General features: G+C 42.7%; 2 protein-coding genes, 1 non-coding gene and 2 pseudogenes across 3 annotated transcripts; 2 read left to right on the top strand and 3 right to left on the bottom strand.

The window, feature by feature from the left end:
- Positions 1 to 15,585: 15,585 nt before the first annotated feature.
- On the bottom strand, positions 15,586 to 15,669 carry LOC125533443. The gene has a single exon (XR_007294314.1). It is a non-coding gene; the product is annotated as a small nucleolar RNA SNORD36 (small nucleolar RNA).
- A 99-nt stretch (positions 15,670 to 15,768) lies between these two features.
- Positions 15,769 to 15,853, bottom strand: LOC125533445 (annotated as a pseudogene).
- Positions 15,854 to 43,432: 27,579 nt separating this feature from the next.
- LOC125544178 (cysteine-rich repeat secretory protein 55-like) lies at positions 43,433 to 44,622 on the bottom strand. The gene has a single exon (XM_048707798.1). The coding sequence runs from the start codon at positions 44,501 to 44,503 to the stop codon at positions 43,685 to 43,687; it is 819 nt and encodes a 272-aa protein (XP_048563755.1). The 5' UTR covers positions 44,504 to 44,622; the 3' UTR covers positions 43,433 to 43,684.
- A 9,367-nt stretch (positions 44,623 to 53,989) lies between these two features.
- LOC125544099 (cysteine-rich repeat secretory protein 55-like) lies at positions 53,990 to 55,445 on the top strand. Its single transcript, XM_048707698.1, has one exon. It carries the CDS (start codon positions 54,391 to 54,393, stop codon positions 55,216 to 55,218), a length of 828 nt encoding a protein of 275 aa, XP_048563655.1. The 5' UTR covers positions 53,990 to 54,390; the 3' UTR covers positions 55,219 to 55,445.
- A 4,266-nt stretch (positions 55,446 to 59,711) lies between these two features.
- LOC125532607 overlaps positions 59,712 to 64,419 on the top strand; it is a 25,789-nt pseudogene continuing 21,081 nt past the window's right edge.

Raw genomic sequence — 64,419 nt, 5'->3', positions numbered from 1 at the left:
GTTGTTTGAGAGAGACCACATCTTCAACCTACGCCTCCCATGGATTGATAAACCTTAGGTCATCCACTTGAGGGAAATTTGCTACTGTCCTACAAACCTCTGCACTTGGAGGCCCAACAACTTCTACAAGAAGAATGTTGTGTAGTAGACATCAAGCTCTTTTCTGGCACCGTTGCCGGGGAGGTTAGCACTTGTAGGTATATCTTTAGATCTTGCAATCGAATGTTATTGTTTCTTGTTTTATCACTAGTATAGTCTATAAAATAAAAATAAAAAATGGAATTGAGGGTACCTCATATGCTTCATCTTTTTAATATCTTTCATGAAAATAAGGATTCCGATAATTGTGCCAAAATGCTAGAAGAAGAATGCATTAGAATGTTTGGCACTAAATCTTTGGATGATGAGCATGATTGCAATGTTGTTAGTATGAATTCTTTGAATACCCATGATGCTAATGATATGCAAAGCCACAAGCTTGGGGATGCTATGTTTGATGAAGATGATATTTTTGTCCCCCAAGTTTTGATGAGCAAATTTATTTTGATGATAGCATGCCTCCTATTTATGATGATTATATTGATGAATGTGGGTTTGGAAGAGTGTCAACTATAGGAAGTAATGATCCCACTATTTTGGAGGGTGTTGAATCTTATTGTGATAATTATGAAAGTGGGTTTGGAGAGGTCATGACTTTAGTTAATGTTAATCCCACTATTTTGGAAGAGTGTCAACTTTTCATACATGTGGATCGTGTTAAGAATATGTTTTGTGATAGCTATATTGTTGAATTTTCTTATGATCCTACGTGTAATTATTATGAGGGAGGAACATATGCTTGTAGGAATTGCAATAATATTGAGTTTCCTCTCTATGTGCTTAAAGTTATGAAGTTATGCTTGTTTTGCCTTCCTATGCTAGTTGATTATTGTTCCCATAAATTGTTTGCTCACAAAATCCCTATGCATAGCAAGTGGGTTAGTCTTAAATGTTCTAGTTATATTCTTCATGATGCTCTCTTTATGTTACAATTCTTATCTTTTATGTGAGCATCATTGAAATCATCATGCCTAGCTAGGGGCGTTAAACGATAGCGCTTGTTGGGAGGCAACCCAATTTTATTTTTGTTCCTTGATTTTTGTTCCTGTTTGGTAATAAATAATCTATCTAGCCTCTGTTTAGATGTGGTTTTATGTTTTAATTAGTGTTTGTGCCAAGTAGAACATTTGGGAAGACTTGGGGAAAGTCTTTGCGATCTTGCTGTAAAAAACAGAAACTTTAGCGCTCACGATATTAGCTTCCATTTTTTATTTGAGAGTGATATTTTGTTAATTATTTTTGCAGATGATTAATAGATGAATTCCTCACGTCAAGAAATTTATTTTAGAATTTTTGGGGTTCCAGAAGTATACGTTTGATCCAGATTACTACAGACTATTCTGTTTTTGACAAATTCTGTTTTCTATGTGTTGTTTGCTTATTTTGATGAATCTATGAGTAGTATCGGAGGGTATGAACCATAGAGAAGTTGGAATACAGTATATATTACACCAATATAAATTTATAATGAGTTCACAACAGTACCTAAGTGGTGATTTATTTTCTTATACGAACGGAGCTTACGAGTTTTTAGTTGAGTTTTGTGTTGTGAAGTTTTCAAGTTTTGGGTAAAGATTCGATGGATTATGAACAAGGATTGGCAAGAGCCTAAGCTTGGGGATGACCAAGGCACCCCACGGTAAAATCCAAGGACACCAAAAAGCCTAAGCTTGGGGATGCCCCGGAAGGCATCCCCTCTTTTGTCTTCGTTCATCGGTAACTTTACTTGGAGCTATATTTTTATTCACCACGTGATATGTGTTTTGCTTGGAGCATCTTGTATGATTTGAGTCTTTGCTTTTTAGTTTACCACAATCATCCTTGCTGTACACACCTTTTGAGAGAGACACACATAATTGGAATTTATTAGAATACTCTATGTGCTTCACTTATATCTTTTAGAGCACGGTGGTGGTTTTATTTTATAGAAATAATTGATCTCTCATGCTTCACTTATATATTTTGAGAGTCCTTTAGAACAGCATGGTAATTTTCTTTTGCTATAATAAAACAACTTTCATATAAGTTCATTGAATACTAAGAGAAGTTTGATACTCGATGATTGTTTTGAGATATGGAGATAGTGATATTAAAGTTTTGCTAGTTGAGTAGTTGTGAATTTGATAAATACTTGTGTTGAAGTTTGCAAGTCCAGTAGCATGCATGTATGGTAAACATTGTGTAACAAATTTGAAACATGAGGTGTTATTTGATTGTCTTCCTTATGAGTGGCGGTCGGGGACGGGCGATGGTCTTTTCCTACCAATCTATCCCCCTAGGAGAATGCGCGTAATACTTGGTTTTTGATGAATTGTAGATTTTTGCAATAAGTATGTGAGTTCTTTATGACTAATGTTGAGTCCATGGATTGTACGCACTCTCACCCTTCCATCATTGCTAGCCTCTTCGGTACCGTGCATTGCCCTTTCTCACCTTAAGAGTTGGTGCAAACTTCGCCGGTGCATCCGAACCCCGTGATATGATACGCTCTATCACACATAATCCTCCTTATATCTTCCTCAAAACAGCCACCATACCTACCTATTATGGCATTTCCATATCCATTCCGAGATATATTGCCACGCAACTTTCCACCATTCCGTTTATTACGATATGCATCATCATTGTCATATTGCCTTGCATGATCATGTAGTTGACATCGTATTTGTGGCAAAGCCACCGTTCATAATTCTTTCATACATGTCACTCATGAGTCATTTCCCGGTACACCGCCGGAGGCATTCATATAGAGTCATATCTTGTTCTAGTATCGAGTTGTAATCATTGAGTTGTAAATAAATAGAAGTGTGATGATCATCATTAATAGAGGATTGTCCCAAAAAGAAGAAGAAAAAAAGAAGAAAAAAATAAAGAAAAAAAGAGAAAGGCCAAAAAAAGGCCCAAAAAAGAAAATAAAAAGGGTCAATGCTACTATCCTTTTTTCCACACTTGTGCTTCAAAGTAGCACCATGATCTTTATGATAGAGAGTCTCTTGTTTTGTCACTTTCATATACTAGTGGGAATTTTTCATTATAGAACTTGGGTTGTATATTCCAACAATGGGCCTCCTCAAGTGCCCTAGGTCTTCGTGAGCAAGCAAGTTGGATGCACACCAAATTAGTTTCTTTTTTTGAGCTTTCATACATTTATAGCTCTAGTGCCACAAGTAGAAAACAGGGCTTTCGTTCGGGCCAGATAAGCCCATTAGTCCCGGTTCACTCACGAACTAGGAGTAATGTGAGAATTGGTCCCGGTTCGTGCGGCTAAAGGCATTAGTCCCGGTTCAAATGAGCCCTTTAGTCCCGATTTGAGACACGAACCGGGACTAAAGAGTGCGATGCGCTTTAGTCCCGGTTCGTATCTCAAACCGGGACTAAAGATTACACCTTCAGTCCCGGTTTGAGACATGAACCGGGACTAAAGGGTGCAATGCCCTTTAGTCCCGGTTAGTGTCTCAAACCGAGACTAAAGGTCCCAGTTTCAAAACTTCAAAAAATAAAATTCTTCGAGATGTAGTTATATTACTACATCTACTACTTAGGAAAATTTAAAAACTTAAATTTGGACATGTTTTGCAAAAAAAGTGTCATGAAAAAGTAAAACGGCCGCATCCGATTTTGACAGCCTATGGCTTGTTTCGAAAATTTTAGAATCCTCAAATTCTAAAAGGAAAAAAAGTTATGCTCAAATTTCAGTTTTTTTTGAATTTTGGTTAAATCAGGTCAAACTACTTATTCAAGAAGTATTAGTGTTACTAAATAATTATTCAAGAATATTAGTGTTACTAAATAATTATTATAGTTTTTTTTTGAATTTTGGTCTAATCTGGTCAAACTGTGGTCAAACTATGGTCGCACTACTTATTCAAGAAATATTAGTGTTACTACATAATTATTCAAGAATATTAGTGTTACTAAATAATTATTTCAATTTTTTGAATTTTGGTCAAATTTGGTCAAACTGTGGTTGAACTACTTATTTAAGAAATATTAGTGTTACTAAATAATTACTGTTTTGGAATGACATCTTACTATTGTCAAATTATGGTCAAATTACTTCATGCTCAAGCTAAGCTCCTGATGGTTAATAGGATTGACATCTTACTATTGTCAGGAAAACAACAAGTGCAGACTTGAAAACGAGGGGGAATAGAACCCGGAAGTTAAGCGTGCTTAGACTGGAGTAGTGAGAGGATGGGTGACCGGCCGGGAAATTAGATGATTTGTAATGATGTGGGGTGATTGGAGATTAGAGGTTAAATAGAGCAGTGATGAGGGGTGATTAGAGATTAAAGTAGAAAATAATTCAGAAATTTGAAAACCGAAAAAAATAAAAAAATCAAAAAAATTACGGAACAATACCTTTAGTCCCGGTTGGTAGCTCCAAACAGTGGCCACGTGGACAGCCTTTAGTCCCGGTTCGTGTAAGAACCGGGACTAAAGGGGGAGGCTTTAGTAATGAACTGGGACTAAAGGCCCTCTAGAACCGTGACAAATGGCCCTTTTTCTACTAGTGTGCATCCGTTGCATGGCAATCCCTACTCCTTGCATTGACATCAATTGATGGGCATCTCCCTAGCCCATTGATTAGCCGCGTCAATGTGAGACTTTCTCCTTTTTGTCTTCTCCACATAACCCCCTTTCATTGTATTCTATTCCACCCATAGTGCTATATCCATGGCTCACGCTCATGTATTGCGTGAAAGTTGAAAAAAGTTTGAGATCACTAAAGTATGAAACAATTGTTTGGCTTGTCATCGGGGTTGTGCATGATGAGAGCATTCTTGTGTGACGAAAATGGAGCATGACCAAACTATATGATTTTGTAGGGATGAACTTTCTTTGGCCATGTTATTTTGAGAAGACATGATTGCTTAGTTAGTATGCTTGAAGTATTATTATTTTTATGTCAATATTAAAATTTTATCTTGAATCTTTCGGATCTGAATATTCATGCCACAATAAAGAAAAATACATTGAGAAATATGTTAGGAAGCATTCCACATCAAAAATTCTGTTTTTATCATTTACCTACTCGAGGACAAGCAGGAATTAAGCTTGGGGATGCTGATACGTCTCCGACGTATCTATAATTTTTTATTGTTCCATGCTATTATATTATCTGTTTTGGATGTTTATGGGCTTTACTAAACACTTTTATATTATTTTTGGGACTTACCTATTAACCGGAGGCCCAGCCCAAATTGTTGTTTTCTCGCCTATTTCGGTGTTTCGAAGAAAAGGAATATCAAACAGAGTCCAAACGGAATGAAACCTTCGGGGGATTTATTTTTTGAACAGAAGCAATCCAGGAGACTTGGAGTAGACGTCACGAAAGCTTCGAGGAAGCCATGAGGCAGGGAGGCGCGCCCTACCCCCCTGGGCACGCCCCCCACCCTCGCGGGCCCCTCGTGGCTCCCCTGACCGACTTCTTTGGCCTATATATGTCCATATACCCTAAAAACATCAGGAGGCAGAATAGATCGGGAGTTCCGCCGCCAGAAGCCTCCGTAGCCACCGAAAACCAATCTAGACCCGTTCCGGCACCCTCTTCATCATCCCTCTCCGGTGGCCATCTTCATCATCCCGGCGCTCTCCATGACGAGGAGGGAGTAGTTCACCCTCGGGGCTGAGGGTATGTACTAGTAGCTATGTGTTTGATCTCTCTCTCTCTCTCATGTTCTTGACTCGGTACGATCTTGATGTATCGCGAGCTTTGCTATTATAGTTGGATCTTATGATGTTTCTCCCCCTCTACTCTCTTGTAATGGATTGAGTTTTCCCTTTGAAGTTATCTTATCGGATTGAGTCTTTAAGGATTTGAGAACACTTGATGTATGTCTTGCATGTGCTTATCTGTGGTGACAATGGGATATCACGTGATCCACTTGATGTATGTTTTGGTGATCAACTTTCGAGTTTCGTGACCTCGTGAACTTATGCATAGGGGTTGGCACACGTTTTCATCTTGACTCTCCGGTAGAATCTTTGGGGCACTCTTTGAGGTTCTATGTGTTGGTTGAATAGATGAATCTGGCATTGTGTGATGCATATCGTATAATCATACCCACGGGTACTTGAGGTGACATTGGAGTATCTAGGTGACATTAGGGGTTTGGTTGATTTGTGTCTTAAGGTGTTATTCTAGTACGAACTCTTGAATAGATCGATCAGAAAGAATAACTTTGAGGTGGTTTCGTACCCTACAATAATCTCTTCGTTTGTTCTCCGCTATTAGTGACTTTGGAGTGACTCTTTGTTGCATGTTGAGTGATAGTTATATGATCTTATTATGTTATTATTATTGAGAGAACTTGCACTAGTGAAAGTATGAACCCTAGGCCTTGTTTCCTAGCATTGCAATACCGTTTATGCTCATTTTTATCGCTTGCTACCTTGCTGTTTTTACATTTTCAGATTACAAAAACCTTTATCTACCATCTATATTGCACTTGCATCACCATCTCTTCGCCGAACTAGTGCACCTATACAATTTACCATTGTATTGGGTGTGTTGGTGACACAAGAGACTCTTTGTTATTTGGTTGCAGGGTTGTTTGAGAGAGACCGTCTTCAACCTACGTCTCCCATGGATTGATAAACCTTAGGTCATCCACTTGAGGGAAATTTGCTACTGTCCTACAAACCTCTGCACTTGGAGGCCCAACAACGTCTACAAGAAGAAGGTTGTGTAGTAGACATCAATCACCATCGTCACCGGCGCGACACCTTGATCTCCATCGTAGCATCGTTGTCGTCTCGCCAACTATTGCTTCTACAACTATCGCTACTGCTTAGTGATAAATTAAAGCAATTACATGGCGATTCCATTTCATACAATAAAGCGACAACCATATGGCTCCTGCCAGTTGCCGATAACTCCGTTACAAAACATGATCATCTCATACAATAAAATATAGCATCATGCCTTGATCATATCACATCACAACATGCCATGCAAAAACAAGTTAGACGTCCTCTACTTTGTTGTTGCAAGGTTTACGTGGCTGCTACGGGCTGAGTAAGAACCGTTCTTACCTACGCATTACAACCACAACGATAGTTCGTCACGTTAGTGATGTTTTAACCTTCAACAAGGACCGGGCGTAGTCACACTCGGCTCAACTAAAATTGGAGAAACTGACACCCGCCAGCCACCTGTGTGCAAAGCACGTCGGTAGAACCCGTCTCACGTAAGCGTACGCGTAATGTCAGTCCGGGGTGCTTCATCCAACAATACCGCCGAACCAAAGTATGACATGCTGGTAAGCAGTATGACTTATATCGCCCACAACTCACTTGTGTTCTACTCGTGCATATAACATCTACGCATAAACCTGGCTCTGATACCACTATTGGGGAATGTAGTAATTTCAAAAAAATTCCTACGCACACGCAAGATCATGGTGATGCATAACAACGAGAGGGGAGAGTATCGTCTACGTACCCTCGTAGACCGTAAGCAGAAGCGTTATGACAACGCGGTTGATGTAGTCGTACGTCTTCACGATCAACCGATCCTCAGTACCGAACGTACGGCACCTCCGCGTTCAGCACATGTTCAGCTCGGTGACGTCCCGCGAACTCACGATCCAGTAGAGCTTTGGGAAGAGCTTCGTCAGCACGATGGCGTGGTGACGGTGTTGATGAAGCTACCGACGCAGGGCTTCGCCTAAGGACCGCTACAATATGACCGAGGTGGACTATGATGGAGGGGGGCACCGCACACGGCTACACTAGTACAGAACCGGGCAATAGCACCAGTTCATAAGGCCCTTTAGTGCCGGTTCGGTAACCGGCACTAAATTGTAGGCACTAAAGCCCCCCCCCCTTTAGTACCGGTTCAGCATGAACCGGTGCTAAAGGAAAACCATGTGGCACGAGCCAGCTCCGTCGGCGCGTAGGACATTAGTACCAGTTGGTAACACCAACCGGTACTAAATGTTTGGGTGTGTTTTGGTTTTATTTTTTATTTTTACTTTAATTTTGTGTTTTCAATTTAACTTAGTGATTGTTTTACATTATAATGAGTTGTTAAATTATTAGGTGATTAGTTTGACTGGATGCGTGGATCCTAGCAAAGTCATCAAGTATATGGCATATCCATATTATATATACTTGATCACCTACTTAAGTGATCGAGGTAATATGGATATGGCATATCCTTGATCACTTAGCTAGAATCCATCCAGTTGAAACTAATATGCAATTTCTTTCATAAATGATATAATAACTCATCATCATCATATTAATTAATATAAAAACTCTTGCATCATATATATCATCACCAACGGTTTTCATAGCAAAGATATCATCGAGTTCAACATGGTAATGATATTATAAGCGTTCATAACACCACAAAAGCAAATCACTCTTTGAGATTAAGTTCAGGACGAAGAACATGGACATGAGAGGACAAGTACTAAGAGCATGAACTAGCTAATTAATCACTCCTGCTGCTCTCTCTCAAGTAAAATAGCATAGAACATGTATAGCTTTGCTGATTCATCATATTGGAGCATGCAGATGAACCTGTCTCCTAATCGTGGGTTGCGCTTCTGATTGCTTCCCCCTAGTACTTCCCTGTGATCGTTCACAATTTTGCTCCAGTCTTTTACTATTAAGCATTCCTCGCTATTAGAAATCCTGAATGCACTAAAGTGCATTGTAGGATATCTTGGCCGTAAGCTAACAATATTCATGGTACCTTTAGTCTCGATCCAATCAGGCACAACATTCATCGGGAGTCCCTGTTGAAGAACATCGTATAGTAACATACTTAGCAATGAAGTTTAGCTTAAAAAAATAATGTATGCAAAAGATGCACTCAGGAGAAATAGTAGAAATCTTACCATCTTTCCTAAATATATGTGACCGTAGTTCAGTACGAACACTATTGGTCGCATGTTTTGAGTACTAACATTTCTAAGTGCAGGAAAGAAATTTGTCTTGACAGCATCAAGATCCTCAAGCCATGAAACATAATGACTTGTCTCCTCGCAGTTTAGTTCAGCCCCGGGACAGTGGACGGTCCTGTCTACCAAGCGCCGGACATGTTTGCTTGATTGGAAGTAAGCTGTCAATATAAATTGAGATCTATTAATTATTCAACTGGTTCAAATAATCTCATATCGAAGACATAAATATGGTTGAGAAACTCACATAATGGTAGAACTCGAGGCGTCTGCACATCGACCCAGATGTCTCTATTACCTTCAATATCATCTTCCGGACGAATATCAAAGGTGATAACCATATCAGGCTCAAATGCATAAGCGTTGCATAGTGCTTGCCAAGTTTTGCATTCAAAATAGGTGTATGTGTCTGCATTGTATAATTTGACGTTGAAGGTATAACCATGCTCGGTCTTCAAGTAAACTCTTTTTACCTCCATAGTTTCATTAGGACTGAAACCTATCTTATCCAAGACAAAAATTCTTACATGGCAGGGGATACGCTAGTAAAATAGTGAAAATTAAAATTAAAAGTTGAAGCAAATGAAGCATAAGTCATGCTTAATTACGAAAAAAGACTTGTCGTTGTGACTTACTGTATCCACTTCGAAGTTCTCATCCAGCTTGATGCTGAAGCGTCTATCATCAACTAGAAAATTTCTGCCGCACAGGCCGCGCTGGTCTTCGCAGTATTCGCGCTGGTCTATCATCAACTCATATAACTAAATTAAATATATACCTAACATATAATTTATATCTAATTCATCTAACATTTGACATTAATATCTAACATATGTTCATATATAGGTGAAACATTAAACACTTACTAGTTCTATTAATTCAACTAAATAAACTAGTTCTATTAATTCAACTAAGCATTTACTAAAAATAAACTAGTTCTATTAATTTCTTACTAAAATAAAGTAGGTAGTTCTATATAGTAATATTTTGATTAGATCATCAAATCTCATATACCTAAATTTTCTTACTAGAAATAAACTTGTTCTATTAATTTTTCATACTAAAAATAAACTAGTTATATTAATTCAACTAGTTCAAATCTCATATATATACCTAATTAATATCTAGCTATACTAATTCAACTAGTTCAACTTGTTCTAATTCATGTAAAATATATTTGACATTAATATTTAACATCTTTTCTATATAATTCATCTAACATTAACATTCTAACATTATTATCTACGTAATTTATCTAACATTAATCTAAACAAATGAAAATAGAAAATAAGTAAAAACAATGTGTGTGTGTATGTGTGTGTGTGTGGTGTGTGTGTGTGTGTCTATGTGTGTGTATGTGTGTGTGTACGAGCGGGGGGCGGCGGCGTACGGGCGGCGTCGGGCGACGACAGGGACGGGCGCGGCGGGCGAGAGGCGGCGGCGACGAGCGCGGCGCGCGGGGGCGACGGCGACGACGGGTGGCGGGGGCGACGGCGGTGACGGCGACGACGGGTGGCGTGGGCGACGGCGGTGACGGCGACGACGGGCGGCGGGGGTGGCGAGGGCGACGCGCAATGGGCGACGGGCGCGGCGAAGAAGTTGGATTGAGAAGAAGTACTGGTGGTCGATGAAACTGATTTTTTTGTAAGTGACATTTATATAGGAGGGGTCTTTAGCACCGGTTGGAGCCACTAACCGGTACTAAAGGCCAATTTTCGCCAGGCCAAGGGGCGGGAAACGACCCCTTTAGTACCGCTTTGTGCCACGAACCGGTACTAAAGACCCCCCCCCCTTTAGTACCGGTTGGAGCCACCAACCGGTACTAATGGTTGTGCGCTGCCACCGGCGGTGCACAATGTTTAGTCCCACCTCGCCGAGTGAAGGGCAGCCGCACTGGTTTATAAACCCAGTCGTGGCTGCTCCTTCGAGCTTCTCTATATAGCAGGCCCTTCTAGGGCACGCTGCCCTGGAGTCTGTTGGCCCTTCTGGGCCTGCATTTGCACACCCTAGGTCTGGCAGGCCCACTGGGCAGCGCGCCAACAAATTTTTTATAGTTTTTTCTTTTCTGCATTATTTATTTTCTTCTATTTATTTTTGAGTAATTTTTTATATAGTTTTTTTTCTTTTCTGCATTATTTATTTTCTTCTATTTATTTTTTAGTAATTTTTTTGTATAGTTTTTTATTTTCTGTATTATTTCTTTTCTTCTATTTATTTTCTTTTATTTCCAGTTTGTACACGAAGTGCGTCCAGTTTTTGCCGTGACCCTCTCTACTCTTTCGCACATGCTATGCGGGTGAAATGATGATACCATGCCAAGTTTCAACATTTTTCAGAGTTCATTTTGTAGTGATTTTCAATTTCACGGTCATTTAGCTCTCTAAACAATTAGGTAAATGACCGAAAAACAACAAATGATGTCAGAACATGTTGGAAATTGATGACGTCGCTTTGAATGCTGCATACTAAACACAAAAGAAGTCCGGAGTTCAAATAAGTTTAAAAAACATTGAAGTGCCCGTGTAACAGATGAGTTCTCGTCCAAAACCCTGATACTCCGAAAGAGTTTGTCCAGTTTGTACACGAAGTGCGTACAGTTTTTGCCGTGACTCTCTCTACTCTTTCGCACATGCTATGCGGGTGAAATGATGATACCATGCCAAGTTTCAACATTTTCAGAATTCATTTTGTAGTGATTTTCAATTTCACGGTCATTTAGCTCTCTAAACAATTAGGTAAATGACCGAAAAACAACAAATGATGTCAGAACATGTTGGAAATTGATGACGTCGCTTTGAATGCTGCATACTGAACACAAAAGAAGTCCGGAGTTCAAATAAGTTTAAAAAACATTGAAGTGCCCGTGTAACAGATGAGTTCTCGTCCGAAACCCTGATACTCCGAAAGAGTTTGTCCAGTTTGTACACGAAGTGCGTCCAGTTTTTACCGTGACCCTCTCTACTCTTTCGCACATGCTATGCGGGTGAAATGATGATACCATGCCAAGTTTCAACATTTTCAGGATTCATTTTATAGTGATTTTCAATTTCACGGTCATTTAACTCTCTAAACAATTAGGTAAATGACCGAAAAACAACAAATGATGTCAGAACATGTTGGAAATTGATGACGTCGCTTTGAATGCTGCATACTGAACACAAAAGAAGTCCAGAGTTCAAATAAGTTTAAAAAACATTGAAGTGCCCGTGTAACAGATGAGTTCTCGTCCGAAACCCTGATACTCCGAAAGAGTTTGTCCAGTTTGTACACGAAGTGCGTCCAGTTTTTGCCGTGACCCTCTCTACTCTTTCGCACATGCTATGCGGGTGAAATGATGATACCATGCCAAGTTTCAACATTTTTAGAATTCATTTTGTAGTGATTTTCAATTTCATGGTCATTTAGCTCTCTAAACAATTAGGTAAATGACCGAAAAATAACAAATGATGTCAGAACATGTTGGAAATTGATGACGTCCCTTTGAATGCTGCATACTGAACACAAAAGAAGTCCGAAGTTCAAATAAGTTATTAAAAATAAAAAAGAGGTGCAATGCTGGTTAATTTGCTTCAAGCCTTTCGGAATAGTGTAGACTACACTGCACATAGCTCAGTGCAATCTATGCTATTTCGAAAGGCTTGAAGCTAATCAACATGCAGGTGAGCATTGCGCCTCTTCGTCATTGTCTGTGCACTCACGGCTTATAAACCGCTCATACTGCCTCTCTCTTGGCGAGGTGGGACTAAAATTCAGCTTACTAAGAAACTCTAGTACCGGTTCATGGCATGAACCGGTACTAAAGGTCTTCGTGGGGGCCCCAGCCTGACCATAGCCTGACACAGCCTCATTAGTACTGGTTCGTGGCATGAACCGGCACTAAAGGTTGCCCATGAACCGGTACTAATGATGCCCGCCCGCCTAGCCGTTGGAACCGGCACTAATGGTCACATTAGTGCCGGCTCAAATTCAAACCGGCACTAACGTGCTTCACATTTGACCCTTTTTCTACTAGTGCTAAGAGATCAATGATCAATTGTTGTGTCTCCAAGGGGTGCCCCCTCCCTGTATATAAATGATTGGAGGAGGGGGAGGGGCCAGCCTCGTATGGCGCGCCCCATGAGGAGTCCTACTCCCACCGGGAGTAGGACTCCTCCCTTCCAAGTAGGAGTAGGAGAGGAGAAGGAAGGGAGAGAAGGAGAGAAGGAAAGGGGGGCATCGCCCCCCCCTCCTTGTCCAATTCATACTAGAGGGGGAGGGGACGCGCGGCTGCCCTGGCCGCCCCTCCTCTTCTCCCACTAAGGCCCATTAGGCCCAATATATTCCCCGGGGGGTTCCGGTAACCCCCTGGTACTCCGGTATATGTCCGAAACCTTCCGAAACACTTCCGATGTCCGAACATAGTCGTCCAATATATCGATCTTTATGTATCGACCATTTCGAGACTCCTCGTCATGTCCGTGATCATATCCGGGACTCCGAACTACCTTCGGTACATCAAAACACAAAAACTCATAATACCGATCGTCACAAACTTTAAGCATGCAGACCCTACGGGTTCGAGAACTATGTAGAGATGACCGAGACACGTCTCCGGTCAATAACCAATAGAGGAACCTGGATGCTCATATTGGTTCCTACATATTCTACGAAGATCTTTATCGGTCAAACCACATAACAACATACATTGTTCCTTTGTCACACTACAAGAAATATGTCAACTTGTGACCCTCACTATTGGTCTCTAAAAGGTCATTGATTTTCATTTGCGACCTTTTTTTGACCAAAAACAGAAGGTCAAAAGCTGGCAGTTGTAAACTGAAATTAACGACCTTCTCTGTGAGAAGGTCGTGGAATTCCACGACCAAAACCAAAGGTCGTTGATTCTATGACCTTCTGTTTTGGTCGCTAGCTCTGTGCCCAGGCCACGTCGGATCTGACGTGGCAAACTGACATGGCAAAATTGCGACCAATTGAAAAGGTCGTTGATAAGATTCAGCCCGGTCCAATTCGACACTTTACATGGGCCGAGCCCAACAATTCAGCCTATTTGTGTTTTTTCTCATATTAATTTTGGTCGGGTAGATGGGCCAAGCCCAACATTTCAGCCTTGTTATTTTTGGGCCTAGGCCTTTTTGTTTTCTTGGCCTTCACCTTTTCACAATTGATTTTTAAGCGATTTTATTCACTTTCCTGAATTTTTTGATTTGTGGCCTTTTTAGGGCCCAAGTAGTATTTGTTTCATTTCTGATGTATCAGCAATTAATGAACTGATCCTCAAAAAAACAATAAATAATCAACATTTGCAATATTTCAATCACCCAAATTTTCACAAATGGCGACCAAAATGAGTATATTATATATATTACAATCATGCATAGTTCACATCATCTAGTAATTTACAACACCCAGGAAGTGCAAACACCCAGGAACATCAAGGAACATCTCTGAAGTAAACACCCAGGAATAAACACCCAGGAACATAAAACACCTAGGAAGATAAAACTAGCTACAAAGATGAAGTGTTCCCTTCTTCGAACTTCTTTAGCCTAGAGCTCCTGTAGAAGAGAGGAAATTATGTTATCATGGTTGCCAATGAAAGAAATATCTTCCAACAAAGAACAACTAGGAAAAGAATAATGAACAGAATAATAAACAGATACACAAGCAGCTAGGAGCATGGATAACAATAGTATACTGTTGCTGAGGCATTAGTATGGATAACAGAATAATGAAGTATGGATAACAGGAACAACACCTAATATATTATACTACTGCTGAGGCATTAGTATAATGAACAGAACTTCCTGAAGTATACTGCTGCTGCTGAAGTATACAGTTGCTGCTGCTGAGTTTGCATTAGTTTACAAATCTTACAGAATAATTTGTTTATGCTAGGAATGCATCAGTTTGTACAATACTATAAAGGGCAAATAAAACAACAGAATTGCATAGGGAAAATAAAACGTTTTAACCTGCTGTTGTTCTACACTTCAACATGGATAACAAATCTAACGACGATGGTGGTCGTCATCCTTGCGTTGATTAGTTAAAGATAAGAGCAGCAGAGCAAATATGTGTATTACGCAGACAAACAGGGGTGCTCCTGTTGGGTTGCAACATGAAAGAGCCAGGTTTTTATTACTGCTAAAAAATACTTAGCAACCACAACAGATTATGATCAAAGGAATGGCAACGAATCTAAGGGTTTATTTTTGGCAAAATATCCAAGGTTGAGGAATCCAAAAATGCAAAAAAAACACCGATCAACTGTAGTTGTTTAACCATCACCACACTAACGAACATGTGTTCAAGAGAGTTGTTTGATCCAAAGAATTGAAGACAAATAAACGAAAGAGAAATGTTTCAATTCTATTCAGAAGTATAGTCCAAGCAATATCTGACTTATGATGAAATGCATAGGTCCAGCCGATGACTACACAGCAGCAACTACTTCAGAATTGGCTGGAGAAATGCTTATCCTTTTTATTCTTCAACGACATAAAAAGAAATGCCAACACAGCACCATCAACAACAGACTCTCACCCAACTAATATACTAGAACTAGATCAACCAAGCATCAGTTTTAAAAAGCTCTGTTTAAGATACTTCAACGACGTAAAATCTCAGTAGCATCTCCTTGTAACATGATATGCTCAGCTGACAAACGATTCACATGCAACTCCTCTACATTATATCACACCAACACACGGAGCTGCATCTCTAGATGAGGAACAAAAAAACGTTGATGGCATGCTAAGCATCAGTTTTAAAAAGCTCAATTTTAGATCATCAAAGACCGGAAAGGCCACAGCAGTCTAAATGTTTCACATCCTGTGCCCAGAACAACATCATCATCGTCACGGAAAGGCCGCAGCGGTCTGAACAGTCAGCTATCCAAAAAACATAGTGACCCACATCACCAATGAGCTACTGTGAGCATGTAAGGACCAGATACAATGCAGAGCTACTAAGCAAATGGGATCGGGCAGAAGGGCAAAGAGAGGGAGGTGGCTACCTTCTCCACAGGGGAACTTCCTGGTGGTGATGTTGAGCAGCATCCTGACCGGGCCCTTGACCTTCAGCTGCTTCTCCTTGGCGCCCTTCACCAGATCTGAGGTCACTGTTCAACACACGCACGCACAAACGCATCAGATCGGAGGTGCACAAATCCAGCCTCATCCAACCAAGCACTAACAAACACATGAATGATACTAACATAAGCCATATAGTACTCTTGGAAGTGTGCAGTGAATTTGCACAGGAGTACGTACGTACAACACAATAGAAACCTCAAGAATCACGGTGTGGAATACAATGGGGAATGTTTGTTTGGTCGAGGATGGGTCAGGCGCCCTTGATCACGAGACGGGGCAGCCCAGGCTGTTGATGCAGTACTTGCTCACACTACCCAAGAACATCCTGTTCAACCAAAGGAACCGGATCAGCTTGTTTCTTTCATACATGAAAGGTGACGCCTATCACACAAGCAGGCAGGCAACTGTCCTAGAAACTTCATGATCTAAATAGATTACAAGATGAACTCCCGGAAAAAAATCGCTAAATGAACTGATCTAGAAGGTTACTACAGTGCTACTACATGGCTGCACTAAAGAATGTGAAGATGCAGTTCTAGATACGTAGGATTTGAATCAATTTTGGTTGTACAAGTAGAGTTCTTCACTGTGACCGTGAGAGATTTCCATGAAGCAGTGCAAGTCAGTTTTCAGTAGCTACTACTAAGACAGACTGCCTGAACAGTTCTATCCGCGGCATTCAGTTCTATGGAAATAAAAATGCTATGCCAAGGCGCAAATGCGCTATAGATCAAGAGAAATTTATATATACACATGCAGTTTCATGTATGCAGGAGCAGATGTAACACATACTTCACACTGTATCAGATTCATAATGACACATCCTAGCAAAACTGAAGCTAATTTCGATCACGCAGTTGCCGCCATGGGCAAAGCTCTGTAGCAGGCTCGCCTGGCCACTCAGACAATATCCTCGATCTGCAAGGGCAAGAACAAGAGTAAGTTTTGGTCACGGTAATAAGATGATGATATAAAAAAATGATTGGCGGATGGTGAAATGTACACAAGACAGCATGTTTTATTGCTTCCTTCTGATTGCTCACACCAATAACATCCCGGTCCTATGTTTGCAGTACAGAAAGCCACAAAGAATTTGGTGGCAGACAGAATATTTATGCTTCCCTTTTCAATGGAGCCCCAAACCAAATACACCCTCGTCAATAATGCAAGTCCGTAGATGCAATGTAACATTGGACCACTAAATGACTATGTAAAGCATGATAATGGCCTAACTAGATCTGAGATTTCACACAAGTGGCAACTATACTAGTACAATAGTGCACCCATGTCTCATGAAAAGCACGATCCTCGTACTACAATTGCTTATTAGATCTAAACTACAAATCGAAATGGCTAGACATCACAGATCACATGCTTAAATTAGGAACTACGAACAGTTCATGTTCCTGATAAATTCAGAAGGGTCGCACAGATCGAACACTAATTGCCGCATTCCCGGGGGGAAAACAATTAGACCTACATGGGAAGGTAATCCAGTAATCCGATCACGGTTCAAATTGCGCATCAATTACAGCCTAAATATTCCAGACTAGAGAAGATCTGACATCGAAAGGGGCGAGAGATGGGATGAGATGGGGTATGACGAACCAGGATACCGTGCTCGAGGCAGTAAAGTTCCCAGCACGCATGGCCGAACTGGATTACAGGAAGTCGCCAGGATGCCGACGCCGACGAGCGTGGCCGGCAGGATGCCGAAGACGAAGTCGCTGAAGGAGATGTTGTAGCTCCGAGGCGCGCGCCGTGGTGCTCCTGCCATGGGTCGGGCGCGCGAGGACGGTCGGGCTACTCCCGCTTCTCCTCCAGAGGCCTCCGCCGTGCGCTGCTCCCACGTGAGCCCTGCATGTCACCCAAGGAGAGGAGAGGACCAATATGTTAGGAACCGCGGTAGAGGGAGGGGAGGCGCGGAGTGTCGTGCGCGTACGTGCTCGTGGCGGGGCACGCCGCCATCCTGGCCGTGGACTACCTTCCTATGGTCGCCGGGCCGGCGAAACGAGGCGTTGCGCGACAAAATCCCAAGGACGGAGTGGTTGGTTGGCTCAGAGTGGATAAGGCTAGGAGTGAACGGGAGGGAGGGAGGAGCTCGATCTCGTCTACGGTGAGGGTCGTCGATGGTGGGCGGCGGTGGATCGAGATCTGAGGAAGGGAGAGGGTGACTTGGAGATGGGGATATGGGATCGAGGGGCGTGGGAGAGGGTGGAGCAGCGGCGCTTGGGGGTGGGGGTCGAGCTCCGCCGGAGGGAGGTGGCCGACGCACGCAGGAGGGAAGGAGGAGAGGGGAGGCGACGGGGTTTGCCATGGGAGGGAGCGGGGAGGGGAGGAGGAGAGGAGAGCGAGGGGAGAAAGAAAGGAGGCGGGGGGTGAATGAAAAATGTCCACGAGGACTAGGGTTTCAGCTTAGGCGGGCTTGGGGTGAGGACAGCCGTTAGATCCGCAAAAATCCAACGGTGTTCCATCCACGATCCGCGTGAAACGCCCATGGACCAGTCAAAATGCAGTACACGCATACGATGTGATGACCATCTAAATTGGTCATGGTTAACTACAAAATTGGTCGTAGTTAACTAAAAATCAATTTTGTATTTTTCGAGTGCTCGAAATAAGTTTTTTTGTGAAGGACCTATAATATATTTGTTGCAAAATTGGATCAAATCATTTTTCTAAAATACTAGGTCATATTTAATTCACAATTGACCAAATAGTTGGGTGTAAAATGTTTTGATCCACCTCTCGTGAAAAAAACAAATTTTCGCCGATTCAGTTGGAAGCGGGTCAAATTTGAACTGTAGCTGCCTTGTAGTTTGCTCTTTATTTTTTCCAAAAATCGTTTCTAGGTACATAAGTATCTATTAAATTAGAGAAAAACCAAAAAATTCTAAGATTCAACCACTAGCTAGGAACAGTTATTCCCGCCGTTTTGACCGCATTTTGAAACCGGCATAAAAATTCAAAAAAATCAAAAAATTGGGAAACCTTCGCATTGTGTCGTTATATGTGGCCAAGTTCCCAGGAAAAATAACAAACTTGTAATACGTCAATTATTTTTAAAAAGTGTTCTTAGAAACGAGCTATCAAGTGTGGAGATCAATGGCTTTCAAGCCAAATGATCAATTTAAGGCCACATTCATGGCATAGTTTGTTCAAATGATCTCATATTGTGCAAAAGGGTGCATATTGAAAAGGCAAACAATGTTGCCTAAGGAAGTTTTCATTTTCTTTGGACGAAAAAACCATTTGCCATTTTTCGAGTGCCCAAAAGGAGGTTTTTTTGTGAAGGACCTCCCAAATAATTGTTGCAAAATTAGACCAAATCATTTTTCTAAAATACTAGGCCATATTTAATGCACAATTTACCAAATGGTTGGGTGTCAAAAGTTTTGATCCACCTCTTGTGAAAAAGACAAATTTCTGCCGATTTAATAGAAAGCGGGTCAAATTTGAACTGCGGCTGCCTCATAGTTTGCTATTTATTTTTTCCAAAAATCATTACTAGGTACAAAAGTATCTATTTAATCAGAGAAACGCCAAAAAAATTCCAAGATTCAACCACTAGCTAGGAACGGTCAAGCCCGCCGTTTTGACCGCATTTTGAAACAGGCATAAAAAATTCAAAAAAAATCAAAAAATTGGGAAGCCTTCGCATTGTGTCATTATATGTGACCAAGTTACCAGGAAAAATAACAAACTTGTAATACGGCAATTATTTTTAAAAAGTGTTCTCAGAAATGAGCTATCATGCGTGGAGATTCATGGCTTTCAAGCCAAATGATCAATCTTATGGCCACATTCATGGCATAGTTTGTTCAAATGATCTCATATTTTGCACAAGGGTGCATATTGGAATTCCAAACAATGTTGCCTAAGGGACTTTTTATTTTCTTTGCACGGAAAATTCATTTTCCATTTTCCGAGTGCCCGAATTGAGTTCTTTTTGTGAAGGACCTACCATATATTTGTTGCAAAATTGGACCAAATCAATTTTGTAAAATACCAGGCCATATTTGAATCACAATTGACCAAATGTTTGGGTGTCAAAAGCCTTGATCCACCTCTGGTGAAAAAGACAAATTCCCGCCGATTCAGTAGGAAGCGGGTCAAATTTGAACTGCAGCTGCCTCATAGTTTGCTCTTTATTTTTTTCAAAAAAATCATTTCTAGATACATAAGTATGTATTTAATCAGAGAAATATTAAAAGTTTTCCAAGATTCAACCACTAGTTAGGAACGGTCAAACCGCCGTTTTCATCGCATTTCGAAACAGGCTTAAAAAATAAAAAATAAAAATTGGGAAACCTTCGCATTGTGTCATTATATGTGACCAAGTTTCCAGGAAAATAACAAACTTGTAATACGGCAATTATTTTTAAAAAGTGTTCTAAAAAATGAGCTATCATGCGTGGAGATTCATGGCTTTCAAGCCAAATGATCAATCTTATGGCCACATTCATGGCATAGTTTGTTCAAATGATCTCATATTGTGTACAAGGGTGCGTATTGGAATTCCAAACAATGTTGCCCGAGGGACTTTTTATTTTCTTTGCACGGAAAATTCATTTTCCATTTTCCGAGTGCCTGAATTGAGTTTTTTTTGTGAAGGACCTACCATATATTTGTTGCAAAATTGGACCAAATCAATTTTCCAAAATACTAGGCCATATTTGATTCACAATTGACCAAATTGTTGGGTGTCCAAAGCCTTAATCCACCTCTAGTGAAAAAGACAAATTCCCGCTGATTTAGTAGGAAGCGGGTTAAATTTGAACTGCATCTGCCTCATAGGTTACTCTTTATTTTTTCAAAAAATCATTTCTAGATACATAAGTATCTATTTAATCAGAGAAACATCAAAAGTTTTCCAAGATTCAACCACTAGCTAGGAACGGTTAAACCCGCCGTTTTCATCGCATTTCGAAACGGGCATAAATTTTTTTAGAAAAATCAAAAAAATGGAAACCTTCGCATTGTGTCATTATATGTGACCAAGTTTCCAGGTAAAATAATAAACTTGTAATAGGACAATTATTTTTAAAAAGTATTCTCAAAAATGAGTTATCATGCGTGAAGATTCGGGGCTTTCGAGCCAAATGATCAAACTTATGGCCACATTCATGGCATAGTTTGTTCAAATGATCTCATATTGTGCACAAGGGTGCATCTTGGAATTGCAAACAATGTTGCCTAAGGGAGTTTTCATTTTCTTTGCACGGAAAATTCATTTTCCATTTTTTGAATGCCCAAAATGAGTTTTTTTGTGAAGGAGCTACCATATATTTATTGCAAAATTGGACCAAATCATTTTTATAAAATATTAGGCCATATTTAATGCATAATTGACAAAATGGTTTGGTGTCAAAAGTTTTGATCCACCACTTGTGAAAAAGACAAATTTCTGCCGATTCAGTAGGAAGCGGGTCAATTTTAAACTGCATCTACCTTATTGTTTGCTCTTTATTTTTCCCAAAAATCAGTTCTAGTTACATAAGTATATATTTAATCATAAATACATGGTTTGGTGGCGATACGTCGAGGTTTGGATGTGGCCCAGGGCCCCAACTCCAAAGCGCGTAAACTCGCATGCCCGTCGCGTGGTCACCGCGTGACCTTGGCGTTGACATGCGTTCTGGGAGGCCTAGGCATGTCTAGTGGGTTGGGCACTCCCCAGGTAGGTGCTAGGAAGAAAATTACAACAGAAGAATCTCATGAGGAGACTGACCTATGCTCAAAGATGCATTAGCAGTCAAGTGTTTGATTAGCGGTATGGGAAATGCACATGGCCAATGGGCGTGAGTTCTGGCTGAGGATGATCATCTACTAAGGAGAATGTCTTAACAAATTTTTAGCTCAAAAGGAGGATCCTAGGTGGTACTTGCTTTGCCAAGTACCACGCCAGACAAAATTATGAATGTTGAAGCTGGGCTCAAAATAATGAATGGATTGAGCTGAAATTTGGTGGAGGATGGTTATTTGGGCATAGGAAAGCATTGTAGAAAATTGATACCATTTGGACATGCCAAAGTAGTACTTCCTTCACAATGCTCTTGTATGGACAGAAACTTGGGAAAACTTGTGAGAGAGATTGGATGAATGAAATGAGCTCAAAATTGGTGTAGGTAAGTTACATAGGTATGGTCATGTGCTGGTAAATTTTCAGATCATTTGGGTAAGGCTAGATAGTACTTACTTCACAAAGCTTCTCTCGAGGTAGAAACTTTGGAAATTTCCTGAGAAAGATTTCCTAGGAAAATTTAGCTGAATATTATCATGTGGCAATGATTTGGGTATGGAAGAGTGCCCAAAAAGTTTGAGGGTAATAGGAGGGGTCTAGATAACACTTGCTTTGCAACATGCCAATTTGGCCATAAAATATAAATTGAACCTGGGCTCACATAGATGATTTGACTGAGCTGCAATTTGGAGGAGGGTGATAATTTGGGCATATGAAGGAATTGCATAAATTTAATGTCATTTCGATATATAAAAAAGGTACTTCCTTCACAATACTTCTAGGTGGACAAAAACTTTGGAAATTTGCCGAGGAAGATTTGCTAGGCAAATGGAGCTGAATTTTGTCATGCGGTAATGATTTGGATAGGAAAGAGTGCCCAAAAATTCTGAGGGCAATCAAGAATATATAAATAGCACTTCCTTCATAAAGTGATGTTGTGAACAAAATAGGAAAATGAATATTGTTGAATTAGTTTTGAACTAGGCAAGGAAGGATTTTTACATATTTGATGAATATACGACTCAAAGAATTCATGAGATTTTTTTGCGAATTTTGGGAATGGCAGAAATATAGGTTGCTTCACAACCTATGGCAAAAATTGACACATGGACATGACAAATAGGCAAAACTGATGAGGTGGCGCCAAGTCATATCAATCCACCACAATTTACAAGGTTATGACGATCTATATTGGTCATGATCAGCAAGAAATAAGGCAGCGGACTAGTGTTGTCTGCTTTATGACCATTTCGTGTAAGGAAATTACGACCTTTCTGACCAAAATGGTCGCAATGGTCGGAACAGCTTTTGACCAATTCTTTCAGGGTCACTGACAGAAGGTCACTAGTTGACATATTTCTTGTAGTGTCATCGGTTTGTTACTTGCCCGAGATTCGATCGTCGGTATCTCAATACCTAGTTCAATCTTGTTACCGGCAAGTCTCTTTACTCGTTTCGCAATGCATCATCCTGCAACTAACTCATTAGTCACATTACTTGCAAGGCTTATAGTGATGTGCATTGCCGAGAGGGCTCAGAGATACCTCTCGGACAATCGGAGTGACAAATCTTATTCTCGATCTATGCCAACTCAACGAACACCATCGGAGACACCTGTAGAGCACCTTTATAATCACCTAGTTACGTTCTGACGTTTGGTAGCACACAAAATGTTCTTCCGGTAATCGAGAGTTGCATAATCTCATAGTCATAGGAACATGTATAAGTCATGAAGAAAGCAATAGCAGTAAACTAAACGATCAAGTGCTAAGATAACGGAATGGGTCATGTCAATCACATCATTCTCCTAATGATGTGATCCCGTTAATCAAATGACAACTCATGTCTTTGGCTAGGAAACTCAACCATCTTTGATCAACGAGCTAGTCAAGTAGATGCATACTAGTGACACTATGTTTGTCTATATATTCACACATGCATTATGTTTCCGGTTAATACAATTCTAGCATGAATAATAAACATTTATCATGATATGAGGAAATAAATAATAACTTTATTATTGCCTCTAGGGCATATTTCCTTCAGTTAGTTCGCGGATGAAGCCGTGGTAGACGGTGGCAAAGGTATATTTCCTAGAGTTAGGCCAACTTCTCACCGGGATTTGAAACACGGCACAAATGGTATTTCTCCCGGGTCTAAGTTTGGGACCTTCTTGGAATTGAAGATGTGGCTCGATGACTACTCGGTTACGCATTATCGTCCACACAAGGTGGTTCACTCGGACGTTAATGTGCGTTACACGGTTGCATGTGAGGAGGATCGGTGTTCATGGATTGCGCGTGCAAGACCATGGAAAGGAGGGTCCACTTGGCATACAGTGAGTTGTGTACCAAGTCACATGTGGCGAGGCAAGAAGGTGGATGGCAAGGTTGTGTCCCCAAAAACACAGAGAACTCACGTCCGAGTTCATTGCTTACAGGCTTTCAACTCAATATCCTCACTTCCAACCATGAGCATTCAACAAGTCATGGACTTTGTGAAAGCAATCTTTTATTACAAGGTAAATACGTTAAGACATGAAAGGGGAAGCAAGCCGCATTTTAGATGTTGTATGATAATTGAGGGAAAGCATACAACCGAATCCATTGTAGTGTGGCACCTTGCTATCGAGCGCCACACAAAAGGGTCAGCTGAGCGTATTTTTTCTGAAAGTAGTTCAGTTTCTGAATTCTTTTCGTCCTAAGGTCAATTTTGTCATTTTTTCCTTTTTTGTAATTGATGAAAATTTTCTTGATTCTGCGAACAATTTTTGAAATTTATGAAAAAAGAGAATATTTAATTTTCTTAAAATTCAAGTTTTTGACAATGAAAGACGCCATAGAAAGTGTTTCGGGAAACCATACGGGCGCTATAGAAAGTGAGTTTTTTTTTTTGAGACAAGCTATAGAAAGTGAGTGATCCTTCGAGAGACAATAAGGAAGCGAGCGACCCATTGATGGCTGGCCCACCCACGGGCGCTACTTGAGGGAGCAGATGTATCACTCACTATGAGCGATATAATGTTTTTCATACAAATATAACATTTTTGAAATGTATGATTAATTTTTTTTATACATGATCACTTAAAAAAATTGTTTGACGTTTAATTTTTTAATTCACGTTCCACAGTTTTCATATACACCTGGAACATTCTTTTTACATGTCTAACATATTCGAAATATATGATTAATTATTTTTCAATTTTTTGTGTTTGATGACTACATTTTTTGTATACATTTTTTATTTTTCATATATATCAAGGAATTTTAAATATTTTTGAAATATATCATTAACAATTTTTCCCGAACTAGCAAAACAATGAAAGATTTAATTACATTTGTACTTAACAAAAATGCAAAAAAGATAAGGCGCTTGCACGGGCAGGATTCGGTCTCACGCCGCCACCGTCGAGGGCGATAGCTCCGGCTATTGCGACACACGCGTGTTATTTGAAGGAAACAAGTAGTACAATTTTTGCAAACTCATTATGGCCTGCCTGGCCATGGACACGGCGCTGCACAGGAGAGATTTCTTTCCGCCTCGCTTGAAGCGATACGTAGTCGTGCCCATAACTACCCCACAATTTATTTTGGTGTTATCTTTTTTAGGCAAATTTTGGTGCTAGCTTGGTCCGGCTATCATTTAATTGAAAATATGGGCCGTCTACAGGGTTTCCACACCCGCGACAAATACTAAACTAAAATAAAAATAATAAAGTTTCTAAAGAATAATGAATTTAGGGCATTCGTATTACCCTTAAAAGAAATAAGATGAAACAAAAAGTAAAATTAAATTAAAATAATGTAACTTTGTAAGAAAGAATGAATTTTTGGCATTGGTATTACCCGTTAAAGAAAAATAAAATGAAACAAAAACTAAAATGGAACCAAAATAATGAATTTTTCTTAGGAAGAATGATTTAGTGGCATTGGTATTACCCTTTAAAGAGAAAGAAAATGAAACAAAAAATAAATAAAATCAAAATTATGAAGTTTTCTAAGAGATAATTAATTAGTAGCATTGGTATTATCCTTTAAGAAGAAAGAAAATGAAACACAAATTAAATATCAAAATGATAAAGTTTTCTAATGAAGAATGAGTTAATGACATTTCTATTACCTTTTAAGAAGGATGAAAATGAAAATAATATTAGGCAAACAATGGAAATTGGCACACAATTAACACACAAATTATGTTTTTCATCGTATGCAAGAATAATCATATAATAGTGGTACTTCGGGATAAAGAAGTTTTGTAAGAAGGAATGAATTAGTGACATTCATATTACACTTAAAGAAGAAAGAAAAGGAAACAAAACTAAGAAATGAAAGGTAGATCGAATTAGTGATATTGGTATCACCTTTAAGAAGGAAAAATATATGAGAGAAACAATTTTTAAAACTTGCACACAACTTAGCAAATTTTTAATATGTATATGAAATAAACATATAGTAGTGCAATTTTAACACTTTAGTACAATTTGTACACTTGTTCTATAGTAATTGCATCTATACATTTTACGCTCATCCAACGCCCCAAAAATACCCATGTAAAGTAGCTAAAAAGTAAAAAAGAAAAACAGAAAATGCGTAGAAACAGGAAAAGAACTAGCATCATCGGTCTTTTATGCAGGCAATACAAAATGGGCTTCAGCCCAATAAAATATCGACTGACCCAAAATAGTGGTTTGTCAGACTATTTGGCCCAAAAAATGACAACAGACACAACAGAGAAAAAAGAACAAGGAGCACGAATCTTGAAGTAGAGATCAATGGCCCGCTGGGAAACTAACGATAGACGCGTCGGTGATCGCCGAGGAAGCAGCAAAGAAGAAGATCAAGAACGCCACCCCTCTGGTACCTCATCCTCGTCTGGTGCCTCGTGCATCATCTTTGGCCACCCCTACGGCTCCTACTTCGGTGCGTCAGGGCGCTGCTGCTCGCTACAAGCGTTCGTGCCCGCCTAGTGGTCAATGAATTGCCTTCAAGGTAAAAAAACTGTCTATGCAATTTTTGTAAAATGCTGTACCAAATGTTTATGAATTTTTTAAAACATGTCCAAGTGTTTCAATAAATATGCTCAAAACATCTTTAAATAATGTTTACTCAATGTAAAACAATGTACGCATAATTTTAAAAATTGTTCATATCATTCAAAAAAGATTTTCTGACATTTAAAAAAATTCTAACACTTCACAAAAGTTTGTATGTTTAAAAAATTGTTCATGGTATTTATGAAAAAGAATTAAATATTTTTAAAATAATATTCAGCCATACATTCATAGAATATTCAATGCACATTTCGCAAAAATGATCAATGTGTATCTGAAAAAAGTTCAACCAACATAAGGAAAATGTTCAACATATATTTCGAAACATTTGGCAAAGCATCTGAAAATAAATGAAAGAACAAACAAATTTGAAACTAAACATAAATAAATGACGGATTGGAAACCTAAAAGAAAACCAACAAAATAAAACACAAAGAGAAAACAAAGAAAAAAAACCGATACAGAAAACACAGAAAAAGATAATCTCGCACAGCAGAATGTAAAGCAGGTCGCTAACTTTCTATAGAACCTTCCTAAAATCGCTCTAATCAGCCAGCCCACTAAGGCGTGCACGCACATTGGCGAGACCAGCCCAATAAGGGCAGAGCCTGGTCTACGTGTAGGTCTAGGTTGCGACCAAACACACACCCGCATGCCGGTTTCGGAAGATTATAGGATTATCTTTTTGTTTTTTATTTTCAGTCTTGCCTTTTCAGGTTAATTTTTTTAATCATTTATTCGCTTGTTGCATTATGTAATAATTGATTTTTTTTAATTTGGACATAATTTTGGAAATCCAGAATTTAAAAAATTGTGAACATTTTTTTGAATTTGGCAACATTGTTTTGAGACTACATGAAACTTTATAAACTCAATTTTTGAGACTAAAGTAAACCGATACAGAAAGCGCCACCCATCCTGCAAGTGGCGGGGGCCAATGCTTGACCGGAGTATGGCAGGTATTGTTTTTACATGTCTGGCCTTCCCATGCGTACTTAGGTCAGACACACTAGATACGACATTGTTAAAGTTTAGTCGGCTAAGATTTAGGAAAAAACTAGCCATAACAGCTCTATAAAGGAAAAAGGGACAGAGCCCTCGCTCCCATGTCGCGCCCAACGGGCGGCACCGGGGCGCCCAAATCCCTTTCTCCAGGAGCCCTTCTTCTCGCCGCTTCTTGCTGCCGTTGCCGCCGGCGTATGCGGCGGCGGTGGGAGGGCATGCTGCTCTCCAACGGATACGGCCTGGAGGGCTCTTGGTATGCTGCGGGCACGATGCAGATCTGGAGGGGCGCTGGCTGGTCCACAAGGCTGCTCCTGGTGATGGATCTTGTGGTGATGGATATGGACTGCTCTCCAGCGAGCGTCTTGTGATGCGGAGATGCGACGGATTCGGAGGCCATTGGCTGCTGGGAATCGGAGCTGCATCTCGTCTCGCGGCGGCGCGCTCAGATCGGGAGCTCCATGTACGGTTCTAGCGGCATTCCTCGTCGGCCCTGGGGCTACTCCAAGTCGTCAGCGAGGTGCCTCTTGTGGCCGCGTGATGCTGCGTCACCGAAGCAGCGCCTTGCACGTGATGCTGCTGTTGAAGAATCTCGTTGTCTATGTGGTGTCATGAGATTATTGGTGCGGATATGGTCATTATTGTAGGTTGCCGATCACAGATTTGATCACTTTAGGGATTTTTCTTTTTTCCTCGCGTACACATAGCTTTGGTCTTATATTACTTTGCTAGTTGTTGGCATGTTTTCGTGTATGTGAGTTGATATTGGTTGTGTGCATCCTAACTATACAGAGGCGGATGTGTGTTCATTGTGGTATGTATCTTCTTGATGCTTCATTTTGAGTCAATAAAATTCACCTTTTATTAAAAAAATAACAGCCTTATAAGGAGCAAGGTGGTTGCATTACTAGAAAAAGGGCTATTTGTCCCGGTTCATAAGGCTCATCTATCCCAGTTGCGGAACCGGGACTAAAGGGTCATTACTAATGCCCTTAGCCTTTAGTACTGGTTCTTATACGAAACGGACAGATGGGTCTCCACGTGGCCATAGTGGCGAGCCCAGGCAGGAGGGCCTTTAGTCCCGATTGGTGGCACCAACCGGGACCAATAGGCATCCACGCGTCAGCTGTTCAGGGGCTAGGGTTTTTGTTTTTTTTCTGAAAGGGGGGGTGGATTTGGGGGTTTTGTATGGTTAATTAAGGTGTTTCATATATTGTGTTAGGTGGCTAATTAATTAATAGAGATAAGTGTCCTCTCTTATCTCCGTGCTTGGTTGACGCTACGTACTATACTTATAGAGAGGCCCTCGACACGCTAGCTAGTAAGAAAATGAAGGAAACCATTAAGTACAGAAGTTCGTCATGCATACCGAGAGAAGTGATCGACCTCTCCTTCTCTGAGAGATTGGTCGAACAACAAGTTTTCGTATTATCTATCTGACGCTACTGGCTACATACATATACAATATGTAAGATCTGTTACAATCCCCTAGCATCTGAAATAAAGTTCCACATGGTATTCTCCGGCTTTATTGATGACGTGGTCAAGAAAGAATCCTGCTAATTCCTCTTGAATTGCTTTCATGTGATCTTCTGGTAGGAGTTCATTCCGCATCTCCCACGTCTAATTTGAAGAAGGGGGTTAATACATATATATGAATGAAACTCAACAGAAATGATGTTGTAATAAAATGAAATTGTGAATATTATTGCTTACGCACATCAAATTGTCTTTTAGAGTAGCCCCGCTTATCTTTACAAGTCGCGTTGTAGATGAACTCGCACACATAGTATCCACAGTAATCATTCCTTTGTTCGTGCCACAAGCACTTTACGAGAAATAGAGGTCAATCAAGCTGATAATGAAGCATTATAAATGGCATTGATGAAAGTAGCTAGAATCAATGGGATCGAGATGCGCGGAACTAGCTAGCTAGTACTACTTACTTTTGGGTATGTCCATCGCAGCTCCCCCGGCAGTCTCAGAGCTTGTGCGGTGAATACTTTCCAAACCCTGCGAGACAAAGAAAACAATTACTTGATATCAGGAAATGAACAAAAAGTTGCTGATATGGTGCGATGATGATCGATTGAACTTACTTCTCGAGCATTTTGGTCATGTCCGCATAGGTCTCGGGAGATTTTGGTCTCGAGTCTAAGACGGTTACTAGTCCCTGCTCAAGCTTAATATCCAGGAGAATATAGTTGAAGCTGCGCACGTATGCATAACTCATCAATTACATTACTATAACCTCGCTCGAGTAATAAGGGAAACCGAATATGCACAAGACAATAACACTCACTCAAAGTTGTAAGGAAAGAGTATTTTATCTTTGTTTTGATTATTATCAATGATTTGAGCAAGTTGGCCTCAGCATCATCGTTGTTCTTTTCAACCTCAAATTGATCTATGAGATTTGTGTTAATGAACCCAATATCATACATTTCTGCTTTTCTGCAGCACTCGATGATCTTCAATCTGCATAATATAGTGAGGATAATCATATATACATGCAATGAAAGAGCTGAGCTATATATAGAGACTTAATGACAGAAGTGTTGGGTAACGTTGCAGAAAACAAAAATTTTCCTACTCGTTTCACCAAGATCCATCTAGGAGTTCAACTAGCAACGAGCCATCGGATGCATCTACATACCTTTGTAGATCGCGTGCGGAAGCGTTCAAAGAACGGTGATGATGTAGTCGTACACGACGTGATCCAAATCACCGATGACCAAGCGCCGAACGGACGGCACCTCCGCTTTCAACACACGTACGGGACGGGAGACGTCTCCTCCTTCTTGATCCAGCAAGGGGGAAGGAGAGGTTGACGAAGATCCAGCAGCACGACGGCGTGGTGGTGGATGCAGGGCGTCACAGTAGCAGGGCTTCGCCTATACTACGAGGAAGAGAGACGTAACGGGGAGAGAGGGAGGCGCCAGGGGCTAGGGTATGAAGTCCCTCCTCTCCCCCACTATATATAGGGGTGCCATGGGGGGGGCGCCGGCCCTAGTAGATGGATCTACTAGGGGGGGGGGGGCGGCGGCCAAGGGTGGGGGGCTTGCCCCCCAAGCAAGGGGGCGCCCCCTCTAGGGTTTCCCCCCCAACCCTAGCCGCATGGGCCCTTGGGGTGGCGCCCCAGCCCACTATGGGCTGGGTTCCCTCCCACTTCAGCCCATGGGGCCCCCCGGGATAGGTGGCCCCACCCGGTGGACCCCCGAGACCCTTCCGGTGGTCCCGGTACAATACCGGTGACCCCGAAACTTGTCCTGATGGCCGAAACAGCACTTCCTATATATAATTCTTTACCTCCGGACCATTCCTGAACTCCTCGTGACGTCCGGGATCTCATCCGGGACCCCGAACAATATTCGGGTTACTGCATATACATATCTTCACAACCCTGGCGTCACCGAACCTTAAGTGTGTAGACCCTACGGGTTCGGGAGACAAGCAGACATGACCGAGACGACTCTCCGGTCAATAACCAACAGCGGGATCTGGATACCCATGTTGGCTCCCACATGCTCCACGATGATCTCACCGGATGAACCACGATGTCGAGGATTCAATCAACCCCGTATGCAATTCCCTTTGTCAATCGATATGTTACTTGCCCGAGATTCGATCGTCGGTATCCCAATACCTCGTTCAATCTCGTTTACCGGCAAGTCACTTTACTCGTACCGTAATGCATGATCCCGTGACAGACACTTGGTCACTTTGAGCTCATTATGATGATGCATTACCGAGTGGGCCCAGTGATACCTCTCCGTCATACGGAGTGACAAATCCCAGTCTTGATCCATGTCAACCCAACAGACACTTTCGGAGATACCCGTAGTCTACCTTTATAGTCACCCAGTTACGTTGTGACGTTTTGGCATACCCAAAGCACTCCTACGGTATCCGGGAGTTACACGATCTCATGGTCTAAGGAAAAGATACTTGACATTGGAAAACTCTAGAAAACGAACTATACGATCTTGTGCTATGTTTAGGATTGGGTCTTGTCCATCACATCATTCTCCTAATGATGTGATCTCGTTATCAATGACATCCGATGTCCATAGTCAGGAAACCATGACTATCTGTTGATCAACGAGCTAGTCAACTAGAGGCTCACTAGGGACATGTTGGTGTCTGTTATTCACACATGTATTACGATTTCCGGATAACACAATTATAGCATGAATAAAGACAATTATCATGAACAAGGAAATATAATAATAATGCTTTTATTATTGCCTCTAGGGCATATTTCCAACAAGAAGTAGTACTTACAGACAGTAGCAAGTGACCGTTAATTTATCGAGGGCCTTTTGATTGAACCACTGGAAGAACTCCTCAAATGGAACAGTCAACAAATCAATTCCAACGAGGTCGCACTCCTCTCTAACTCTCAGATACAAAGTATCTGTCCCCCCAGACTCTATGCAGGTTTTCATGTACCAATCATGGAATCTTCGTATCATCGTTGTTAGAGATTTTTCATCTTTGACAAGAGGCTTCCCGTAATGGTATTGGTGTTCTTCCACCTCCAAGAAATCATAATGTACATCGTCGGGTAGGTAATCTTCAAGATTGCTATAACCGGGCACCATCCCTGGATCATTAGCGACAATATCGCTAGACACCTTGAGCGGGGGGCACAATTGGTCCGCTTGTTCGCTGAGCTAAGCAATTTTTTTCCCAACTCGTCGTTCTGCTAACCTTCGATCACTGATAGTATTTCCCGACCGCTCCGCTTCGATATATACCTTTGCAGTAATGCGCTCATAGTTGTTTTTCAACGGAGACTTTGGTGGTTTCCTCAGGGCATCGATAGTGCGCTTTGCTTTCACCCGGTCTACCTTCTCCTCTGGAGGTGGATGTCTCTTTGCTTTCACCACTTCAAAGAAGTCCTTCACTTCATTTTCCACGATCTTCGCGTTTTCTTCCACGGGCCTCTCATATGGTAACTTCTCTAGAGGCTTGAGAGGTGGACCGACTCTGTATTGCCTCCCGCCTCTGGTTGTACTGCTAGACGCTGGAGGAGACAGAGCGGCTGCGGCTGTCTTCTTTCATGCTTGCTTATGAGGCGGAGGAGAAGGACTACGACGCGCCGGAGCAGCCGGGGCAGCGGCGGGTCTCTTCCGCCCTTGCTGGCGAGGCGGAGAAGGAGGAGGTTGGTGTCTGCTCGGGCGCGCCGGCGTGGGCGGAGAAGGAGGCGGAGTGCCACCACGCGCCGGAGAAAGAGGAGGCTGGTGGCCGCTCGGGGGCGCCGACACAGGCGGAGAAGGAGGCGGAGTGCCGCCACACGCCAGAGAAGGAGGCTGAGTGCCCTGATCCCTCGCCGGAGGAGGAAGCGGGGGAGGAGGCGGAGTGCCCTGACTCTCCGGAGGAGGAGGCGGAGGCATCCAGTTCGGAAGGTTGATGAGCTCCTTTCGCCATAGGCATGGAGTCTTCAGACAAGAACTCAGCCAAATCTCCCGGTCACCCGTAGGGTGGTCAAGCTGGAGGTCCTCAAATCCTTCTGTGATTTCATCGACCATCACCCTAGCATATCCTTCTGGAATCGGCCAGCAGTGAAAAGTTGCGCCAGGTTCAGGAGGTGCAACAGAGCCAACAGCCGCCTTGACTTTCAATTCCATCCACTATGTCATAAGGTGGAAATTCTGAGACTCCGTGATAGCATCCACGGGGTAGCTAGCAGGAGCCGTGAAGAAAGGCTCCTGAAGCAGCTCCGTGGAAGCAATGCTGCTTCTCCGCTGAGATGGCGGGGTAGCTTCGGGTGTAGCAGCTTCGGCAAGTCGCGCGCTGCGGGCCTCGTCTCGTTCCTCTAGCTCTTGTACCCTTGCGTGCAGCGTCTGTAGTTGGGTCAACTCCTTTTCTTCTTCCTCTCCCGGCGTCTGTAACCGCCTGCGTTGGGAAATCCAGCCTTCCATGAAAGGGAGCCTGGCGTGCCTCCTCTCCGTCCGGGGTGCTCAGGATTCCCGAGGGCCTCTGTGAGCTCGTCGTTCTCTCTGTCCGGAACGAACGTCCCTTGCTGAGCCTTTTCGATATACTCCTGAAGCTTCTCGATGGGTGTGTTCAACTGCTCGTTGGTCCAAACGCACTTTCCTGTTACAGGGTACAATTTCCCCCCAACCCCGAAGAACCAAGTCCTGCAACGGTCTGGCCAGTGTCGCGTCTCTGGTTCGATCCCTTTTCAATGAGGTCATTCTCAGCCTTGTACGACAACGGCCGGGCTTTCGGGTAGCCACCTGACCCCGTGCGATGGTGATGCTTCTTCTTTGGAGCATTTTTCTTGTTTGTCGCTGACATCTTCGCTGCTCTCTTAGATTTCTTTTTGGTGACAAATGCAGGCCACTGATCTTTGATCTTCTCAAATCGGCCGATGAATTCTAGAGTCTTGTATTGGTCGACAAACGATGCTTTCAGCTCATTCTTCCACCTCCTGAATAGCTCAGCCATCTTCTTAAGAGCATAAGCCTTGATCATTGGCTTTTTAACTGGATTCTCCGGATCCTCCTCTGGCGGGAAGGTGAAATTTTCCTGCAGCACGGTCCAAAGATCAGCTTTTTGCCTATCACTGACATAAGACACTTGAGAGTCTTTGTTCTTAGGCTTCAACCATTGCTCGATGCTGATCGGGATCATGTCCCTAACTAGAACCCCGCACTGAGCATTAAATTTTTGATTGGTCCGAAGGGGTTCAATCCACTACTAGGGAAAAGCCTATACATAGAATCTTACCAGCAGCGCGCTTTAAAATAAGACGCTGCTGCTAACTAGCAGTAGCGCTCGCGCACAAACCTCGCTGCTGAAATGAATGTATCAGTAGTGCGCCCACTCTAAGATGCGCTACTGCTATAATTGCCATGACGCCGCCGCGAGGCTAGTTCTAGCAGCAGCGCGCTTGTATGAAGAGCGCTACTGCTAGGGACCATAGTAGTAGCGCATTTACACAATAACCGCGACTGCTAAGTTTACAAAAAAATTAGTCCCACCTCGCTTCGTGAAGAGAGTTTGTACCACCTTAAATATGTTACTTCTCAAACTTTCACAACCACTTGGTCTTCATTGAACTCTATGTGTAAAATTTGTGGCCGCAATATGAGTCTTCAGCAGTTCCTAAACTGGTGAGGACTCATATTAACAAATCAGATTGTACACAAAAAGATCATTGATGATCAATGTATTTTTATGTCTATTTTTACATGCTGACACATAGCAGTAGCGCGCTCTTTGTGAAAGGCGCTACTGCTAGGTCGTTTAGCAGTAGCGCCTTTTGCTATAGCGCGCTACTGCTAAGCCATTCCATCTCCCCCACTCTCCGACCTAACCGATCCACTCACACTCACACTCACTCGATCTCCCCCTCAACCCCCCATGCCGGTCCTCCCCCGTCATCCCTCCTCCAATCTGCGCCGCCGCCACCTCCTCCTCCTCGCTGGACTCGGTACCAGCCTCCTCATCCGTCCTCCCTCTAGTCGCCGCTGGTCGGCCCCTCCTCGCTCCGCCTTCCTTCTTCGTCCTACCTCCACTCGCTGCCGGCTGGCCCCTCCTCGCTCCGTCTTCCTCCTCCGTCCTACTCTCTTCTCCCTCCTCGAGTCGCCCCTCCTTCTCCCTACTCCCTCCTCCATCCACAACCCCAAATCCCTGCTACATTTTGATTTAGTAGGCTAGTTGATTTAGTTGATTTAGAACATTTTAATTTAGTTGATTTAGTATGTAGTTGATTTACTTGATTTAGAACATCTTGATTTAGTTGATTTAGTAGGCTAGTTGATTTAGAACATTTTGATTTAGTTGATTTAGAACATTTTGATTTAGTTGATTTAGTATGCTAGTGGATTTAGTAGGCTAGTTGATTTAGTATGCACCATTTTATTGTTATTTTTCTGTACATGGATAGGTAGATGCTTTTGTTTTTTTGTAATAAGTTATTTTTTGGCAAAATGTAGGTGCCAATTTAGTTAAATGTGCCACTTGTTTTTTAATCAATTATCTTAGGCAATAGGGGCCAGATGAGATGAAATGTCTTGGTAGTTGGTACCCTTATTTGGTAAAAATTTGTGAAAAGTTTTTTCGGCAATAGGTGCCACCGAAATGCTTTGTCCATATAATTGCTTCTCGCAGAAGAACCAAAAATATCACATGCTACTGTTTTTCTTTCCTGTGAAGTGAATCGTTAATCCTTTGCTCATATAGCTTTAGGAAAATGGCGCCACCACCACCACCACTATGTCGACTGTGCAAGTCAAGGTGCACCAGCAGCCTTGCAACTGGCAAGCTGTTCGGCATCTACTTCCAACCGAGTTTTCGTCATGTGGCGGTAAGAAATTAGATGAAATGTAACAACTATTTTATTTTTAGTGTTGGCATTACTGCATTGTGTCATTTTACTTTTTTTACACAGATCGTCCCATGCAATGTGAGGTTGAAATTCAACAAGCTGATAGGAGACACTGTGACATTTGAGGCTCCTGGGGGGCCGTACACTATGGAGGTCGAGAAAGGATGCAATATGTCGCAGATTGGAGGAGATGGATGGGCCCGTTTCCTTGCCCACATGCGTCTTACTGGTCGTGAGTTGATCAGCTTCTCCTTCAGAGCAGAAAGACCCAAGCCGGCTGTCATTTATCTCAACCTGGTGGAAGATGACGAAGATGATGAAGATGACGAAGATGATGAAGATAATGAGGACCCACTCGATGAAGATGATGAGAACCCACTTCATGAAGCCATCATAGCTCAAAGAATGAGGCTGAGCGAGGAGGAGGTGTGCAACCTATGGGACATAATTCTGCCACGTGATGACTTTGTCGGGGTGCCATTCGTGACCCGCCTGACAAGTACCATGGTCGATCGGCATGAAATGGTATGTTATACGTACTTCCTGTTGTAATTTGATGATATATATATGCTTTATTGTTATACTTACAAATGCAAATTATTCGATGATATGCTTAGTGAATCCGATGATATGCTTGGTGTAGAGTCCAATGATCTGCTTTGTGGAATCTAGTCGATGATATGCTTTAGTGTAGAGTCTGATCACATGCTCTTATTAGTGTAGAATCCAATGAACTATTAATAGTGTAGATAATCCATATATACTTATTAGTAGAATTCATGATTAGTTAGTACAAATGCGTAGCACTGTGTCTTTTGATAGTGTAGAAATCTAGACTTAATAGAAATATATTTGCAAGAGTATGTGCGAGGCTATTTATTAATTGATATGTTTTTCTTATTCAGAAATTGCCAAAGAACCTATCTGTGAGTTGTGGTATCGAGCCTGATGAAGAAGGCTCAGCTGGACTACGCCTTACCGCAAGGGGCTTCGTCACCACCTGTACTTACCGCATGGACACAGACGGTCGCACACACTTAAACTTGGTTGGGTGGAAGAGATTCCTCGTTGGCAAGAATCTTCGTGTTGGACATGCCATCCTAATTACTATCAGGAACACCCACCGCCTAGGCTTGAGGATGATGATCGTCGTCGATATCATCTAGAACTACATGTGTGTGTGGCTATATCATCTAGAACTACATATGATGATCGTCGTCGATATCATGTAGAACTACATATGATGATCGTCGTCGATATTATCTAGAACTACATATGATGATCGTCGTCGATATCACCTTGTACTGCTTGAGGATGCATGTTGAGTATATATGAAATTATTATCTAGTACTCCCTCGGTTCCAAATTACTCGTCGTGGTTTTAGTTCAAATTTGAACTAAAACCACGACGAGTAATTTGGAACCGAGGGAGTACTACCTAGTACCTATAATGCTTTATGAAATTGATATGTAGTAGTACCTAGTATCTAGAAATTGATGTTTATTGAAGCTGAAATAGGGTAGGAAGCCAGGGGAAATGATGAAAGATATAGCAGTAGCGCGGGGCAAGGAAATAGCTACAGCTAATTAATAGTAGCGCGTTCCGAAAACGCACTGCTGATACAGTCCAGAGTAGTAGCGCGTGTACAGACCGCACTACTATTAACAGTTAGCTGTAGCGCCTTATTGGTAGCGCGGCTGCCCACGCTGCTAATAGCCCCAAAACCCGCGCTACTACTAGGGTTTTCCTAGTAGTGATCGGTTGGCCAGCGCGACCAATTTCGATGATCGTGTACCTTTCATCCGAGCGCAACTTTCTCTTCGGGCCTCGTCTCGTTACCGAAGTGTTGCTCGATCCGGAGGGCTATAAAAGAAGAAAAAGAAGAGAGTTAATATGTGTACATACCAAAAACAATTAATGCATCAATTAGCTATTGTCAGCACATGCTTAATTAATATATATATACCTGGCCGGACTCCGTTCGGTCACCAGAGCCGTCATCATGGTGTCCTTCCCCCTCCATTCGGTCACCGGAGCCGTCATCACGGTGTCCTTCCCCCTCCATTCGGTCACCGGAACCGTCATCATGGTGTCCTTCCTCCTTCATTGTTTGATCATCGTTATAGCCTGCTTATCCATCCTGTCTTTCCAGACCATCGGTGCATGTGTCGTTGAGAAATGACAAGACGGCATCACTTCCGTGTGCGATTATCTCCCCCAACATCGCTTCTTGTGCTTCGTCTCGGGGGTGTGGATCCATAATTTCTGCAAATATTTACAACATGGCAATTATTATTCAAACATGACAGATGGATATATTAGTGGCAGACGTTGAACTAGCTAGCTAAGCACAATAAGGAATCATATTAGTGGCCTGGCCTCGACGCTTCTCTAGGGTTTGGGGTGGCCTCGACGACAACGCTCTTTTAACTTGGTAAATTTGGGTGGCCTCAAGAGAGTTTGTCGATCGGGTAGGGGCGCAGAGGGAGGGGGTAGGAGACCGACATCATTTTTTTCTAGGGGGGGGTGCTCCCGTGGTATATATATCGACTGCCCCTCATGTCAAAGTTATCCGGGAGGGGGTTATATCGAGAACGACGACATACATACATGGAAAAATAATGTTTTCGGGGAGGGGGTATATCGACCCCCCCTCGTGTTGAAGGTATCGGGATAGAAGAGAAGAAGAAAAAGTAGAATTTTCTTATTTTTTCTTAAATGTAACTTTTGCATATATGAACATACATACATAAATTATACATACATGGAAAAAATTGCTATGAACAAAAAAACATCATATATGAATATTTTATATATACATCCATATCCATCCATCCATCCATCCATTCATACATACATACATGGACAAAAAATGCTATGAACAAAAACATCAGTAGTAATTATTTTTTTAATCATTTGGCCTCAAAAAATTCTTTTATTAGTATTTTCAAACTCTAGAATGACCTTTTTGCACTAGAACTATTTCAAATAATTCCTTTCAATTGCCACAAAATTTTTGAGAAGTCCTATGATGCCTATAGATCATTTTTATTCAAAAAGCCACTTTGGTCATTTGAAAATTTTGAGCACAACTTCCATTTTTCAGTTTTGGTCCAATCTTGGCATTGAACTACAACCCTATTTTTACTTTCTAAAAAAATTCTGAATTTTTTACATCTTGTAGTCCTTCGTACTAAACCCTTAAGTCCAAAAGGGCAGCCCCAATTTCATCTAGCAAGTGCACTAAAAAAATTCATGTAGTTTCTGTCCATCACTAAATTTTAATAAAACTTGCACTAACAAGTTTTTCATTTTATCAAACCAACTTGACCATCTTCACTAACATCGAAGGAGACATCATCATGCCAAGTTTCACATAAAACAAAGTTCCCTAGCTAGCCCTAGCATTTCATCAAACACCTTGTGTACATGGCTTAAAACATGCAATTCTCTGAAACTATGCACTGAACCAACTTCACCATCATCACATACATGAAGGAAGGACAGAGGAGAGGGGTGGGAGGGAGGAGGGAGTACCGGCTTGTCCAACGGGCAGTGGTGCGGCGGCGTTGACGGCAGGGCAGGGGCGTGGCGCAGCGTCGGGGCAGGGCAAGGGCGCGGCGGCGTTGGCGTCGAGGTCAAGGCAGGGGCGCACGGCGGCGTCGTCGGGGAATGGTAGGGGGCGACGTCGTCGGGGCATGGTAGGGGCGCGACGGCGTCGGGGTAGGGCAGGGGCGCACCGCGTCGGCGTCGGGGCAGGCAGGGCACGGCGACGGCGTCGGCGTCGAGGTCCAGCAGCCTGGCGGCGTCGAGGTGTACGTCGGTGTCGAGGCGTTCGGCGGCAGAGAGGCAGATCGAAGAACTGAATGAAAATTTTGACAAGTGCTGCTTATATACCAAGAGCATTGGTCCCGGTTCGTGGCACAAATCGAGACCAATGCCCCCCTTTAGTCCCGGTTGGTACCACCAACCGGGACCAAAGGCCTCTTTTCAGCAGCCCAAAGGGCGGGAAGCGGCGGCCATTGGTCCCGGTTGGTGGCACCAACTGGGAATAAAGGGGGGCATTGGTTCCGGTTGGTACGACGAACCGGTACCAATGCACCCCTTTAGTTCCGGTTGGTGCCACCAACCGGGACCAAAGGCCTTGCACAGCGACGTGGTGGTGGGAGGAAGTTTAGTCCCACCTCGCTAGTCGAGAGGGGCGCGCAGTTGTTTATAAGCCCCACTATCGCACCCCTCTCGAGCTCCTCTCCATTGCAGGCTTATGGGCCTAATTATAACTGTTATGCCTGATGGGCCTACTGGGCCTTATGCGGGCCTGAATCCTGGCCCATGGATGGGTTTCTAGTCGTCTTCAGGCCGTGGTGGCCCAGTAGGTGGCAAATTTTTTTCCAGTTTTTTTGTTTTCTTTTTTTTGTTTCTACTTACAACAAAATACTTATTTATTTTATTTTATTTTGTTTCTAATTACTTTTTTATTTTATTTTATGATAATTCTTTTTGCTATTAAAGTTTCTAACAAAAAAAGTTCTTTATGAAAATTCTTTTTGCTTTTAATGATTTTGAACAGAAAATACTTTGATAATTTTAGTTGCATCAATTTTATATAATTTTAGTTTCATAAATTTTAGAGGCTGCTTATAATGTTTTGAACAGAAAATATTTTGATAATTTTAGTTTCAAATTTTTTATTTATTTATGTTATTAAATTAAATTTTATTTTGTTTCTACTTATATATTTTATTAAAGTTTATATTTTTTTAAATTACTTATTTATTTTATTTTATGATATTTCTTTTTGCTGAAAGACCCTGAAATTCGTATATATTATGCATTTACTGATTATTTTGAGCTATAAGACCCTGAAATTGAAAAGCACTACAAATGAACTCTGAAAAGGTTGAAAGTTGGCATGGTATCATCATTTCACTCACATAGCATGTGCAAGAAAGTAGAGAGGCTTACGGCAAAAACTGGATGCACTTCATGTACAAAACGGACAATCTCTTTCGAAGTATCAAGGTTTCATACGGAAACTTGTCTGTTACAAAGGGATTTCATTTTTTTGAACTTTTTTGAACTCCATACTTTTTCTGTGTTCAAAATGCACCATTCAAATCCACACCATCAATTTTCAACACTTTCTGACTTCATTTGTTGTTTTTCATGCATTTACTGATTATTTTGAGCTATAAGATCCTGAAATTGAAAAGCACTACAAATGAACTCTGAAAAGGTTGAAAGTTGGCATGGTACCATCATTTCACCCACATAGTATGTGCAAGAAAGTAGAGAGGCTTATGGCAAAAACTAGATGCACTTCGTATACAAAACGGACAATCTTTTTTGAAATATCAGGGTTTCATACGGAAACTTGTCTGTTACAAAGGGATTTCATTTTTTGAACTTATTTGAACTCCATACTTTCTCTGTGTTCAAAATGCACCATTCAAAGCTACATCATCAATTTTCAACCCTTTCTGACTCCATTTGTTATTTTTCATGCATTTACTGATTATTTTGAGCTATAAGACCCTGAAATTGAAAAGCACTACAAAGGAACTCTGAAAAGGTTGAAAGTTGGCATGGTATCATCATTTCACCCACATAGCATGTGTAAGAAAGTAGAAGCTTACGACAAAAACTGGATGCACTTCGTGTATAAAATGCACCATTCAAAGTCACATCATCAATTTAGTACATATAGCTCTCATGAATAGATAAGTGACCAAATTAATAGAAGTTCATCATCACATTAAAAACAAAGTACATACATAGTTCTCATTGAACAACATATAGCTCTCCAGAGCATATAGTTAAACCATACATTAAAACTATGTAAAACCTTTCAATGCAACAACAAATGCGATCATAATCACAACCAAGGTAAAAATTGATCCAACGGCATAATGATATCAAGCCTCGGTATGAATGGCATATTTTCTAATCTTTCTAATCTTCAAACGCATTGCATCCATCTTGATCTTGTGATCATCAACAACATCCGCAACATGCAACTCCAATATCATCTTCTCCTCCTTAATTTTTTTTATTTTTTCCTTCAAGTAATTGTTTTCTTCTTCAACTAAATTTAACCTCTCAGACAATAGGGTCGGTTGGAATTTCCGGTTCAACTACCTCCTACATAAATAAAATCTATGTCAACTTGATGGGCATAATTTTCATAAACAATAAATGCACCAAATAGTTATAAAAGATAATATATATATATATATATACCACATCCGAATCATAGCCAGGACGAGGGCCGACGGGGGCGGATGCCAAAACCATCGCACTATATAATAACAAGCAATAATGAAAATAAAAAAAATTAGACAAGTATCTATCTAAATAAGAATTTTTTTCTTTCAGAAGAAGATAAGAGGCTCACCATGGTGGTGCATGCGACGAGATCGGCGCGGGCGATCGACGGCGGTGAGACGGGGACGGGACGTGACGGACCGCTAAACCTAGACAAATCTCGGGAAAAATGGAGCTTGGAGGTCGAGTCCGGGAGGAGAAAGCTTAACTAGCGTGGCTTGGGCATTTCATCGAACACCTTGTGTGCATAGGACGTGAGCTAGAGCACCCAAATTCCCTCTCCTCACTGGCCAGAAAAAACAGAGCACTTTGGAGTGCTCTGCTGCGGCGACGGGATATATATAGGCAACTCATTTGTCCCGGTTCGTGGCTGGAACCAGGACTAAAGCCCAGCCTTCTGTCCCGGTTCGAGCCAAGAACCGGGACCAATGTTTGTGGGCCAGGAGCGAGGCCCATTGATCCCGGTTCGTGCCTGGAACCGGGACCAATGCCCACGAGGCCCCGACCGTCCCCCTAGGCTCACGAACCGGGACGAATGCATCCATTGGTCCCGGTTCATGGAAGAACCAGGACTAATGGGCTGGTCAGGCCCGAACGAAAGCCCATTTTTCTACTAGTGTTGATAACTCAAAATTGCAATCAACTGCTCTGAAAGAATTAATTAACTAAATATTTTTTGACACAGTACAATCGAAGCCGTTCACATACACGAGCATACACTCGTCTCTATAAATGCATGCACGCACACTCTACCATTATAAGCATCTTCGACAGACTGAGCCGGCATAATATTTTGAGATTGATGAAGTTATCACAGGCAAATATGAAATTAATTAACTTTTGGTGGGTAGTAGTTTTGCAAATATGGAAATTACATGACGGTAGTTTGCACGAAATTTATTTTCACAAGTAAACATGTACACAAACAACCACGAGGCTATTATTTTGCTTATTATTTTGCACTTCACGAGAATTAATTATTTGGACCCCGGTTGGATTTTATGCTAGCTACGAGCTAGCCATACACTAACAAATGGATTCGCCACCACCAGATACGCACAACGAGCTAGAGTGCTTGTAGATAGCACTCTACTTGACTAGCTGTACTCCACCCATCACGGGTAGTTCAAGACGATCTTATCGCACTGTCCGACCTCGTCGGCCGACTCGCCGCCGCTGTCGAGCGGGAAGAAGAAGGGGTACACCTCGTAGCGCGCCATGCAGCTGCTGTAGATCACACGGCACCCGCGCCGGTACCGGCAGTAGTTGGGCAGCTCGGCCACCGCCTGCGCCACGCACAGCCCGCAGTCCGCCGCGGTGATGTCCCTGGTGCACCACCCGAGCCCGTAGATGGTCGTCTTGGCTCCGCCGCCGTCATTTCCTAGCCGCGTCGTGTCCGTCGCCAGCCCCTTGTTCTGGGCGCCGCCGGCCTCCGACGCGACGCGGGACATGAGCTTCCCCTGCGCCCGGTCGAACGCGGCCAGGTCGACGCCGGTGGCGTTCTGGGTGTTGAGGAGGATGAGCGTGTACCCCGTGTCCGCGAGGCCGATGAAGTTGGAGGTGGAGTACCGCAGGAGGCAGTAGTCGTAGAAGACCCGGCCGTCCGAGCTGCCGCGGCAGGACGACGCGACCTCCTTGGCCGCGGCGGCGAGGCAGAGCGAGCAGTCCTGGCGCGGGACGTCGCCGCGGCACTGCGCGAGGCCCCAGACCGCGGACGAGGAGCGGCCGGCGGTGGCCGTGGCGTAGTAGGCGGCCGAGGCGCGCGGGACGAGGGCCGCGAGGACCTGGTCGATGCTGGCCTGCGTCTCCGCGCTGGTGCCGTTCTTGGCGCAGTAGGTGCCGATGGCGTCGACGGCGGAGCACGGGCGCGCCATGGCGAGCAGGAGCGGGAGAAGCAGCAGCAGGAGCAGTGGAGACGAGGAGGAGGACGCCATTGCTTGCTGCGCTTTGACGTGATGTGTGTGGGTAGGCTACCAGTGACTTGTTTGCATGCATGGGCTGGTGGGTGCGCGGGAAATTCTTATAGAGAGAGCGGGCAGTGAGTGATGGGTGCTTGGTCCATGCGCGCAGCCATAATTGACGAGAAGATGCATCCATCTCTCTTGTGTTTTAATGGTTGGAGACTGTGCGTGTGGACTGTGGCGGCACTTGATCCTGTCAACTTCTAGATCGTGCGGACTGGTCCATGGATGTGGATGAGTGTTGCTATACACACGACAAACTTGCGGCCGATGCATGGACGACTATACGTGGCAGCACCAACAGTGCGCATGAGGCAATTGTTTTTCTTTTGGCTGATGCTTAGAGCCGTTGGGAGGAAGTATCGTTTCCAGGTCGTGCGGGCAGTGTCGTCCGTAAAGCAATTTCGGATGTGGATTGTTCCTGCCCAACTAATTAAGCGCGCTACGTAGGCATGCACGTACCCAAAAAATCTGCTCCATGCTCACTTGTTTATGATCGATTCGTGTTAATTAATTAATCGCTAGGGAATCGGCCATGTGCTTAGCTAGGTCATACCTCCAAAAAATAACTAAGTTATCTTGGTCATGCATGTGCTTAACCCAAAACGTATCCTCGCATAGTTAAGCCATTGTTTAGCAGTGAAATTAAGAACAATCCATGGACTAAGTTAGTGTTGGAGAAGGCCGGTTATTAGGACATGCCGGGTCGGTCTCCGCGTCGGTGGTGACACACTAACGCAGCGGGTCAACGCTTTTCTGGATGTGTTGTGGAGACAACCATTCAATCGATCGTGACAGCAAAGTTAGGTCGTCGCCTTGCTGTGGCGGGCACCAAAGTAATACCCAGTTTTCTGTTCGTGGATTTAAGCTAAATGTCGTCATCGTCCAGAAGATTAATAGTATAGCTATTCCCCTAAACTGTAGATTTACTTTTGAAGGTCGTGTAGTCAATGTCGATGCACATAGATTAGCCAAGTTTGTACTCTCTTTATGTCCTGGTCGGCACATTTGGTTGGGCCAATCCCATAACCAGAGATGTATCCCACACACTGTGGATTTTGCTGAATAAAAACTTGGTTTCCCCCTCAAAGAAAATTTGTTGCGTTGGTCAAACTCAAGTCATTGAAAATCTCATGCACATTTCTTTTGACGTGATCCCGTTGTACTGTACTCGGTAAAGGGTAATGTACTCAGTAATGGCGGTTTTTCCAATAGTGAGATAGATCACATGCGCACAAAAAATGGGTGCATGTCCTATTCGGACAGATTGACGTTAGCAAATCCATGAACGGAAAATTGAGTATTACTTGGGTGCCCGCCACAGCAAGGCGACGACCTAACTTTACAGTCACGATCGGTCGATGGATCCCGGTTGAATGACTGCCTCCACATCCATCCAGAAAAGCGTTGACCACTAATGTGCTGTGTTAGTGTGTCACCACCGACGCTGACAACAACCCGGTCCTAATAGCCGGCCATTACCAACACACTAACTCAGTCCATGCATGGGTTCGCCTTAATTTAACTATGCTTAATTAAGCGACACGTTTTGGCTTCAACACATGCCCAAGATAACTTAGTTTTGTTGGAGGTATGACCTTGTGTACGGCTGAATTTAAGAGATCTAGAACAGTTCAGTTCGATCAAGTCGTTTGCTTGCAGTTTGAGAGACGGTCCACGTACCTTGCGACTAGAACATTCACTTCATCGATCTCCTAGCGATTAAAGCAACATTGGTAAATCGTAAACAAGTGAGCATCGAGGATACTTGTGGGTAGGTGCAACAAGTGAGCATGTCGCGTGGCACACTCAGTTAGTTGAGCAACAAAACCACGTACCACCCAACCCAACACCCAACCCAACAGCAATAATAATCCATTCGTGGACCAGTCTGCATGATCTACAAGTTGACAGAATCAAGCAGTGCCGCCACACATGCACACAGTCTCCAACCATTAAGACACTATTCCCTCTTTCTAAATATAAGTTTTTTAAAAGATTTCAATATAAACTACATACGAAGCAGAATGATCAAATCTACACTCTAAAATACATCTACATACATTCGTATATAGTCTATATTGAAATCTCTGTAAAGACATATATTTAGGAACGGAGGGAGTACAAGAGACATGGAGCTCGTCAATTATGGCTGGGCATGTATCTATCTCTACTCCTAATGGAGTAGTTGGTGAATCGTCTTCACGGTTTATTTTCGCTGATTTTTTTTCGTCTCTCCTCCCACCATCCCCTCCCACCCTGGTCCATCGGATTATTTTTCTCTCCACTCTTTATTACAACCAGAACTTTCCTAACGTATAACAAATCACGGATCTAACTTCCTTAAATTATGCAAATCAATCGATTCCTTTTATTGGTTTAATTTGTCTTAGGAAACAAATAACAGATTTTCAGGAAACAAATAATATATTTTAATCTAACTTTCCTAACTTATCTAAATCAATCGATTTCTCTCATTAGTGAAATTTGTTTTAGGAAACAAATAACAGACACGTCACAAACTTTCTTCCCAATAAATAGTTTCTTAACATTTGCAAACTTTCCTAATCAGACACGTCACAAACGGGGTAGGTACTGATATCACGTTACCAAACAATAAAACCCCATTTGCATAGAAATCAGTTCAAAATCCTAACTTTCCTAAATTTTTACCTTTCCTTGATAACAACCAATCTCTACTCCTAATGGAGCAGTTGGTAGTCTCCGCCGGTCAATTTTCGTCCCACCTACTATTATTTTTTTTCATAGATTTTTTTTCGTCCCCTCCCCCCACTTCATCGGTTTACGAGTTGGTTGAATAGTCCCATCACTTTCATCTGGTTTTTCTTTGTCCCACCACCAATCACCTTACCATACTGGTTTCTTATCTACCGGTTTATTTGTTTCTTTACTCTTTTATTGCAAATCAGCACTTCCTAACATACAAAAGATCACGGATCTAATTTTACTAATTTATCTAAATCAACCGATCCTTTCATTAATGCAATTTGTTTTAGGAAACAAATAACAGATTTTCAGGAAACAAATAATCTCTACTCAGTCTGCGGTTGTGATGGTCGGTCGGTAGTCGTTTCGTTTCGTACGCTCGATCGGTCTCACCTCTATTCGCGCATAGTAAAAGGAAAGAGATCGTGCACGATAAAAGGAAAGAGAAGGAAACTTCCCTCGCTTGCCGTTTGCAATTTTCTTTCTACCAAATTAACGATGCAGCCACGCTAAAGAAAACCGATGCAGCCTCCTCAAAGGAAAAACAAACAGCCCACCAACTCCCGAGTCCCGAGCGAGGGTCCCCTGCTCGTGCGCACGCCACCGCCGTCCTTCCGTTCGAAAGCCCCACGGATGTCTCACCCCACGCCCGACCCCCACTCCGGTTTTTTTCGTACCCAGCCGCCGGCGACCGGAGTCGCTTCTCTCCTCCATCCGCTGGATCGGCTCCACCCTCCCCAGAATCGCCATTCCCTTCGCTGCCTCCTGCTCCAACACCGATGGCCTGACGCCGCCGTCTCCTGGTAGGCCTACACGCCCACATGCCCAGCAACTACCGAGGTCGATGATGGAGCAGCACCGAGACCCTCCTTGTGTTGCAATGGGAGCGGAAGAGGCAACGCACGCCCAGGGAATCTGCTGAGAAGACGCCGTTGCCGCCGACCTTGAGGTACAGGTCTGTCTCCATGAGCTTGAGGAAGCCATGGCCGATGGATCCAACCACGGATGTTGCACCTTCGTGGCTGCCACCCTCCCTCACCGCCCTACACAACCTACTCCCCGGTCACCTCATTGCCACCGGCGGCTTCAGTATGTCGTGATCGACCACGAATCTTCTTATTGTTCGATTTTGAGATTCAATCAGTTAGGATTTCATTTGGTTCCTTATCCCCTTTGCAGGTTTTGTGAACTCCATTTGCAGAGGGAGCTTAAGTGCAATTTCATTTCAGGAAGAGTTGGCACATATGTCTCCTTTTAGTCTGATACTTCAGACTTCAGTACACATCAATATTTCTCCGTTTTTAAGCTATGCTACAAATGCTTAAGTACAGCTTCAGGTTTCAGTTACAGTTTATGCACATTGCCATGTTCTAAACTTCTGATCCATGGAGACATAGTATGTTTTCTACAAAAATAAATCATCGTAACCTAATCTCATGCAACTTGATGTACTATGCTTTGTTGTACTGAGAAGCTGCAAAGCCTAAGCCTCATGTAAATATAGGAGGGCATCTCTGAAGCGATGTGGTGAATGATCTACATAATTTTTGGGATGCCGTAAATCTAAATCTTACCTCTCCCTCAGCCATTCGCGATCTGTCACCCCCCCTGCATATATAGATAAGTACATGGTGTTTACCATAATTTACTTTTGCCTTTATAGTAATCTTCTTAAATGTTTACTGTTGAGTATCTCATTTCCAGCATATTAGTAGAGGAGCCTACAAGTTTGGATAGTTATGTTTGTTGATGGGATTCATTGTGCTGGTTAAAGTCGTAATATATCAGCAGGTATGGCATGAGATTCATTGTTCTGGTTAGATGAGAGTAAATCATGGGACACATTTCACCGTATTGGATTATTTTGTTTAGAATTCTTTAGTCAGGTCACATCTCCCTCTACATGTTTTATATATTTACAACTTCCAATTTAATAGCAGATCTCAATACTTTCTTGCATGGTGTAAGAATGAAGAAGTATGTTTTATTTTGGCTCCTAGCTGTAGTCTACAACTGGGTGTTCCAAGAATTTGTTTCGGCATGGTCTTCTTTGCTACCTCTTCATGGGCGATCCTCCTTATTTGTTGGTTGATTCTCTATGCAAGAATCTTGCCTAATGGTCGAAAATATATGGTCACATATTTGCTCTAGGGATTTAATTTTGGTCAGAGCCGATTGACAAATGATCAGCCAATTAGTATAATTTTCTAGCTTAATACATGCCACGTAAGTATGTTTTCCTTAATGTGATAGGAAATGTAAATTTTGTGGGTCTCTCAGTTGCTATGAGCCTAATATAGTTAATCGGAAAACATCATTCTGATGGAAATGCAAAAGAAACAGAACCTGAAATAATAGTTAATTGGATTGCATGATTCCAATGGAAATGCAAAAGAAACAAACCTGGAATAATAGTTAATTGGATAGCATGATTCCGATGGAAATGCAAAAGAAACATATTTCTACTATTATTGTACAACATATTTTTATTTTATTATTTTACTGCTTAAAAATAAAGTAAATCAAGACCTTGAGGAATGCTAAAAATATATATGTAAATGAGGAAAGGAGAGCCGAAGTTCAAGGCATGTTCAGCTCCAATGATTTGCTCTCAATGAAGTGTTAGTCCTCTGAATATTTTTATTCCTCTGATCTCAAACATCGTCTACGCAAGAGTCTAAGCTTCGTCTGCCACCACTCTTCAGTTCACGCCGTTGATGTTGTGAGGACTGGCAGCTCTTCAGTTCATGCCGCCAATGTTGTGAAGACTGGCAGGACTTCAATGGGCATGGAGGATGCAACCTAGGGCGAGGGCATCAATGCGTTAAGTTGGCGGGGCTGCGTCAGTGGGGGGCGGCGATGGCGGCAGCACCGCCGATGTCCACCAGGATCTCTAGCCGCAACAGATCGAAGAACAACTTGGGGATGTTGTGCAGCTCCTACGTGTAGTAGATAAATCACCACCCAGATAAATCACCGGGACACTATACCAAGTGTGTCGTTCATTGGGCCAGGATAAAAAATCTCGTGGGTGCCTCAAGTGCGACTCTAGCTATTGAAAGTCAACGAACCTGACTACTTCCAGAGTTTGATAAGGATTTACAGTGAGTTCTCATAGTAGTTTATGTGCATGATAGGATGTTGGTACTGCTGTTCTACTTTACTGCAGTTGTTATTAAGCAGATCTTGTCAAAGTAATTGCTATGTGTATGCCATTTTCTTGTTCTAGACGTGGCTGTTTTCCATGTTGTAGACATGGATATGATGATTGGTCGATGAATCAATTGATTTCTAATACTAACAATTGTGTTTCTGGCTATTCTAATACTGACAGTTTTGTTTCATTGTCCAGCGTTGAAACTATTCATATGGTGATGGATGCAGCATAACCATCAGTTGAACTAGATAATCTTCAAGGCTGTTTACCATTATCCAGCTGGTTTATTCGAATTTAGTTTTGTAGTAATTTATTCAACATCCAGGTTTGTAGTGTTAACACTGATTTATTTAGTTTCAAATTAGTACATTTCATATGTATAAAGGCATAAACATTTCTCATTTCTGAATAAGTTGTAGATGATTTCCTAGCTTTAAGTATATAGGAAACACACATTATATTCAATTCACTTGTTATCTGCACGTGTGGCAATTAATTTGGATAGGACCAGTTAAAGTACATCTCATTCAATGGCGTTTTTTGTCGTGTGTTTTAAGTTTTTATTATTAGTGGCATGGGTTTCTATAGCTAGCCTAATGATGACCCCCACTTTAACCGACATGTTGTCAAGCTCAAGGCTACCAGTGAACATCCATATATAGCTCATCAGTTCATTTTCAGATCACTAACCCTATTGTCATTGCGTCATTTTCATGATTGTCAAATGCCTAATCGATGCTCTAATTAATTCATTGCCTTCAGTTCGTGTAGCATGCTGGTAACATAATTTGATCCATTACATGAATGATGTGAACTAACAGAGTAGCCATAGTACCAAACCATGTGTAGCAGGGTGTAGGGAGTTTGTCGATTTTATATATGCTAATCACTGATTGCTACAGTTAGGAAGAATTTTCATCAACCACCAAAGATTGACACGTGATAACCATTGTTTTTTTCTTTGAGATTCACCGGGGGGAGTTTCCCCACCTGAATATATTACTCAAAGTGGCCAGAATGCCAGAGTGGTGATCCAGTTTATAAAGAAAACCGGATCAAAAACCTTAACAAATTGACCCCGTTTATAAGGAAAACCGGGCCAAAAACCGTACAAGGCACGACCTAGCTGGCAGACATAAGACCATCATCATGGGAGACACAAGTAAATGTGGAGTGTCGTCGAGAGATCACAATACCAGGACTTTGCAAACAGCCCAACGCATTGGCGGGTATACCGGCCCCATGGCACAACTCAGGAGCATCCACAATCAACGAGTGTCATCCCAGACACGAACCTTGACTGGGGCTCCGCCACAGAAAAACGGAACGAATAGCAGTTTGAGAGGCATCTTGCGCCATCCTTGAGCAAAGATGAGTCGAGACAACACCAAGAGCACCAAGCTCGCCGCAACACAACGGTAACCATGAGATGGTCTTGAGCAACCATTACCAACCTGAGCCGCACGAGAACACCACCACCGTAGACGAAGAGCTCCTATCAACCGAGACCATCCATTATAGATATTTTGTATCACCCATGTAAATCTATGGTGCGATTCTAAGTAAAAGAATCAGAATTTTAATCGCTTGCAAAAAAGAACTCGACATATTATGTGAAAAACACTTGGCTTACATGCGAGGCCCGGGAAGCACCTGCCACATGGCTATCCCCACCGCACTTGACGGCGCCGTGATGACCAGCTCTATAAACCGAGTGCCCTCTAACGTCATACTCGGCTTACATATGCCTTTTCTGTTTTAGAAAATACCAAACACGTAAGCCAAGCGTCCGATATAAAACGTGCTAGTGTACTCGGCAAAGGGTGATGTACTCCGTAACGGCAGTTTTTTCCAATAGTGATATGGCCCACGCGCACAAAAAAATGGATGTCTGTCCTATTCGGACAGCTTGACGTTAGCAAATCCATGAACAGAAAATTGGGTATTACTTAGGTGCCCGTCACAGCAAGACGACGACCTAACTTTGCTGTCACAATCGATCGATCCTCGGTTGAATGGCTGTCTCTACATCCATCCAGAGAAGCGTTGACCAGTAATGCGCTCCGTTAGTTTGTCACCACCGACGCAGAGACCGACCCGGTCCTAATAACCGGCCATCTCCATCACTATGTAGTCCATGGATTGTTCCTAATTTCACTGCTAAACGATTAATGGCTTAATTATGTGATACGTACGTTTTGGGTTAAGCACATGCCCGAGATAACTTAGTTTTGTTTGAGGTATGACCTAGCTAAGGTATGTAGGGCTGAATATTAACCAATCTAGAACAGTTCAGTTCCATCAACTCGTTTGCTTGCAGTTCGAGAGATGACACAGCTCACTCTGTCAGCCTCAGGTGATCCACGTACGTACCTTGCGACTAGAACATTTCACTCCATCGATTTCCTAGCGATTACGTAAAATGGATAAATCGTAAACAAGTGAGCATGGAGGATCCTTTTGGGTACATGCGTGCCTACGTGGCCGGCTTACATAGCTCCGCAGCAGCACCACGTACCACTACTACCCAACAAGAATAATAATCCATCCATGGACCAGTCTGCATGATCTAGAAGTTGCCAGGATCAAGCAGTACCGCCACACACGCACACAGTATTCAACCATTAAGATGCATACAAGAGACATGGAGCTCGTCAATTATGGCTGCGCATGTATTGCAACTAGTAGTAACATGCAGCCATTTGAAGCGGGCAATTGATACTGATTCAGCTGATCGGGGCCCTCTTGGCGTTTTGTTTCGGGTAGCAAGATTTCAGCTTAATGTAGGCTTTATTGATCATATTATGTCCTACACCCCCAGGACTTGTAATTCACCAGCGCATGTGCTGGCCTCCCTTGGCCAACAAGTTTGGTACTCGGGTATCCCAGGAGATGTATCTCCTGCTGTGACTGCCGATTTGGTCGATCCGTTGTAATTGAAATGCCAGGTGTTCCAGCTTAAAAAAAAAGAATCTCAGGCGCACTCACGAGAACATGCATGCAAACAAACTGCTAGTAGCTAGTAGCTAGTGAGCCACACACAACATATCATAGCATCTCCAACAGTCGCGCAACGCGCCGCGCGCTAAAAGTCGCGATACAGCATTGGGTTAGCCAGCTTTTGCGCACAGCGGTGCGCTGGCTCCAGCGGCCGCCGCAAATTAAAGCGCGCCCACGCCGCTTCAGCAGGCGCGCTATATTTCAGTTTTTTCTACTACATATTTGGTTTCGTAGATAGTTCTCCTACTACATATTTGGTTTCGTAGATAGTTCTCCTACTACTACTCGTCCGACTCGGACTCTGTCCCACTGATGTCCTCCTCCGACGTCGGAGCGTAGGCGTCAAGAAACCACTCGTCGTCGGAGTTCCAGGAGGACGCATCTCCTAGGGCTTGGTTGTATTTAGCGAGCGCCTTCCGCGTTCGCTTGACCTCGCGATAGTCGGCTCGCTCCTCTCTCCTCTTCGCCCTCCTCGCCCTCCTCTAGGCGAAGAACTGTTCCTCGTTGGTGTCTTTCGGAAAGCGGTGACTCCACAGCGTCATGGCTTGCTCGTCCATCTTGGCCAGCCTGAGACGATGCTCCCGCCTCCGATGCTTGTGATGATCCTCGTCAGTGAGAAGCCGCGGGAAAGGCGCCAACTCCTGTGCGCGCTCCCGCGTCACCACGTCGGCGAAGCTCGTCCATCGTGGCGCGGTGGTGACGTGTTGGCGGCAGAGCGCGGCAGGGGGCGATGGAGAAACGGAGAGAGTGGCAAAGGACGATAGAGAGAGCGGCGGAGGCGCTGCAATTTATAGACGCACCGGACGCGGCGCGCCAAATGTAGCGCGCGAGCGGCCGCCTTTTCCCGCGCGTGCTAGTTTCGCGCCACCGCTAAAGTGCGCGTAAACGTCCCGCACGCGCTATAAAGCCAATTTACCGCGCGCGCGTCTTTTGGCGCGGCTGTTGAAGATGCTCTCACATCAAATCGCAGCAGGCAATGGCGTCCACCTCGTCTCCACTACCGGCGTCTCCGCTGCTCATGCTGCTGCCGGTGCCGCTCCTGCTCGCCATGGCGCGTCCGTGCTCCGGCGTTGATGCGATCAGCACGTACTGCGCCAAGAACGGGACCAGCGCGCAGACGCAGGACAGCATCGACCAGGTCCTCGCGGCACTCGTCCCGCGCGCCTCCGCCGCCTACTACGCCACGGCCACCGCCGGCCGCTCTTCGTCCGCGGTCTGGGGCCTCGCGCAGTGCCGTGGCGACGTCCCGCGTCAGGACTGCTCGCTCTGCCTCGCCGCGGCGGCGAAGAAGGTGGCGTCCTCCTGCCGCGGCAGCTCGGACGGTCGGGTCTTCTACGACTACTGCCTCCTCCGGTACTCCAGCTCCAACTTCCTCGGCCTCGCGGACACGGGGTACACGCTCATCCTCCTCAACACCCAGAACGCCACCGGCGTCGACCTGGCCGCGTTCGACCAGGCGCAGGGGAAGCTCGTGTCCCGGGTCGCCTCCGAGGCCGGCGACACCGCCAACAAGGGGCTGGCGACGGACACGACGCGGGTGGGAGGCGGCGGCGGCGGAGCCAAGACGACCATCTACGGGCTCGGTTGGTGCACCAGGGACATCACGGTGGCATACTGCGGGCTGTGTGTGGCGCAGGCGGTGGCGGAGCTGCCCAACTACTGCCGGTACCGGCGCGGGTGCCGCGTGATCTACAGCACCTGCATGGTGCGCTACGAGGTGTACCCCTTCTTCTTCCCACTCGGCGGCGCCGGCGCGTCGGCCGACGAGCTCGGACAGTGCGACAAGATCGTCTTGAACGTGTGATGGGTGGAGTATAGTTAGTCAACCACAGCTACGTAGCACTCTAGCTCGTTGTGCGTACCTGGTGGTGGCGAATAAATTTGTTAGTGTATGACTAGCTCGTAGCTAGCCCAGAATCCAAGCGGGGTCCAAATAATTTTCGATAATTGCAATAGAAATGCATCAGCCACGGGGCTACGCGAGTGAAAAAAAGCCTTGTGTTTGTTTGTGTACATGTTTCCCTTTTCTTTTTTGCAAAAATATCAGATCATTCACAGGAAGTATAAAGTACACCAAACATAATGAAAACTAGTAGAATGCCCGTGCGTAGCTACCGGCATTTCAATTTTGTTTTGATTTCATATAGATACATGTATTAGTGTATAAAACTCTATGAATTTTTGGCCCCTTCCAACAACATCGCCTCGACACCCTTTTAATGGATTACTTTGTCCATCTCCATCCCTCTCATACGCAAAACTAAAAATATGTTTATTTCTCTTATCAAGGAAAAGCACTCAACAAGCTAATTAATAGGGCAAGGCAACTTAAATTATTTCAAAGGCACTTATTTGCTTCAGATGACATATGTTCTTGCAAAATTATTGTTCAGTGTATTGTTCACAACAGAAAATTTAATATCCAAGCAAAATTATAAGAGACGTTTCATGAGTAAAAATTATGATCAAATTTATTTTCTTAAAAGCATACCTTCCTCTACAGATTAGTGTGCTGCTCAAGCATTTGTTATGTTTGCAAGATTGAAATTGATTTATGTTGGAACATATGCTAGCTAGCATAACCGAAAAATCAACATCATAGCTGCCAAGGAAATTATTTCTAGTTTGTAGGACATATGATGCGTTGTATTACAAAATTCAAATTTGTTAAAGGTATCATTTTCCATCATTTGCTTGAGTTTTGACTTCAGGCTTGTAACGTGCACTTAAACATTAAGAATCAGAAAAATCATAATTTATCCATCGTAACACAACGCTAAGTTTTACAAACCTATACATACACTGTGTGCATATATATAGACACACACATCCATCGGAGGCTTGCTTAACAATTTCATTAGGGGCTCGTTCACTCGTGAATCAAACGTATACGTATGACGTGCCGCTGGATCAGAGGTACGAGCTCGTTTTATGTTTGCAAGATTGAAATTGATCAACATTTTTATCTGCAAAATCATCCATATAGCTGCAACAACTGATTTGGAAACAAAGGACTAAAGCATGGTTTGGGAATCCTATATTTTACTCTCTATTATATTGTGCACGACTAACAAATGAAATACAACAAAAATCTCTTTCCCTGGTAAAGTAGTGTTCGGTTATGAAACAAATTACTCTTTTTTTCATGAACCAACCTAGGGCTCTTCTATTTCTTTATTTGCAATCGGATGCTTGAATCAAAAGTACATTAATTTTATCTCCTCTAGGTCTCTCATCCAACAAACGGAGCAGAGCGATGTTGAAGAAAGGCGGAGTCAAGGTTACCATGGCTAGCATGAAGCTTCTAAATTTTCATATCCACCTTACATCAAAACAAAGCAAGGATAGCAAACATATTGCTGTTGGTGTTTGCTTGATCCATGCTTCTCCCTAGTGGCTCCATCCTTTCTGTTGCTCCCTTGAGCCTCTCATTTCTACGAAAATTAATTAGTGAGTTAAATTTAGAACAATCAATATGTACAGGAAAAAAACTAAGAGGGGAAATTTCCGTAGCTTCAGAGAAATTTAAGAAGCAACTTTAACACATTAAAAATCCCAACTTTGTTGCCAATCTTAATTCTCTTTGATGAAACTGTATACATCTAGGTTATCATACAAAAATCTCACAGACCTCATGCCAAGCTATGCTCCACATGGAAATCAGGTAACCGCAACACTGGCCACGGTCTTCCAGCAACACGAACCCACTGAGCAGGCCTACTCCCATGCCAAACTTGCCAGCGATAGTCCAGCAGAGAAGTCCGCCCCAGGAGTTTAAGCTCACAAACAGATTTACCTGTGTGCATTAAAAACAGCACATAGAACATTATTCTGAATACAAATGATTTATACATCAACATATGATTCATTTCTGATCCAAATTATGGCATCTGAGCATGCGTAGAGCCAAAAGTAGTGCAGTGCAGTACGCTTCATGAGGCATTTAATAGTGGGTTGCCCGTGCTTTGCAACTGGAGCTTGAATATTCTAGATGATATTCTAGCGTAATTCTCCTTTTTCTGGTTAACCCGTTCATGAAATGTAAACGACCTTTTCATTTGCACAATTTCTTTTTATATTAGAAGTAATATTGCGGTGACCAGGAATTGTTAAGGAAAAAAAAGTTGTGTGCGGCAAATTCACTAAACTGAATAAAATACTTTTAGATGTGCGAATTGAAACTCACCTGACTCTGCTTCTTTCTATTATAGGTTTCAAATGCATAGCACAATAAAAAAAATGATGAAGTAACTAATGTCATGGTGATCATATGCAATAAACTGCACCCAAAATCACAAACTTCCACCAGGGGTGTGGCAGATTCCTGACACATAAATTATATATATAGGGTCGCGCTATTCGTCATCCTGGGTGAGGAATAGTTATTCTTCACCCCCCTCTATTTAACATCAATACACCGTAATTTTACGTTCCGTAAGTTTTGTCTTATTTGCGACACAAAAAGAGACCGTAAGAAATATATAATCGCCGTAAAAAATATTTTATGTTATGTAAAATTACAAACGTAAAAATATAGTCTAAAATACACATAAACTGCAAATTTTCTTGTCTTATGACCTATATTTTAATTTTCTTATGTCAAATTTTACGTAGTGAATCAATAGAAATGTAACTATTTGAATTTCAAATCGTAATTTAATTATGAAATGATAGTAAGATTACCTCGGGTGAAGAATAACTTATTCTGCACCCTGAGTGATGAATAGTAACACTATATATATCCTGGTTGGTAACTGATTTGTGTCACCGTGTAATATAGATATCCTGGTTGGTAACTGATTTGTAGATATCTTGCCGCTTGCACTAGTCACTAATTCATTGGTCGATATATATCTTACTGCTCCTATTAGTCTCAGTTTCACTTAAATGATTGTGGAAAATACAAAAAAAAATCATTTATATCAACAACACAGATAAAAATATCCCTCAAATGTTTATTGGGAACAACATATGATCATTTATTCGTAACATCTAGATTGCATGTGCTAATTGACAATACTAGAATATATATATATATAGTGTTACTATTCATCACCCAAGGTGCAGAATAAATTATTCTTCACCCGAGGTAATCTTACAATCATTTCATAATTAAATTACGTTTGGAATTCAAATAGTTACATTTCTATTGATTCACTACGTAAAATTTGACATAAGAAAATAAAAATATAGGTCATAAGACAAGAAAATTTACAGTCTATGTGTATTTTAGACTATGTTTTTACGTTTGTAATTTTACATAACATAAAATATTTTTTACGGCGATTATATATTTTCTTACGGTCTCTTTTTGCGTCGGAAATAAGACAAAACTTACGGAACATAAAATTACGGTGCATTGATGATTAAATAGAGGGGGTGAAGAATAACTATTCCTCAACCAGGGTGACGAATAGCGCAGTGATTTTACCTCATAATAGATAATTTCGTAGGTCCCCTCAAATAGTATAAAATTCCCCATGCTAAAAAATAAAAATAAAAATGGACATGGATGTCTTTCAGAAATATCAACCAAAGAGAATAGGTTACTCGGCCACCAATTGGAATCCTTGAAAGTTCAGTTCACCAGTCTTGCAGCAAGTATGTACCCACAAAGCAATTCTTTCTCTGAGTCAGCTCCTAGTGGTTCCATGGGGGTTCTCTGTTACATTTGTATCAGGTGTAAGTGAACAATCAGAGTAGAGAACCATGGTGTGTGTATGGGAGATGGCACTATTAGGATCAGGGGAAAAGGCATCCTGAAGGCTTTTGAATTGTATATACAAAAGGCATCTAAGGCGCACGAGGCATCTGGATTTAAGCTTTATGCTCTTCTCATTAGCGATCTCTACTAATATATAATATAGTTGTGTACGGGACTACCAAGTTGATTGAAACATTGATCAGTACTTCGCAATTTGCATGGTACGTACTGGATGCATGTGCTGCCTCCACTCTACAACACGGAGGGCGCCGGCAAGTACAACGCCGCTGCGACACTTGACTCTGGCCGTCATGGATGCGCCGGCAAGACAGAGCGGCCGAACCGCGGTGTCATTGGAGGAGAGCTGGAGGTGCTCGTGGACCCATTGCTGCCTTGGTCGAGGCCGGTTTCCCTAGGATCTTCCGGCGTCCTACTCACCACCGTCATGCTCCATGGGGAGAAGAGGGAGCGATGGTGGGGCTGAGGTGAGAGAGGAGATCGCGCGGAGGAGTGGGAGGGCGAAGAATTGTTGCTCCCTCGCATCGTGCCTTTCGGAGGAAGATGCCACCGTGATTTGATCTTGAAGACGAGAGATGGAGGTAGGGATAAGAGGTGAACAGAATGATGGATTTTTAGGATTGACAAAGATTTCGGCGAAACAAATTAAGAAGACGCCTAAAAAACTTGGAGGTAGGATCTCAGTTTGCCAAAAAAAAACGGTAGTTATAAGAGATATACTGCCTCAATAGAATGGAAGATCGTTATTTAAAACAGGAATGGCACGTCCCGAAATCTGTAGTCGTGTTCTCTCATTTGCATTTCTTATTAATCCCAAATGGATATAATGTACCTAGAAGAAATTTTTGGCTGGTCTCTTTGAATGTTGTCTGCAACTTCTTTCTATGAAACCGCTCTAGAGTTTGGACCAGATTTCACCAGAAGAAAAGGCAAGTTGTCGTTCACCCATGCAGCTCAAATCAGTGACTGGTGACAATTAGTGTTGCCATGCTTTGTACTGACATTGTACAGTAATGGATTACTTCTATCTCGCCCACAATATGAACTATGAACAGCTAAAATAAAGTAAATAATATAGAGTACTTTCAAGAACATAGTAATCATAATATTTATTTATTTTCACTCTTTGCTTATGGGAGTCCATGAATAATTTAGAAATTATATGCTTTGTAAATCAGGAAAATAAAAGCACGTGATAGATTGCGACATAAAGATACAACATGCTCAATACAATTATCATGCATAGATGTATGAGATTTTTCGTACAACTTGAATGATCGCGAGGTGCATAAATAAACAAGATGTAAATTTATACTGTCCAAAAATTCTAGTAAATTACCTTTTGTACACAAGGATTGAGCACAAAGGATTCCCAGGAAAGAACAGAAAATACAAGCAATGAAAATAATGCAAATAGTACTTTTAAGAACATCTTACACAGGTAAAAACGATCTGAAGCTGTTTTTGCAGCAGAATAGAACAATAGATTAGCAAATCATGACCTCAGAGAAGTGTAAGCAAAACTAAAACTTTCAATCTCCCCAGTTGTACATGCAACCTCTACATTCCAGATAGGCAAGAACCAACATACTACGAATTTTCTTAAGACACTTGGATGGGCTTGAAGGTCACAATAGCGCTTTTGAGAGGACATATTAATAGTGTATTCAAAAGTTTTCCAAGTTATAGAATTGTGGGTGCTGAAAAAACATACCTCCAGGTTATTTGTATGACATAAACCTAATGGAGATACCAACTCAAGTCAGGGGAACCTTGTATAATATTGCAGTTAAGAAAAGTTTTCCAAGTTGCAATCTGTTAGCAACCCACAAATGTTAGAACTGAATCTCAAACACGTCTAACAAAATGTCACGTCTTGAAGAACTTAATGAGGAAGAATGGCCTGCACATACATTCCCCTGCTTATCTATTATGTACATAGCTTTGTTAGTCCATGGCAAATGGAGACATTTGGTGCTTCGGCAGATTTCCTGGTGATATGGAAGAAAAATATTAGAAACACCATCCATGAGAGCCAAATGTTGAAATATTAGCATCATAAAATATGGATAAATAGCAAAAGTGATTGAAGCAGTTTGAAAACACCAACAATACAACAATACTATTAATCACAACACTTAAGATGACATAATCGGTTCTTCTGCTTCAATAAATAAAAAATAATAATAATAAAGTGTCTGCATGTCTAGTAGTACTATATGGTAAGGAACAAAACTGTTGGCACATGGCCGGTCCACCGGTACTCGCAGGATCCGGCTTGCCTGCTCCCTCCCCATGCTCCCATCCGTGCTCCCACTTCATCCTACGACTGTCTTTTTCCCTTTTTCCTACTCGCAGAGCACTTCCGGGCGTGAACGAGATCTGTGCTCGTATAGGCTCAAGGAGCTAATCGATTAGATCCCCAAAGGCGTCCACCGGTACACGTACACAACCTAGGCTGCCCATGCCTTGATTGATTCCTACGCTGATGCACATGTACGTAGAGGAAGATTACAGCGTATGCATGGATTTCTCGCCATCTATAAGCGCACAAACAGGCACACGCACCCGACGTTCGTTGATTTGCAATAGGTGCACGACGTTTGAATGCTACGGCGGGAGGAGAGAAGCAAGATGTGATCTGGTGGCATAAGCCATCTGTGCATCTCCTTACCTCAAATCGGCCATCAAGTTTGCTCCGACGCCCACACCAATTGGTCCACTGCACTGTTGAGTAAATAGGCAATTTCTCGATTAAATTAATCCACGAGTAAATCACTAGCACGGCATTGACACAAATAAACACATACTGATATTCAGTCAAGCTAGCACATACCACGTTAATTGCAGAAAGACCTACGTATAACGCCAGCATGGCTAAAACAAAAAACAGTAAGAGCGGGATAAACGAGTTATACCCTCCAGTAGGCCATGCAGAGGCCGCGGCTTTGGTGGCGGCATCGGCGTCCTCGGCGGCCTTCTTGTCGGCTTCAGCTTTCTCGGCGGCGGCACGTTCGGCGTCGGTGGACATGGTGATGATGAAGGCGACACAGACGTAGAGGAAGTAGACGATCGGAAGCGAGCAGTCGCGTAATCGCTACCCAAAAACCTATTCGCCCCTCACCCCGTACAGGAACCAGAAAGGCGTGGTTTCGGAGACCTGCTCTCCCGTCGACCGTGTACGCGGCGGACGGGATGGAGTCACCGGCGGCAGCAGCAGCAAGGGAACGACGGTGAACGTGCGCGTGGAGCAGATGTGATCTGTTCGTGGTGGCTAGGGTTAGGAGACACCGCACACTTATATAGGTGCAACCGCGTGGAGAGACATGGGCTCGACCCATGTCCGAGTCCGTGACAGCCCACGATCCGACGTCTCAGATCGTGGCCTAGCTGTCAGAGAACTCTCCGTTAGTGACTGGCAAAAATAAGCGCGTAGGTTTGAGCTCCACTCGGCTCAATCCCGCAACCCGCGTCGCGTCGCGACAAGGCGTGGCGTGGCGAGGCGGGCGGCGGAGGAGTGCGCGAGGGCCTCTTCTCTTCTCAAACTCCAATAGCATGTAGAAGAGAAACCCTTATAAACCACTCCAACTCTCCTTCCACTAGCGGGGTGGGACTAAACTTTCCACTACACCTAGTGCCATATAACCCACATGGGCGCTTAGAGATTTTTCAGAAATTGCTATATGGGCTTAGAGCCCATCTCAAATTTCAGCAATCCCCCATCAGATCTGGAGGGCCCATTGTGTCCTCTGTTCCAATTGCTGTTTCGATATACCAGTGTGTCAGTGAAGACCTGTTAAGGTTGAACTTCACCTAGAGCAAGTAGCTACACTCCTTCACAACTGAAAATGGACTATGTCTTGAATTGTCAGTTTGGCGTAAAGAAGTTTCACTACATGTCTTACTAGTACTAGGCTGCCGAAGGCTGACCCCTCGGGTGGAGCATATAAGTCACACTCCTGGCCAATTCATGAGCTTACTAAAGATCACCCTAATCTCATAGACTGTGACCAGCAGTCGGGCTCACATATGTGTGTTCCTCCAAAGATTGCTCTGTAGGATAGCATCTTGCTTACATAAGCTTTGGAACACATTAGGACAATAATCATCCTACCATACAGTATCGAGAGTATTGCATCTCCAACGGAGTGGGTTAGTATAGTTACTCTTCTCAGCTCATCACTGACTTGTTTTCTCAGGTCCTAATGCATGCGTATATGGTGAGAAACTTCTCACATTTTATGATGTAGAGTAGTACCTTATTTTAGATTTAGATCCTGGCTATTTGGTTTTGAAAGAGTTGTCTTGTGTACGCAGACCATATGCAGGTTCGCTGTTACTAGTACTCTGCCACTTAAATAACAACTTTAGATCATCGTTCCTTCGCAATTAATCCATACATGTCAGTCGCAAGAAATTGATTCGCTACAACATGTTAGTGGCTTCCCCCAGGAAAAAAAAACGCGATGTAGTTGTCCAAGCTCGATGTTGGGCTAGTACCAGCTAGTTGTAACTTCAATCGATGAGGGCCATGAGGCTAACTGACAGTAATTTCCCATTCTTTTGCTCGATCGGCCTATGTTAGCAATTATGTTCTATTGTATTGTACCATCTATCTGTAAGCGATCATTAGTTTTAGCAAGTGATGTTTTATTCTGGATGAAAGGAAATCGACACTGAAACATCTTGTAAGTTGTCTATGTATTGTAGGCGACATTAGTTAAGTTCTGTGACGCCACCGATTTAATCGTACACTAATCATACATACAAATGTGTACCGCCAAGATCATGGACTCACGGAAAGATATCACAACATAACTCTAGACACAAATTGAAATAATACAAGCTTTATATTACAAGACAGGGGCCTCGAGGGCTCGAATACAAAAGCTCGAAACAAACGAGTCAGCGAAAGCAATAATATCTGAGTACAGACATAAGTTAAACAAGACTGCCTTAAGAAGCCAAACACAAAAGCAACAACAATCGAAAAGGCAAGACCTCCTGCCTGGGACCTCCTAACTACTCCTGGTCGTCGGTGGTCTCCACGTAGTAATAGGCATCCTCGGGGTAGAAGTAGCCCTCGGCGGTAGGGGCATCTAACTCCTGGGATCCACCATCCTATTGCAGCAGCCGGATATAGGAGAAAAAGAGATATGAAAGCAACCGTGAGTACTCATCTAAAGTACTCGCAAGCATCAGATCAATACTAAGTATGCATCAGTATCAAAGGAATGGGTTGTATCTGTGGACTGAACTTGTGTAGCAGTAGCGCTGGTGAGC

Source organism: Triticum urartu, chromosome 1 (assembly GCF_003073215.2).
Source record: "Triticum urartu cultivar G1812 chromosome 1, Tu2.1, whole genome shotgun sequence".
Taxonomy (NCBI): domain Eukaryota; kingdom Viridiplantae; phylum Streptophyta; class Magnoliopsida; order Poales; family Poaceae; genus Triticum; species Triticum urartu.
The sequence above is the reverse complement of the archived record's forward strand: the minus strand, read 5'-3'. Positions and strand labels throughout refer to the sequence as shown.

Bases quoted from the DNA above. Each gene is read 5' to 3' on its own strand.
- LOC125544178 (XM_048707798.1), bottom strand. From the start codon at position 44,503: ATGGCGTCCTCCTCCTCGTCTCCACTGCTCCTGCTGCTGCTTCTCCCG.
- LOC125544099 (XM_048707698.1), top strand. From the start codon at position 54,391: ATGGCGTCCACCTCGTCTCCACTACCGGCGTCTCCGCTGCTCATGCTG.